Below are 72,089 nucleotides of genomic sequence, written 5' to 3' on the forward strand. Positions count from 1 at the left end.
TGCGTTCTTGTACATTGATGACATCATCGTGGTGGGTTGTTCAATCAACCACCATTTGAAAAATCTAGAGATGGTTTTCCAACAACTCAGGAAATATAATTTAAAACTAAATCCAGCAAAATGTAATTTCTTCGAAAATGACGTCACATACTTGGGTCATCACATTTCGGAAAAAGGAATTTTGCCAGATCCATCAAAATTCTCAACAATAAAAAACTACCCCATCCCAACAAATGCAGATGAAGTTAGGCGATTTGTAGCCTTTTGTAACTACTATCGTCGTTTTATCGAAAATTTTGCCAAAATAGCACACCCATTAAACAAATTACTTAGAAAGAATACAAAATTTGACTGGTCGCTCGAATGCGAACAATCCTTCCAAACACTTAAAAATCTACTTTTAACGCCAACAATTTTACAATTCCCTGACTTCAACAAGAAATTTATCGTAATCACAGATGCTTACAAAATGGCTTGCGGTGCAGTTCTTGCTCAGACACACGACAATATTGCTTTTGCCAATAGCGTACGCAAGTAGATCGTTCACCAGAGGCGAATCAAATAAGTCTACAATTGAACAAGAGCTGACAGCAATCCATTGGGCCATCACGCATTTTAGACCATATCTATACGGAAGAAAATTTCTTGTCAAAACAGACCACAGACCATTGGTTTATCTGTTTTCGATGAAAAATCCTTCTTCAAAATTAACAAGAATGCGTTTAGACCTCGAAGAATTCGACTTCGAAGTAGAATACGTACAAGGTAAATTAAATGTAGGAGCGGACGCGCTCTCTAGGATTAAAATTAACACAGACATGTTAAGTAATATGTCTATTTTAAAGGTTCAAACTAGAGCCGACAAAAGGAAACAAAATGACGAAAATATTATTCAGAAAGAGAAAAACTCTAATGATTCGTTAGATACTGAACCTGATCAACTCAAAGTATTTGAATCAATCAATATAAATGAAGTACACAACATGCAAAAATTAAGCATTGAAAAATCGTCGACAAATAATATAAATGGCCTAAAAATTAAAATTCAAAATAAAAATTACAAAAAGGACTTGACTCAAGCGTCATTTACCCGATGTATAATAACAAATATGAATGAATCTCTCGAGAGAATTTTAAATATTATCGAAGAAAAAGCTAATAAATTGAATATTGGAAAAATTGCTCTAGCGCTTTCGAATACAATTTTCAATTTTATTAGTATTAATAATTTTAAGTCAGCATGTAATAAACATCTGAAATCACTCCAAATCATACTCTATCAACCGCAACGCGAGATAGATGATAAAAACCTAATTAACAGAATTATCCAAGAAAACCACGACTCTGCAATTGGCGGACACATCGGAATTAACAGACTCTATCGGAAACTAAAGTGTCAATATATATGGCCAGATATGAAAAAATCCATTGCAAATTATATACATAATTGTATAAAATGCAAAGAAAATAAACACACCTTTAGAACAACAGAAAACTTTATTCAAACACCAACACCACAAAAAGCCTTTTCTACAATAGCTATGGACACAATAGGACCATTCACAAAATCAAATTCAGGAAATAGATACGCGCTAACAATTCAATGCGACTTATCTAAATATATCATCGTGCAACCAATTCCAGACAAGCAAGCAGAAACAATAGCAAAAGCTTTTGTCGAACACTGCATTCTAATATACGGAACCCCGTCTATTATACGAACAGATCAAGGAACCGAATATAAAAATGAAGTCTTCCACAAAATTAGTGAATTACTCAAGTTCACTCAAAAATTTTCAACACCGTATCACCCTCAAACTATTGGAAGTCTAGAGAGAAACCATCGATGTCTGAATGAGTACGTAAGACAGTTCGTCAACGAATCACATACTGATTGGGATGACTGGCTGCCTTACTACGCATTTTGCTACAATACGACTCCTCACACCGATTTCCCATACACACCTTTTGAACTGATCTTTGGTCAAACAGCATCAGTACCAAACGAATTGAAAAATCCAGAATTCATAGAACCGACATATAATTATGACGAATACTACTCGGAATTGAAATACAAATTAAAAACTGCAGCCTTGAAAGCAAACCAACTCATAGACAAAATCAAAACTAAACGAAACTCAAATCAAGAAAATAAATCGAAACCCTCTTCCATTCAGATAAACGATAAGGTAATGTTAGAAAATCACAATAGAACAAAATTAGACAAAATTTACAAAGGCCCTTACATAGTAAAAAATATAGACCACCCAAATGCAATAGTAGAAAACCTAGAAACAAAGCAAACTCATACAGTCCACAAAAATCAAATTGTTAAATTGTAATCATATACAATAATATTACCACATGTTATACAACAATAAATTACAAATCTATGGAAAACACGAAATTTTACTCAAGAACAAATTTTTAAAACTATTATATTTTATATCATATTATACACCATATAATCATACACGTACTTACATCATTACCATAGCATAATCAAATTATATAAAAATATCGCTATACAACTATACAATTATAAACTCCAAAACATTATCTTATTACTATATCCCTGTTACATTCAAAATTACCTTATTGTCATTTCTTTACATACCATTATACCACACAAATTACACTATTGACATTATACAATAACATAATAATATCTAAACCCAGGAATTATAACACAGAAGAAAAACCAAAACATTGTAAAACACATTACACTTCACACAATATTGTAAGAGATTTCTTGAGACCAGACCTTAATTTTTATCAACCGAAAATGACTCCGTAAACTTCATCATTTTTTTTACGGGGAAGGTGTGGCGGAATTACAAAACCACCACGTTTTCCACGTTAAACACTCAGAACAATTGCAATAGTACATTTCATTTCATTTCATTTCGACACAATGTAGTTACATTGTAAACGTCTTCTTGGGAATACTTTGTACGGAAATCAGCCATACATCGTAGCACATACAGCTTTATGATTTGATGCATCGGCACTTTACAAATCATAAACTTTAAATATTTTATGAGTTGGACCGATACAGCCGAAATTATGCTCGGTACCAAAAACGGTCCTCCTATCTTAAACACTTGAACTGCTTACAGCGCACAAGCAAAGTAACGCAATGAATATAAACACTTTAAACCATTGCGCCGCTGGCGTGGATTTTCCGCCTCGCGCGAAGGAAAATAAATAACTTCAATTGTTTATTAAACACTAGCCTTCTCCATATAATCATTACCAAAACTTGTTCGATATATGTAATTGTCAAGTCTCAAGACTTCTCGTCAAACTTACACGTACACAGAGAAAATTTGTACATTTTATAAAAACCAAAATGCAGAAAATAAATCAGACATTCATTCAGTAACCAAGACGGGAACTGGACTTCTTCGTTAATGAAAGAAACCTGCCACATAATATTTGCGACAATTTTAGCATGACGTTACTGAATGTGGGTAGCATGACACGGATCCCAAGACCTCCAGCACGTCCAAGTGCATTAGATTTATCTCTTTGCTCGACTTCAATTCGACTAGATTGCACCTGGAAAGTATTTCCTGATTTACACGGTAGCGATCATTTACCAATCATCATCTCAATTAGCAGTAACAAATGCATTGATAATTCAGTTAATATTTCATATGATTTGACAAGAAATGTTGACTGCATTAAATACCAAAGTAGTATCTCAAGTACCTTGAACTCAATGGAAGAGCTTTCCCCACCTGAAGAATATGACTTCGTCGTTTGTTCAATTCTGGAGGCCGCAGAACAATCCCATACAAAACGATTTCTTGGTCCATCGACCAACAGAAGGTCTCCAAACCCTTGATGGGACAAAGAGTGCTCAGGATGTTAAACACACGAAACAAAATCCTGGTAAGACGTTTTTAAAACGACGAGGAGGAACTCCTCAGGTTTTTGAAAAATTAACGTGGAAAATGAGAGTGAGGAATACTCAAATCGATGGATAATTGATTTTGATAGGAAAGTTTGTCCAGATTATGTTCCTACGCAGAGCATTATTCGAGAGACTACCGCGAATAATTGTTCCATTGTCTTGTAACAATAACGCTCCTGGGTTGGACAGAATTCAATTCAACGTGGTGAAGAATCTGCCCGATCTCGCAATAAGGCGTTTTTAGGAATTGTTCAACAAGTTTCTGGAGCAAAATATTGTTCCACATGACTGGAGGGAAGTGAAAGTTATCGCCATTCAAAAGCCGGGGAAACCAGCTTCCAATCGCAACTCATATAGACCCATTGCAATGTTGTCCTGTATCATAAAATTGTTCGAAAAAATTATTCTTCAACGTCTCGACACTTGGGTCGAGATGAACGGTTTGTCGTCAGATACTCAGTTTCGCTTCCGTAGAAATAAAGGAACGAATGATTGCCTTGCATTGCTTTCGTCTGAATTTAAAATTGCCTTCGCTCAAAAACAACAAATGGCATCTGTATTTTGGGACATTAAAGAAGCATTTGATTCAGTTTCCATTGATTCAGCGGTTATAAATAATTATTTGCACAACCTTTTTTCAGAGAAGCTCATGTATTTTAAACATGGCGATTTGGCAACATTCAGAATTAGCTACATAGGTCTCCCGCAAGGCTCATGCCTCAGTCCGCTCCTCTATAATCTTCACGTGAATGACATTGACAGCTGTCTAGTAACCCAATGCACACTAAGACAATTGACGAATGATGTCGTGGTTTCCGTTACTGGAAACCTGCAAAAATCATTGCAAGATACCTTAGATAACTTGTCCGTTTGGGCTGTTCATCTGGGTATCGAGTTCTCTACGAAGAAAACAGAGCTAGTCGTCTTTTCAAGAAAGCATGATCCCGCGCAGCTTCAACGTCGTATGATGGGAAGAATTATCGCGCAGGTTTGACTTTCAAATACTTCTAGATGTGGTTTGACTCCAAATTCACGTGGAGAGGACACATTAGGTATCTGATAACAAAATGCCAACAAAGAGTGAATTTTCTTCGAATAATAACAGTATCTTAGTGGGGTGCTCACCCGGAAGATCTAATAAAATTGTATCAGACAACAATACTTGCAGTGATGGAATATGGATGCGTTTGTTTTCGTTCCGCTGCAAACTCCCATATTATCAAATTAGAGCGAATTCAGTATCGTTGTTTGCGAATTGCCTTATACTGCATGTATTCGACACATACAATGAGTCTTGAAGTTCTGGCGGGAGCTCTTCCATCGAAAGATCCCTTTTGAGAGCTTACATTATGACTGCTAATAAGATGTGAGGCACTGAATCCCCTGGTTATTAATAACTTCGAAAGGCTAGTTGAGCTTCAATCTCAAACAAGATTCATTACAGTATATTTTAACCATATGTCACAGGAAATCAACCCTTCAAAATATATTCCTATCCATGACAGCCTTCGAAATGTTCCTGACTCAACGTTATTTTTTGACACATCCATGGAGTGCCAAGTGCATGGAATCCCGGAACACCCACGCTCGATGGAAATCTCAAAAATATTATCAAGTAATTTCAGGCATGTTGACTCTGAGAAAATGTTTTGCACGGACGGATCACGAATTGAAGAGACTACTGGGTTTGGTATGTTCAACAATAATGTTTCGGCTTCATTTAGGCTTCAAGAACCTGCATATGTTTATATAGCAGGGTTAGCAGAAGTTCATTATAGCTAGAGTGTAATCGTCACATTATCTCCAAACCATTATTTTCTCTTCACAGACAATTGAAGCCATTCGCTCAAACGCTACTGGCAAAAATGAACCGTTTTTCTTAGGCAAAATAAAACAGTGCCCGAACGACATATTGAATAATAATTATCAAATCACAATAGGTTGGGTCCTGGCTCATTGTTTCTTTCCAGGCAATGAGAGAGCCGATATTTTAGCCAAACGTAGTTCTATTGAGAGTGAAATTTATGAGAGACCGATTGCTTGCAACGAATTCTGTAGAGCGTCTTGCCAAAGAACACATGCCAGCTGGCATGCTTCTTGTAATAGAGATGATCTGGGTCGGTAGATGCACTCAATTATTCCTAAAATATCGACAATGGCATGGTTCAGGGGACTGAATGTGAGTAGGGACTTCATTCGTGTGATGTTCAGACTAATGTCCAATCATTACACGTTAGATGCACATCTCCTTCGAATTGGATTTTCCGAGACTAATTATTGTGATTGTAGCGAAGGCTATCGCGATATTGATCAAGTCGTTTGGACATGCGTGGAGTATCGTGATGTCAGATCTCAACTAATAAATTCTTTGCGTACCCAAGGTAGGCTCTCCAAAGTCCCAGTTCGCGACATTCTTGGTTGTCGAGACCTTCCTTATCTGAAACTTCTTTATCATTTCATTAAGTCCATTGAAGTTCCAATCTCAATTTTTTTTATGTTAGACTCCTTTCTCTTCCATGAGTTCAACCAATAGCCAGGTATATTATATTGAATAAAAGTGATGAACTGATACAAACAAACCTGAAATAGCTATGAGATCATGTACAAAATAAATGTATTTTACAATAGCAAATCGCTTGATAAAAACAGTGTTTAAATTAACTAATGAATACCAACATACTAATATGATATACGAAATATATTAGGTTTTAAGTACTACTATTGTGGATGCCACGGCGAAGAAAAACTTATGTATATTGCCTATGAAATAAACGTATTTATTATAAAAGATCAAGATTTTGATTGAAAAGTTGAAGTCCTGTTTAAATTAACTAATGAATACCTGTGTCTTTTCGAAAATTAAAAAGCTTCTATGTTTAGGGCTCTACAAATCAAAAGTAATAAATATTTTTACAGTGACTTTCCACCTATAAATAGCCGTTGTAGAGATTTTAAAACATCGCTAGGACTGACATTCATCAGATCTCTAGGACTGACATTCATCGCTAGGACTGACATTCATCAGATCTATTGCCCAATTAATCAAAACATGCGAACCTTACAAACAGCAACGAATGCAAAGACATTCGATGCAGAATGCCGACAAACTCACACCGGAATCAAGTTCAACGTTCATTAGATGCGTCATCATCTTGTATAGAAGTTCGATCGCTATCGAAACGATTTCAACCTAGAGTCCAAGTTATTCTTCTCAGAGAAGATTTTTCTCCACTTACCTATAAAGACCTTTATCCGCAAGAAAATTCATTGGGTCCCAGAGCGATGTTGCTCTCGTGTTTTGTTTCCTCTCTCGCTGATGTACCTAATACGTCACCGTGCGATGGGTGAGAATCACCACCCCTATTTGGTGGTACTCTGCAAAACAAGCAGCTGATCAGCTCCGTAACGAACAGATCTTCCTTTCACGTGCTCATCGTTCAGCCTAATAGTGCGGACCGCGGCGGATCGCGGTGACGGTGGCATTAGTAGCTTAGTGGTTGGCGCTATACATAAAGGCAAAAGATGTTAATAAGTCCTTTATTCGGATCGTGCGAGAATGCAACAATAGGCTGGCTGTGAAATAAGCTGAAACTGAGAGAATTACTACTCTCCGCTAATACCACTAGTGAATTGATTTGTTTTTTCGCGACTGATTTTCGGAGAATCGCGAGCGTAGAGGAAAAGCTTGGTGGTACAACAACGGCAGTGGTTACAGTAGAAAAATTATTACTTAGATCTACAGTTAATAAAAGGGAAGCTTGCGGTGTTGCGATGAGACAGTTGATTTCGGTGTTCTGAAAGTGAAGCAGCAATTATTCAACGCGAACAGCCGGTGTGTGGTGAAACATTAGATTGAACTTTACTAACACTGTAAATTGTGCTATTAAACGGCTTGGCAGTTGGTGAATAGACAGACATCAATAATTCGAGATTTTTTTTTCGTTCGGTTCCAGTAACAGGTCAAAACGGAAGCAAAATGATAAAGTTTTTGGTGAGTAGTGAATTCGTCTACTGTGAGCGTTAAGAACATTCAGTTATGGAATCAGTGACAAGTAGTAATTTTTAAGTTTTGTATGGAACAAATTTTTGACAGTTCAGAAACAATACAGCGGATATGAGCCATCTATTTAATGAAAAGAAAACTAGATAAACTAGATTTTAAATTTGGTGAGGTCGCACAATTGGATATGAATTCGGATTGATAGACTAACTCGAACTATTGATTGATTTATTGGTGGTTATAATTGCTGGATCAGTCGGAGTAATGAGGTAATGGTCGAAAATTGTTGCTATGATGTTGCTGAAACTATTAGGATTACTGAAGCGCTCTGCCTGAACATAAGGAAGAGGTTATCTCATTTTAAATATCATTGCGTAACAAACGAGCGTTTATTCCATTAATTGAAGTGCAGAGCTACTGGTTGCTTCGAAGCAGCCTTGATGGTATTCCGGAACCCCCCAAGATTCAATCTACCAAACCATTTTATGTTTCATTGGCAGTTGATCTTTTCAACAGTTAACCGCCATAGGCGACTAATTCCTTTTTACCGTGATTTTTTGAGGCCAATACATTACCTTTTGTAAATATTTTTGCCCTGAAACAAAAAGTTTTTTAATAAAGAATTCGTTTATGAAATATTTCTGGTTGTATGTGTGTTTTTTTTTTAAAGATGGGTTTAAACGTTAATTATTTCCAAATACCAATCTAAATACACTATCTGTTTGTTAATTTTACCATTTGCTTAGTTAGAATCCTGGGAACCACCAACCCAGGATGAATTGAGCGTCATTCTCACAGTCTGGTCAGTTGTCGTAAGCTCCTGAATTCTGAATTTTAATTCAAGGTTTAGAATTTCGTTTCAGAATTCATTTTCACAGTTTAGTTTCAGAATACAGGTTCAAAAGTTAAAACTAACACTCTCCAGCTGAGTCTTAATTCTAAATTTTAGAACTAGGTTTTTGGCTAGGTTTTTGAATCTGCATTTAGTGCCTTAACTTTAGTTCCGAATTCTTAATCAGAACTCTATTTCAGGAATCAGTTTTAGTAATCTAAAACAAAATTCAAGATATGAATCGAAGATCTGGATTCTGAAACAAAAATTTGGGATCTGAACTCCGAACCATAATTCTGGACTTCCTAACCAGAATTTGCTGTTGTTTGCCGTTTATTAGCAGCGCTCACCACGTGTGGGTTGTCTGCCGCACCACCAGAATTTAATACTTGATATTTTTATACTTATTTCAGAGTTCATTTTCTCCGTTCAGGTTCAGAATTAATTCAGCTGGAATTTGTTTCGGAATTTGAGTTCTGGCACTAAATTTTTGAACTGAATTGAGTCCTTTCATTTGGAATTCATTTCATTCAGGTTTAGAATTCTTGATCTGGATTTTGAACCGGAATTTTGCAACTGAATTCGAAGTCAGTCCCATGTTCCGAGTTTAGTTCTTCAATTCACGTCCTGTCCCGCAATGTCCAGAATTCAGGTTCTGCTGTAGATAAATGAACGATGGTAATGGGTAAAGAGCACTAGCTGTAAACATCGGATAAATTTCACAAATCTCAAATCTTAGAACCATTAAAAAATTCTTGAAGTACTATGCGAAGTTCTCCTCCACTGGGTATGTAAGGAAAGGATAGCTTCCCGAAAATTGCGTTTTGATGGAACAGATTGAATTGCAATTTAAGAATAGCGAAAACATGTGAAAAATGTTCCAGTTACATTTTCTTTGCATTAACACACTCGATTAGTAACAAGCACATTTCGATATGAATTCTCTCTCGCGAATTTTTTTGCTAAATTAAAGATTTACATACATTTCATTGGTATGCAAGCGGGAAAGAGAAAGATAAATAAAATTTGCGTAAAACTCTTAATTTTTTCGGAAAACTGCTTTTTAATAAAAAAAAATATTCCGTATTGTTCATCTTTTGTATCTCAGCCTAATACAGATGCACTAAGCGCTGCTTCAACTTTTTCACTAAGAAATTTTTCAACAGACATTGGAGAAAAATTGATCAAAATTGTTATTTCAACCTTCACATTCGTTTGAGAATAAATTATTGATTAAATAAAATATTCTAAATTCAATTGTGCAAGCCTCTTTGGTAACCTTATTGCACTGAACATATGAATTCGGTAGACTCAGTAGGTGCTGTTCCGGCTGCATCACATGAGTGTTATGGCGTTTTTCATTGAGAAACACTGGAGGTGTGGATTGCTCTGGTTTTGCACTTTCGAGCAGAAATGGCAATGAAACACCGTCAAAATATTGCATTTCTGCTCGAAAGTGCAAAATCAGAGCAATCCACGCCACCAGAGTTTTTCAATGAAAAATGGCATTAGTGTTCCATGCTATAATAGAAAACAAAGCATCACACCACCAAAGTTAACTGCACCTGAACCTGAACCTGAAAAATAAAATTAAGGTGAAGGTTTTCCGTAAAGTGTAAGATTATACGTGAACTTGGTTCGTTATTAAATTTTTGAAGAAAATACTTTATTTAAACTTTTAGTTACAGAGCAAAATTGATATCGTGAAAAAATTGGTACATCGTATAGTTTTAGTAGAAGCTTTATAATAGCATAATCATTGAACCTTGTGCTTTATCGGTCATGTCACCTATCAGGAATCAGGAATCAGAACAAATTGGCTCAAATGGCACGTTCCCCTTGATATTTGGAGATTTGTGCCTTGCCATCAATTTGTTTTTAGCATCATTTTCCCGATATATAAGAGGGAAGGATTGAAAGGAAATGGTAAGGGTTGGACTAGGAGGATGGGAAAAATTGACGACACAAAAACACATAAAAGCAGAAGTAAATTCTGCACCCCTAAGGGATGCTGAACAATCTGCTGAGGATCACATTTAGTGGAAGCAGAAGGAAATTCTGAACCTCTACGAGGTCCCGAACAGTCTGATGTTAATAAAACCTCCAACCCCCGAGAGGATTTAGAGATCTTACAAAAGCGACACCATTCTGCACTCCCGGAAGAATGCAGAACGACTCGCAGTATGTACGAGCAGAAGTAAATTCGGTACCCCCGAGAGGATGTCAAACAATCTGCCAAACCCTATTTAAGGTGAATACAGAAGGGATTCATTCACTCCAGGAAGAACGATGAACCCTTCTGACTATAGCTCCTTACCACATTGGGTGAGAAACGAGAGAATATCCTTCAATTTTAGCTCCGCATACACAGACTCAACCATGTATGGAGAACCAAAAACCCGGATACGTAGCTGCGTCAATGCGGGACAGTTACATATCAGATGATATGAAGTACCATAATCGCATTCACACAAATCACACGAATAATACTCAGCACGTTGAATAGTAGCCATGTGATAATTGAGTTTGCAATGTCCAGTCAGAGCTCTGACCAGAATACTTCAATGATACTTGGAGAAATGCAGTAGACACTTTGACATTTTCAGATTTAAATCTGGTAGAAACGCTTTTGTCTGAGCGCAAGTTTGCAAGCTGCGCCAGTAGCTGGCATGTTTGGATGCAGCCCAAGAACGTATCTTGTGCTTTATCCAACTAGTTGAAAGTGGTAAAGCTGGTTCAGGACCAACGAAATCATTCGTTGCACCAGCTCTAGCCAACTCATCAGCCCATTCATTTCCAGTAATACCAGAATGGCCGGGTACCCATAAGAAGTAAACAGCATTTCAAATGCTGAGGTCTTCAATTTGAGTTCGACATGCGATCACTAGATTCGACCGTGAGTCATTCGAACTGAGTGCTTTTTAGGCTGCCTGACTGTCGGAACAAAAATAAATACGTTTACCACAGATCCTCTGCTGAAGTGCCGATTGTACTCCACACAGAATTGCGTAGATTTCTGCTTGGAACACAGTACAGTATCTACCAAGTGAATGAGACTGCTCCAGCCTATTTCACGACAGTAGACACCAGCACCAGCACGACCATTCAACAGAGAACCGTCCGTAAAACAAACTATGTGTTCATCAAGTTGTCGTTCCAGACAACCAGACAATCATTCCTAACGAAGAGGATAGCTCACATTGAATGTTTTAAAAGGAAAACTGCATGTGAGAGTTAGGTCACTAGGAGCGAGTAAATACTCATCCCACGGAACCATTTGAGACCACAAGCGAGTGTGACTGGTAGCATATTCTAATGGGTTACTGTTCCAAAGCCCTGTAACCCTAAGACGGTATGCACAAGATAATGCTTCTTGTTTTAGGAACACATGTAGTGGTTTAATGCACAGTAGCGCCTCTAGAGCAGCAGTAGGAGTTGTCGTGAATGCTCCTGTCATCGCCATTAGGACCATCCTTTGGAGATGATTTAGCTTTGACTGAACTGTCGCGACTTCTCCTTTCTGCCACCATACAAGACATCCATATGCTAAAATTGGTCTAACGATAGTTGTGTAGATCCAATGAATATATCTGGGTTTGAGTCCCCATGATTTTCCAAAAGCTCGTCTGCATTGGCCGAAAGCCATGCAAGCTCTTTTAATCCTGAAGTCAATGTGAGCAGACCAATTCAGTTTTGAGTCAAGAATAACCCCGACGTATTTAACTTGATCGACCACAGTGACCCCTGAACCAAAGAACTGCAACGGACGAGCTCCTGTAATTATCCTACGATGAGTGAAAAGCACCATTGATGTTTTGCCCGGATTTACAGATAATCCAAACCTGACAACACCATTGTTCAACAGATCGCAGGGTTTGCTGCATTAAATCAAAGAGAGTGTTAATGCTTATACCGGTCATCAATATATGATAATCGTCGGCAAAACCATAAGTCGGAAATCCAAGGTTATTAAGTTTCCTTAACAAACTATCAGCGACTAGGTTCCATAAAAGTGGGGATAGTACACCACCTTGAGGACACCCACAGACACTCAGCTTTCTAATCTCTGGCCTGCCGAAGCGATGATCAAAGAAGTTGATTGCTAAGCATTGCGTGTATCCAGTAAGGGAAAAACCCAAGATATTCCGTTCACGACTGCAATGTTTAACCTCCTGCAGCCATTCAGCCATCGGCACGGAAATATACCTTGACTTAGGAGTTCCTATTTTTGTGGCCTTTTACGACATGGAATAGGAAACCAGTGGATCAATTCTTGGTAAAAAATAATTCCGCCGGATGCCACACGGCTTACCTGTTTGGTGGACTTATACCACCGGTACAGGTGGACCGTAGCGTTATTCTTAGCAGTTGGGAAACCGCTACCGACACTACACGGCTATCTAGGCTGCTCAGAGAGGGAAGTTAACATTGATGGTCAACTTCCATGGATATAGAAGAAGCTTTATAATAGCATAATCATTGAACCTTGTGCTTTATCGGTCATGTCACCTATACGATTATTTATCCGAAATGACCCGTTTGAATGTGATCTGTGACCATATCATAGCTTTCCAACGAGTCTATGGTAGCCGAAATCGATGGTGTTAATTCCGGAAAAAGGGTAATTTTACGGCATTTATACGATTAGATTTTCTAGTCCTGAAGTGGTCGCCGTGAGCCATTTTAACTTATCAAATAATTTAATAATAGCGTTTCAAAGAGTAGAAGATTTAAAAAATCGCCCTTTGCTCTTTGAGAAATTTTAGCGGACAACAGAAAATGCTACCGAATTAGATAAATAGTAGCTTGCGAACGGACCTAAAATTATTGATAGGAGATAAACCATTTTCGAAAATTTTTAACGAATAGCAGTTATTTGCAGTTTATCGGTTACGTCACTTCTACGATTATGTCTCCGGAATGTGTCTGCCTTTGTTGCTCTAACCCAATCAATAACCCAATATAAGCTCTCAATCCAACCTAAGAATGTTGAAGGCGAATTCAAAATGCGTAGAAAAATGCACCCATATATACGATTTCGTCGAGCTGAGTCGTATGGTACATGAACCTAGGAATCTTGTAACAAAAGTAGGATTTGCACTAATTCTACATCCCTTCTGTAGTGAAAGACAAAAAAGAATGGTAAAATGGCCTAAATTTTTTTAACAAAGCATCCCACTGAAACAAATTACAAATTTGCAACATTTATAATCTAGTTTAACCATTTTGTTTTGCATCTGCTTTCCAGTTAATTTACTTAATTCATTTCCTTAATAAATTATGTTCCTGTAAGTTGTTGAAGGTTTTTATCCAGAACCGGTTACCAGTTCCAGAAATACAGGATTTTTGTCTGGGATCATAAAACCTTTCATTTGAATCTATTTTTTTAAATTAAGTGAAAAAACGTAACATACACACGTACACACACATAAATTTTGTGTACCCGACGAACTGAGTCGAATGGTGTAAGACACTTGAGTGCACTTTTTCTTCATTTTTACCTATTTTTATATAAATAAAAAATAGGTATAGAATTCGCTCAAACTTTAGAAAATTTTTCCGAGGCCCGGAGGGCCGAATGACATATACCAATCGATTCAGCTCGACGAACTGAGCAAATGTCTGTATGTGTGTGTGTGTATGTGTGTGTGTCTGTATGTGTGTTGTCAACTAAGAGGTCGAGATCTCAGAGATGGTTGAACCGATTTTGATCAAACTAGTCGCAAATGAAAGATCTCCCCGTCACCCAAAACGCTATTGAATGGTTTTGAGATCGGATGTTTACTTTTTGAGTTATACAAAGTTTTATGTCAAAATTTTCAGTATCTGTTTTTTGACAGTATCTGTCACAATTGACCTTGAAAACAGAATATGTTTTCAGACTTAGATTCCGCACGGTAATACCTATCCAACAAGCCATAGATTGTTAAAATCCGTCCATTTTTAACGGAGATATCGAAATTTTTCTGTAAGCGACTTTTCCCCCTATTCCAGCAGTAGGAGTTTTGAGCGCTGTATGACAAAGAAATGCTTGGGAGCAACGGAAAACACGATGTTTTATACTGTTACATACAATTGTTTCTAGGTACCAAAAGGATTGTGTACAGCATCCTTTTTCATGACATTTAGCCACGGACCGATTTTAGCACGGCTCGTTTTTGGCAACATAATCGTTCGAATATGACATATATAAACCAGATGATGGCAGAATTTTTTATTATTATTTTGTTTTAAACTACTTACAGCAATAAATGCTGGAACAACATAACATCCATATACCATTCGAATCAGTTCGTCGAGATCAGCAAATGCGTGTGTGACAAATAATTTCACTTAATTTTCTCGGAAAATTTCTTTTCTACAAATTCAGATTCATACGAAAAGTCGTATGCTCCCAAACAAAGATCCTGCATTATGTTTGGTTCCGACCTCTGGTTCTGGAACTACAGGGTGATATGTGAAACGAAATCAAAATTGTGTAACTCATTTTTCTCGTAGATGGCTGAAACGATCTAAGATTCAAATAAAAAGTTTCAAGGTTCTATAAAACATCTTGCTTTTCAGTCAGATCCAACTTCCGGTTTCGGGGATAGTATACAAATGTCTATTCCACATAAATTAATCAGGTTTATCGGGTTAGCAGATTTGGATAGTCGATAAAAAAAATTAACTTTTTTCAGTTTTAGTGGTATTCAGTTTTCGATTCAGAAGACACCTAAAAATTTAATTCGTGCTATGATTTCTCAAAGATGTCTTAACTGATTTTCAAATATTTTGAAACAAATGTGAACTGTACAGCTACTCAGGTGAATTTATCTGACTTCGGCTATACCGCTTTTAGAATTCCGGTTCCAGTATAAAATCGTTTCTCAAAGCTCAATCGTTTTCTCAAAAAAAGCCTAATCGAATTTCAGAAACAAAAATTCAAATTAAAACAAACTTATATACAAAAATTAATTAATTTTATCCAATTATGATATCCGGTTCTCGAATTACATGATGATGAATTTTTAAAATTCAAACCGATATAGAAGATGACAATCCCGAAAAGCTTCAAAGTTGGACTCAAAACTGTTGTAATTTATTCGTCATATGGCCATACGAATCGGTTTGGGTTATGCTGGGTTCTGAATACCGGCTCTGGAAGTACCTTAAATTACCGTAAACTCTAAAGTGGAACTTACATATCATGGCATGTTTAATCGATTATCACACTTCTAGATTCAAATTCGATCCGATTTGCAGTTTCGACATTACAGAGTAATGAGTGATTAAAATCTCAAATTGTCGCTTAAAACGACGGTCATTAAAATAATGTCATGAAAACTTAAACACCGAAGAATATTCATGCAAAAAACACATGCGGATTGATAAAAATAGGTATCATCTCACTGCTAGGTGGATTAAACACGTTTTTTAACATTTTATCCCGTTATTCCCAAACCGGACTTAGACGAAATTAGGATATCATATTTATATTTTTATTGATCTTATTATTATTATTATTATTATTATTATTATTATTATTATTATTATTATTATTATTATTATTATTATTATTATTATTATTATTATTATTATTATTATTATTATTATTATTATTATTATTATTATTATTATTATTATTATTATTATTATTATTATTATTATTATTATTATTACTATTATTATATCGTTTATTTTGACCCGGTCTAGATATCATAATATTTACGCACACTGGACTAGTCCACTTCAGCTGACCTGAATTACTATTCTGAGTATTGTTAAGGAAATCCACCTTATTATTGCGGTACCACCTTATAACTACCATGTCTTAGTGTCAGCTCGTATGATCTGACCTGAACACCACAGGAGATAAATATTTCTCTACGCTCACTGACTCGTACAGCTTCGATTATATCGTTAAATTATTATTCAAAAACTGAATTCTGATCTGCTGGTGCAAACTTCTTGCCTGATTGCAAGCTATCTGTGAGAGAAATCTGATTTTTCTGAAAACATCACCCCGTGCTGAGAAAAATGTGTAGAAGACACTTCACCATCGCGGAACTTGTTTCGGATCAACTTTAGCAGCCGAAATAATCTATTTTATCTTATTGTGTGAAAAAATTCAGCAAACGAATCCAACGCATAGAAGTTTGATTTCCAAGGTAGAATCAGTTTCCATCTCGACAACATTCATCACTTCACTCAATCGTTGCATTATTGCCCTAATAAATTACTCGAATGATCAATCATATAGCGATTATCGATCACAACGATGACGGTTCCCGTGTGATGGATGGTGTGCTACATTATCACAGATTTTTCATATCGAACGTATGCTGACTCAAAGTAGACCGGTTCACTGTGAGGTGATTTTTTCTCGCCAAAGAAACAGCTGCTGGAAGTAAATGGCATGCGAAAAATTGAACAAAAACAAATGAATAAAGATAGTGAATTTTAAAACCGGCAAAGCAGAATACGAATACCGACTGACACTAGCTTCACTGCAATCGCATCAACTTTTACCACTATGCTGATTCCTTGATGAGCCTGATCCATTACATAGTAAAACTACAACCTTTCAACTCTGCTAGAGTCCACTACGAAATGGTTAATCAGATCAATTATCATCGAGATTAGTGATTAAAGCTCGACGTTTCGTAGATTACCGCATCGAATGCGGTTTTTATCGTGAAAAAATTACCAGTTTTGTGACCTCCGGCACTGCATTTGTGCATTAGTTTTAAGATGAGCAGGTACGGCAGTTATACGAGCGGTAGACACCATTGCATTGCCCGAATGACATTTCTGAGTTTAATTTATGTTGTTTTCGTTGACATTTGGACACCTGAGTTTGATAATTTTGTTGCATTTGGTAGCCGTATCGTTTGCGGATTAAGTAACGACATCAAGTGTTTTCCAGTTACTTTAAGTTCCATACGGTACTGTCACTGAAAATGCTTCGAATAAAATACCAAAAGCCTTTTTAATTACAAGGTTTACTTTCTACGTATTGATTGTTGAAATACAACTAATTAGCGAAGTCAGGGTACTACATTCGGATGCGGAGCTGGACCGTTTGCTGTTTCAACAGACTTCGCAGCCGATTCGTAAATATACAATATACAAATGCAATAGACGAGTTCAACGATCACACTGACGCAAAAAATCCTTCCTGATCGGAACTCGAGCATACGACATCCAGCTAACAGTTCAGCTGAAATTTCGTATCGTCATCAGAGGCGATACAGCGATTATAGCGATCTTCCAACTTTTCGATACCATTTTTGTAGTACGATTTGTTCTTTGCCTCAAAATAGGCCTCAGTTTCAGCGATTACCTCTTCATTGCTTCTAAATTTTTTACCGTCGAGCATTCTCTTGAGGTCTGAGAACAGGAAAAAGTCACTGGGGGTCAAATCTGGAGAACACGGTGGATGAGGGAGCAATTCGAAGCCCAATTCGTTCAATTTCAGCATGGTTTTTCGTTGTTGTTTTTGATCGATTGTGAGCTCACGCGGCACCCATTTTGCACAAAGCTTTCTCATATCCAAATATTCGTGAATAATATGTCCAACACGTTCCTTTGATATCTTTAGGGTGTCAGCTATCTCGATCAACTTCACTTTACGGTCATTGAAAATCATTTTGTGGATTTTTTCACGTTTTCATCGGTAACAGCCTCTTTTGGACGTCCAATGCGTTCATCGTCTTCGGTGCTCATATGACCAGCACGAAATTTTGCAAACCACTTACGAATTGTTGCTTCGCCCGGTGCTGAGTCTGGATAACACTCATCAAGCCATTTTTCTTACAATAACAAAAGTAGCTTCACTCAAAATGCAATATCCCACAAACTAATAATCAGACAGCTGTCAAATTTATACACGTATCTTTTGAAGGTTGGTACTAACTGAAAATGGTATGGATTTAATTCTAGTGGCGCACTCTCATAGAAACGATACGAACTTTTCAGCCGATCTGTTATGAAGAAGTGATCATTATACTCTCGATCGCCAATCGGAGCCATAGAAAATTTTTGTAACCAGAAAACTTCTGACAGGGTATAGCGTGATGAGTAAGCCGATGCCTTTCTCGCTGCCCACCTGGGGTCGATTCCCAACCCCGCATATAGGGCCAGAAAGTTTTTCTGGTGCGAAGAGGCTTCGATTATTCTTTTAAGAATCGAAGAAAAAAAAAGAAATGATTTTGAAGAATACCACAGTATTATATATGATAGTTTGATTGATATGAGAAAGGCATCATTACACCACTAGGTGGATTAAAACAGGTTTTTTTCTTGTTTAGATTATAGAAGTTTCAACCTTAAGGTCATAGGTTGAAACTTCTATAATCTAAACAAGAAAAAAACCTGTTTTAATCCACCTAGTGGTGTAATGATGCCTTTCTCATATCAATCAAACTATCATATATAATACTGTGGTATTCTTCAAAATCATTTCTTTTTTTTTCTTCGATTCTTTAAAGAATAATCGAAATAGATTTGTTTGACCGTCTACTGATAAAAACTATCAATTGGAAAAGATTTGAGGTCGATTTAGAAAACTTTTTACGGTTTTTCGCTCTTTTCAGTGATGGTATAAAATTTTTAACACACTTTACCCTATATTTCCGGATCCGGAAGTCGAATCCGGATGAAATTCAGGAATTACGTATGGGACCACAGGACCTTTCATTTAAAGTTTGTGAAAATCGGTCGCGCCATCTATGAGAAAAGTTAGAACAAATATTTTCATTTTTTTGCACAATTTACCCCATAAAGTTAGTGCCTAAAACGTTACATACACAAATGCGCACATACACACACACACAGACATTTTGCGTACTCGACGAACTGAGTCGAATGGTATATGACACTCGGCCCTCCGGGCCTCGGTTCAAACGTCGGTTTTCACAGTGATTGCATAATCTTTCTATATGAGAAAGGCAAAAACAAAATTTTTTCTTCGATTCTTAAAAAAATAACCGAAATCGGTTTGTTTGACCGTCTACTGATAAACACCATCAAATTGGAAAAGATTTGAGGTCGATTTAGAAATTTTTTTAAGGTTTTTCCCCATTTTCAGTGATGGTGTACAATTTTTAACACACTTTACCCTATATTTCCGTATCCGGAAGTCGGATCCGCACGAAATTCAGGAATAACGCATGGGACCACAGGACCTTTCATTTGAACCTAATTTTGTGAAAATCGGTCGCGCCATCTATGAGAAAAATTAAAACACCTATTTTCTTTTTTTTGCACATTTTACCCCATAACTCTCGAACCGGAAGTCGGATCCAAATAATATTCAGGAATTTTGTATGGAACCTCAAGACCTTTCATGTGAATCTAAGTTTGTGAAAATCGGATCAGCCATCTCTGAGAAAAGTTAGTGCACTTATTTTCACAATTTTTTGCACATTTTACCCTATAATTCCGGAACCGGAAGTCGGATCCAAATAATATTCAGGAATTTTGTATGGGACCACAAGACCTTTCATTTGAATCTAAGTTTGTGAAAATCGGTTCAGCCATCTCCGCGAAAAGTTAGTGCAAAAAAACGTTACATACACACATACGCACATACACACACACATACACACACACACACACACACACACACACACACACACACACACACACACACACACACACACACACACACACACACACACACACACACACACACACACACACACACACAGACATTTTGCGTACTCGACGAACTGAGTCGAATGGTATATGACACTCGGCCCTCCGGGCCTCGGTTCAAAAGTCGGTTTTCACAGTGATTGCATAACCTTTCTATATGAGAAAGGCAAAAAATAACCTAAACTAACTGTTGTTCATGGAAGCCTATAATCAGTCGGCTACAACGAAGTTGCTTATTCACCGCAGTGTATCTCGAAACTTCGTAAGAAGCAATCGTTACGCGTTGTCAGAATGGGAACTCATGTCCATCTCAACTCGACTAGTTGACGTTTACATGAAACCTAACTGCGATGCCGTTCTATGCGTTCGGATCCTCTGAGTAATGCAACCAACATGGAAAAAAAACTTGAGCTGGCGAGATTTTGTCGAAAACGGTCGAAGATTGTTTGGCCGATTTCAAAGGAACATTAATTCAAATATTTATTGGTCCAATATGAATATGAAAAAATTTAAGCGTGTGATTTTCACAAACTTAGTTTCGAATAAAATGGCTGAAAATTCCATCGAAAAATTCGATTTCCAGTTCGGAGTTACAAACTGATAACATTTTATTTCAGAGTGTTTTGTAAGATGCGGATTCTTCAAACTGGCTTGCAATACCTTCGTTTTTGCAAATCTGTTAAGTTGAAGGCCAAACAAACTCATTTCGATCATATAAGTTCACGGTTTCCAGTTCCGAAAGTACCGCAAGTGATAATCGAAAACTCCAATCTCACATTGAAGCAACTACGTATCCGGGTTTTTGAATCTTATATACACGGTTGTATCTGTGTATGGGGAGCAAAAATTGAAATATATTCATCTTTTCTCACCCAATTTGTTAAGGAGCAGCGAGGTTCATCATCTCTTGTGGAGTATGGAATCTACTCCTAGTCATAAATAAAGCGAATCATTCTGCACTCTTCCGGGAACGTAGAATGGTGTCGCTTTTATAGAATCTTAAATCCATTCGGGGGTTAGAACTAAAGGGTGATTTTTTAAGAGCTTGAGAACTTTTTTAAACAATAAAACGCATAAAATTTGCAAAATCTCATCGGTTCTTTATTTTAAACGTTAGATTGGTACATGACATTTACTTTTTGAAGATATTTTCATTTAAATGTTGACCGCGGCTGCGTCTTAGGTGGTCCATTCGGAAAGTCCAATTTTGGGCAACTTTTTCGAGCATTTCGGCCGGAATAGCCCGAATTTCTTCGGAAATGTTGTCTTCCAAAGCTGGAATAGTTACTGGCTTATTTCTGTAGACTTTAGACTTGACGTAGCCCCACAAAAAATAGTCTAAAGGCGTCAAATCGCATGATCTTGGTGGCCAACTTACCGGTCCATTTCTTGAGATGAATTGTTCTCCGAAGTTTTCCCTCAAAATGGCCATAGAATCGCGAGCTGTGTGGCATGTAGCGCCATCTTGTTGAAACCACATGTCAACCAAGTTCAGTTCTTCCATTTTTGGCAACAAAAAGTTTGTTAGCATCGAACGATAGCGATCGCCATTCACTGTAACGTTGCGTCCAACAGCATCTTTGAAAAAATACGGTCCAATGATTCCACCAGCGTACAAACCACACCAAACAGTGCATTTTTCGGGATGCATGGGCAGTTCTTGAACGGCTTCTGGTTGCTCTTCACTCCAAATGCGGCAATTTTGCTTATTTACGTAGCCATTCAACCAGAAATGAGCCTCATCGCTGAACAAAATTTGTCGATAAAAAAGCGGATTTTCCGAATGGACCACCTAAGACGCAGCCGCGGTCAACATTTAAATGAAATTATCTTCAAAAAGTAAATGTCATGTACCAATCTAACGTTTAAAATAAAGAACCGATGAGATTTTGCAAATTTTATGCGTTTTATTGTTTAAAAAAGTTCTCAAGCTCTTAAAAAATCACCCTTTATTATTAAATGTTCATCTTGGGTACCTGCAGAATCTTTTCGGGGATGCATAACGGTTTGTTTCTCTTTGTTTTGTGTTGTTTTCTCACCTCACAAACTACACTTTCCATATTACTTTTATCCTTTCCTTCCCATCAGGGAAATAATGAGAAGCCTTGGCAAAGGACAAATCTCCGAATAAACAGAGAAACTGCAGTGTCTTAAAATAATGTTGTGCAGGCGATATCTCTCGGCAAGAAGTTGGAAATTGTACAATCTACGATATCTCGTGTTTCAAATTGGTATAACGAACGTTTAACTGTTGACCGGAAGGAAAATAGTGACCAAAATTGATTTCCGTATAATGAAAAGAACCACAAGCGGGTAGTTCAAATGTACGGCAGAATACGGTGGGAAAATCACATGCACGGAAGCTCTATACACAGATGTTGACAAAAGCGCATCTTCCGCAGACTTCCGATAGATTCCTGGACTCCTGTTTTGTACTGCGCAACATAAGATTGATGTGCCAGAAAACGTTAAAGAGCAAAATATGTCAAAGTTTGCCACAGAAATCATGGTTTGACAATCAATCTGTTCATGTGGAAAGCAGAGCACTCCAACGGTTAACGGGCAAGTATGCATGTAAGAATGCCAGCAAAAGCGTCTACTTCAACTTCTAAGATAACACAATGATTCTACGTTTTTCTTGTTTGGATTTTGTCTTTTGCCATTACTCGAAATATGTTTTGGAGTGGTTGATGAGGTCAATCCCCCGGACGCATCGGAACTGCAGCCAATTAAAGAGTACTGCGGACAGGCGCTTCGGAAAAATGCAAAAAAGTAAAAGTCGATTGATTTTCAGAGATAAAACTGATTTTTAACTCAATGGAAACGTGAATGAGCAAAACTGCTTTCGCTCGATGATACTAACCCTTTCGCTTCCCTTTTCATTTTCTTCGTCTTCTTCATTTCTATTGGAAACTAATCAGATTCGCTTGCAAATACTAACCCGGTCGCACTTCCTTCTTTCCTCCGTCTTCCACCATCTTTTCGATCACTAATTAGATCTACTTTCCAATTCTAACCCCGTCTTTCTCTCCGTCTTCCACCATCTTTTCGATTACTAATTAGATCTACTTGCCGATTCTAACCCCGTCTTTCTCTCCGTCTTCCATCATCTTCTCGATCACTAATTAGATCTACATGCCGATTCTAACCCCGTTGTTCGACCACGCTTACTTTCCACCCCCTCCACCTACCTTCATCATCCATTTACCTATCCCTTTTTCTCCGCCAGTTGAAGCAAGAACACTATTGCTACCCTGTAGTGCTTGGTGTTATCAACTAGATATAGGGTTATAGGTTTAGTTTTATTTATTAGTTTTTATTGTTAGTTTTAAGCCTTATTGTATCTGTTGGATCATTGTAATCTGTTGATACGAACAATGAGGAGGTTATATGCCTGCTGGAGGGAGAGATTGCCAAATTTCATCTCCATCGGGCTTTTCCCTGCTCCCAAAATAAACAAAATAAACTGGCACAATTGGAGTAAAGAGCAATCAGAGGTAACTCAGTGGTAATAGACTTATAAGAATGGTGACGTGGGGCTTCAACAGGACGGTAAGACATGCTACACTGAATGGGAAACCACTAAGAAGGTGAGTTTGGTAAACAAATAATCTTACAGTTTGGCATCGTCATGAACATAAATCACATGATTTTGGAAGCGATTAACTGGGATTGCTCTGTCAACGCGTCGCATCTATTCTGATGTGTTTGCTCGGATCAAATGTGCAGAGCTAGCACGTATGTGCGGTTGCTTCCTGGAAAACCCAAATTGAATACATTCCTAATTAGAAACTGGTTGAAATGTGTGAGAAAGTGAACCGAAATGGGTCCTCCAAAATATCATTGAAAATACCTTTAAAAAATTGAAATCACTAATGCATTTTACATTCTCAAAACCATAGCACCAATAACTCGTCTCGAATAAGCAAGGATAGGATAGCGAAAAAAATTGTGTAAAAGATTCGCCAATGAAGGATTATAACCTACAAAAACAAGTCTGAACTAAATTTGTGAAATGAGATCATCCAGTAGGCATGAACTTCAACCGGCGCGTACAAAGTATCTTGCACGTGTTCAGTGCTATTCAAGCGGCTCACGTGTTGGAATGTATTGAGACATATGTCCGATTAGCTTTCCCGGTTAGGGGAAGGTGGCTTTCTGTGATGTATTCACCCATGTGCCAGAGTAGATTGGTTTGTAAAACATCTCTACGGGAAGCAGAAGGTCCCTCGAAGTGGTACTCTTAGAAAAATTATCACTTTTTCGCAGTGTCATCCATCTATCGTTTATTTCAATTTGATTCTCGATGTCAGTGATAAAAGATTTTTGAATATTTCTTTTCACGAACATCGAACAGTCAGCAGCATGACCTGAAATCCTTGTAACAGACCTACCCGATTCATTTAATGTGCATCACTCGATTATTCATACTTTTTTGCGAGCATGGCGCCCTCAGGCGAGACCGAATCGAATCTTGTAGGGTAAAGTGTTATAATATGTCCCCCTTATTTCCAAGTGTATTAATATATTTTACTCGAGAATGTGAGTATTTCATTGCAATACGGCTAAGGAACATAATTTTCAATGACTTAAATAGAAAAGATGAGAATTTGTTGATATAAACACATTTTTCAAAATGACCACATTCTTAGTTATTTCGCTTGCCTCAGACATAATGCCCCAGCAGCCGTAAAATATGTCTCAAAACAAATCAATGGCATGACACACAACGAAAGACATTTTACCCCACATGAATGATGCATTATGCTTCTTGAAATGTCCATAAATTAACTGTTTTGAGATAATCAGTATATCAAAGAAATGGCAGATAAAACGCTTATTTAGTTGAAGCAAAATCTTACATAGAAAAGCTTTTTTGTTTTTTCATACTTTCATACCAAACTGTCATTACAGAAAGATCCTACGAAAAGATAGTGTTAGTGATAAAATTTAGAAAAGTCTTGAATGCTTAAGAGGAAAGAGGCATTTTGGCTAGCAAGGGTGCTTTATAAGACTTTTCTCTACATAGTAGTAGGGAAGATAATTGTCAAACTCGTGCGCACCCATACAATTGACATGTAATGTTCAATGTGATGCCGTTGCGATGGCGTAGCTGTGCTGAAAACTGATTTAACTCTAAGCTGACAGGATCTGGTTTCAGTAAATTAACACATCACTCAATAAGTCATGTAACTGACACACCGATGGCTCCATTATTGTCAATTCAACTTGCGATTATGAAGTACAAATTCTCGAAAGACTTTGTGTAAAATTTCATGACATTTCGATGTCATAAAATGCTACTTTTGACATTTTCAAAATAATGGATTCGAAACCATTTATCATTTCTTCTTATAGAAAGTAAATAATGTACAAGCAATGACTTCAAAAGTGCTATCCGCTCCATAGAAAAGAATCATATGTTACTGATTTGCTGAATTAAATTACTGATTTTCTGAAATTTGAACGTGGTTTCACAGACACCGATGATGATGAATGTTCTAGTCCTCCAATTGAGGTAGTTACACCAGAAAATATAAAAAGTTCACAAATTACTTATGTCTAATCGCATATTGAAATTGCGTGAGATAGCTGAGGCCGTGAAGATATCTGAAGTTTTTGTGTCTATAATTATGCATGAACATTTGACCTTGAAACAGTTCTTTTCAAAGTGAGTGTCGCGTTTACTCACAGTTGATCAAAACCAACAACGTGTTGATAATTCAGAGCAGTGTGTTTGGCCGTATCCACAAGTAATCAATCAGATGTTTTGCGCCGATATGGGACAATGGACGAAACATAGATCCACCACTTCACTCCGGAATCAAAACGATCATCATCTGAGTGGACTGCAGTCGGTGAACTACATCCCATCCGAAGCGACCAAAGGCGCAACAGTCATCTGGGAAGATTTTGGCTTCAGTATTTTGTGATGCGTATACTTCATCGACTATCTTGATAAGGGAAAACAATCAATAGAGAAAACTATATATTTAGATCGTTTGATTGCAATAATAAAGAAAAAAAACCTCATATGTCGAAAAAAAAAACACTGTCGATAGCAATGATATTTAAATTGAACAAATTACACTTCAAACTGCTTCCTCATCCACCTTATAGTCCAGATAAGGCCCTCAGTGGCCCTTATTACCGGTATCACTACACGGTGAAAATCTGGTGAAGTGAAAGTAGGTCCTTACCGTGAAAGTCACTTCAGAAAAAAAAGTAATTACTTAGATGAACTTGTTATTATTATGAACATCACATCACCAAAATTTTGTTGGAAAAATGTTTTTTTTTCACTACAGTGATTCACTGTGCACATTACACTTTACTGTGCATGATACTGGTAATAGTTAAAATCAGGTGAAGTGATATGTGAGTGAAGTGAATGTGAAAGTGGAAGTGAGAACGGTTGTTAATGGTCGGTGACTTCGCTGATTTGCTGTGAAGCCTATTTTGAGACAAAAGACAAATCCTTCTATAAGCACGGCATCGAGGTGTACGAGAAGCATTGGAATGATTGTATTGCTCTTGAAGGAGATAAAATTGAAAAACAAAGAAGATTTTTGGCAAAAAATATGTTTTTCGTAGTCGGTCACAAGGCTTGATGAGTGATGTGTTAGTTTCAGTACATTGCTATTAAAAGCATCTGATAAATAACTACGGATATTTTACTAAACTAATCACAATCAGACGACAGAGCTAATTCTGGAACATTACAGTTTACACGTCGAAATAATGGCTACGATGTCATTTTCCCTCGGATGCATACATTTCCCATCAGTACACATTTGCTGATTATTATGCCGGTATTATTAATGGAGTTAGAGTTCAAAGGTGAACATATGCTACCGTAATGTCCATAATCGCTTTCATTCCTGTCATATTGAAAGCTAACCATCTTCTACATTCCATCGGCGACTAGTACACTTCGGTGCAATGGCATGACTCACCCGTACCTGCATCTCATTAGGAAAAACAGTAATAACATTCGTAATTACCATGGTTGAACCCAGCCCTCGCATGACACTTGGTGAACTGTCAGAAGTGTTGTCCGGGGTCATGAAGAAAACAGCCATACCACATACTTGTTATATACAACCGACCTCCGAGGAAGAACGAATTGCTAATTTGTGAATGTTCTTCTGCACATTTTCTTTCGATTCCGCTAAATTCAATACCGAAGCGACTGCGGATCGATGTTTTCATTAATTTATCACAGCCTGCTCCGTGTCTGTCCTGTCCAGTAGTTATTCACAGTACAGCTGCGCGGTAGTCAGCATCTACCGTAACAGTAGTCGTACAGAAAATAAATTTTTGCGGTCCAGCAAGCAGCTGATAAATTGCTCCGCTGTCAGACCCGTGCCGAAGATGCTGCGGCATACAGCTCACGAATTCTGTCAATAACTTATGTCTCAAGTAGCGTGTTGTGCTTGTTCAACGATGGCACGGGGGCGGCCCGGTGCCTCTTGCACTTGCTTCATAGACTCTGGCAATTTTCCATTGTGTGTGTATGTTTTTTTTCTTCGCTTGCACTTGACAGGGTCTCTCCGCCACTACGGAAGGCATGGCTTCTAATTGACAATAGAACACTCGTCGTTCGGATCGATTGGGTTGAGAAAAACTTGCACAAAAAGGTGTTTAACAATCGCTGTATTGGTTACCGGTGGAACAAACTGGGTTGTGCAATTGTTCGAGGTCTGCTACATGACATCCTTTGATGAGCAGAATAGCACGATTGATGCCGATGAGTCTTGTTTTTTGTCGACGATGACAGGTGAATAATGGTCAGGGTTTTATTTCTTTGTGAACTAACAAAGTGTCAGTTGAGCAGGGAAAGCGATTGACAAGAAAATTTGTAGTCAATGACTAATTCTGAAGTTTATTGAAGCCATTGTCATCGCAGCATTCAACCAACTGTTAACACCACCGAACTAGGTAGCATTGCACAGTGAGAAAACCAATTCACAAATGATTTATTTTTGTTTGAAAGGTGACAGTTATGCGAAGGTTTTAGACTATATTACACAAGGAAAATCCATTGGGAAAGTGAAGAAAATATGGGTAGGGTCTAACTTTTGAAAAATCATTTATATTTTGTTTAATTTTTTCATAATAAAATATTTCAAGAATATTCTGTGAAATTTTCAACCCTATCGAAACAAAACTCTGGAAGTCATGGGCCTTTACCGTTGCTTATCTCGTACTGCGAGGAGACATGAGCTCGGCTGATTGAACATATTTCTACGTATTGATTTTAATATTCAAATTTCCAATTATATATGATTGTAATTTTGATTAAGAGCGAGCAGTTTCACCTAAACATCTAAGACACTATGCTGGCTTACTGGATTTTCCTAACGAAGACTATGGTTTTGAAAAAGTATGTGATTGGCCAATCGATGCAAACGCGAGGCTGTAGGAAGCACTCGAATCTATAAATATAAGTTAAATTATAGTTAACGTTTTAGTCTTAAACTTTTTTCTATGAGGGCAAAGCGCTATAAAACTATTTGAAGCTTTCACCGGTTTGTTTTGATCTTAAATGTCGTGCGAGCTTGGATAAAATGCGATGTTATGTCATTCTCACCAGAAAAATCTGCAACTACGCTAGTGTAAATTTTGATTGCTTAAGATTATTTTTCTAATTTAAATAAGTGAACTCGATTAATAGTAAGAAAAAGTTTATCGCTTCAACCGAAATCGCAGAATGGTAGTACCGACGACACGACCTGCCACTCGTCTATCGAAACTGTATCGCAAATTTAACTACCCCTCAGTAACTGGTAATGTCAAAATGAAATCGTTGGAAAAACTATTGAAACTGGCAACACCAGATGATGATTTATTGATTTTGAATAACAGTTCTCGTCACCTTGGTTACTGCATATTGAAGACTTGAGAAATGTAAACAAATACAAACTGCTTCGAAGGAAAGATTCTTTTTTCGCGATTAGTTGCAAGTTCTCAAGTTTCATCACATGTTAGAGCCGTAGATCGATCAGTTTAATTAGATAGAGGCTTTCGTGAGCACTAGCCGGGGCTCGATCATGCAAAAAATGGCAGATTTATTGTATTGGGTACTTTCAATGTGTTGTCGGTTTCTGCTATCTGATTTATTAATGAGTTTTCAAAAGGTGGTAAAGTTTGAAGTCATCTGTCCAATAATCAAAATTTAGTGCACATAAATGATAAAGCGGAGTAAAATAGATATATCAATACTATTCTACGACATGCAAAGAAAAATCGTTTACAACGAATTAAAGGTACTTTAAGGTTTGACTTTATTTTTAATTCATTCCAAAGTAGCATTTCATCGGTACAAATACAGAATTCATATCTGTTATTTTCTAATGACGTTTCTAATGACTAATGACTGTAGTAAAACGATTTCAATTGTTCGCCACTTCTTTATTTGTTCCAAATCGTTCAACCCTCGTTATCAACGAGTGTACATGTGAAACAACACGCCGTCATATTTTGGAAATTAGAGTTTCTCCTCCACTTCTACTCTCAGTGCCTTGGAGGCCTTCGTAAAGTGCATGTAAAATTTGTATAACATGAAAAACACTTGAAAAGCGCTGAAATCAAGGTTCTTAAGATATGGAATATGATAAAAATTATAGGTTGTGAAGTTTTGACATATACATCAAAAGCCACCCGTAAAAACTGGTCTACTTCAAATAATTTCATTATTTGTTTCCCAAGCAGAATATAAGTAGTAACTACGGTCTTCCGTAAGGCGGCTGGAATCTGTTGAAGTAGTCTAATGACAAGGGTGTCGGATACATTTCTACAATAAAATGTCATCTTCGTTTCGTGCAGACCGGCATAGGTATACTTGTAGGTGGTAAAAAATTCTAAATCAATTCAATCTTTGTGTAGGAAATAGAGCCAGGCAGAAAATAAATTAATAAAAAAAAAATGCTACTACAAATCTAAACTGTTCTTTTATTCAAAATACATCTTCTTTTGCATAAATTATTTTCAATCATAAATAGACAAAACAACTATTTGTGAAATAGTTGTTTTGTCTATTTATGATTGAAAATAATTTATGCAAAAGAAGATGTATTTTGAATAAAAGAACAGTTTAGATTTGTAGTAGCATTTTTTTTTTATTAATTTATTTTCTGCCTGGCTCTATTTCCTACACTTTGGAAGACCAATATCACAAGTTCCTTCGTCTTTGTTAACGTCATTGTTAACGTACAACTTTCACAATCAATCTATCTTGATTATCAATCATTTTCTTCATACTATTTCGTTTTTTTTCAGTTGAAATATTTTTTCTCTACCACCAATAGCATTTTTCGTCGCTTTATTGCCCTTAAATTGGGTATTTCTTCAGAATAATTAGTGAGTTTTTATTAACTTTTGCGCTGATGAAAATCAAAATGAAATTTATAGAACTTCTTCAGATGGTTTGTTTATTTATTGTGGGACTACTAGGTAACTAGTTCGTAGCAACTTAAGCAGTGTTGCTCAAGAACATTATTTTTATCATTATCAAGGGGCCACAATATTTCTGGTAACTGACGGTAAATCGCTCACGATCACTTTTTATTCTGATTGTTCTTCGGAGTGCCTGGTCGTGTCGTCGGTAGTACCATAGATCGCTACCCTCTAGGAAAAAAAAATTAGAGGGTTGTATTCAAGACACGACCGAGCACAATAACATTAAAAATGGAACGTTTCTAAGGTCTTCATAATATATACAAAAATAAAGAGATGATGATACACTAAACTAAAAACTTTTTCAATTGACTAATTACAAACTTGCTCTAGTTTAAGCGCTTAGATTGTTGGCGAATGATAAAATTGACAATTAGATTTTTTCTTGATAATTAATTATATTCAATTTTGATCCCTTTCCACAATTTTTTACATTGTTAAGATTTTGAATAACGTCCTTTAACTAGAATTCAAAGTTACTTGAAAGCTCAATTTTAGATACAAACAACCTAAAGATTTAATCCTGAACAAATTAAACTGTTTTATTTTATGACAATAATCTTCGAGAAACATACAAACTTATTAATTTTATAAACAGTTAATCGATCCAAGAGAAGATTTTATTTATTTTAACGAAAAATGTTGTACCAGTAAGCTCAGTAATAGTGTAATTTTATTAATCCTTCTTCAAAATCGTCGATAATTTTCGGAAAGTGTCGGTAAATAATATGGCAACAATACGAGGAAGAAAAATGTGAAACAGTCCGCATAAAATATTTAGTTACTTACATTGATTTTCGCTTTGGCATATTAGGAATATACGAAATGGATACGCAACAAAATTCAGAAATTTTGTTCATATTGTAAGTTGATGTTATTAACACATGAATGAACATTGTCATAGTTACAACGCGTGTTTTGAAGCAAATAATAATTGAACTGAAACTGGCGGTTAACCAAATTCTACGAGGGTTGCTATTCAAACGATACATGTAAAATCGCAAGTAAACTTACCTTTAGTTTATCTTTGATACTATATGATATTGTATCTAATTGTACTGTATATGTGAGCCTGTGGAACTCATTTATACTACCAAACCGAGGAGGCCGCTTTTAGATAAGTTTCAGAATTTAATTTTGAATCTTTTGAAGCGTTTAATACCTGGTGGGACAACAACTTGTTCAGTCACATATAATGAAGAAGAAGTTTCTATGATTATCATAATAACACAACTTTATACTGAATCCATTTTCGCGCCACCGTTTTGTTCGTATGGGAATGGAGATTTAAGTATGCAAACCGATCCGTTGACAAATTAAAACATTTTTAAGCTTACAATATTGAAGCTTTGGAATCATTTAAATGAGGAAATTCCATTAACAAATCATCGAGGAACAAGCGCTGTAAATTAGATCCGAATTAGATCTATTGCCGATAATACTAAATTAGCCTGATAGTTACCAGAGAACCAAAATAAAATACTCAATTCAAATAAATTTTTCAATGGAATGCAATTGAAATATTCAAATGACGTTTACTCATAAGTTTAAGTTAAATGTTTCCGAATCGATTGGTTGTTGAATTATATAAATCCATCAACAAATAACTGAGGTATGAGCGTTCAAAATTATGGCAGAAAATTGTTACGCGATTAGTTTTGCATGTTTTAATTTGACACCCAGTCTCGGGAAGCGAAGTGTAAGGCATTTTAATGGCAAAATCGACCAACAATTTGCTAAATACATGGGATGTTTCAAAAGAACCGATAACCATGCTGATTCGGTTCTTCAATAGCTAGATGATATATAAGATATTCAAGCGAACACGAAGCGGTGTTGTGCAGACAGCAGGAAGTTTCACCAACACATAATGCAAAAGCGACAATCCAGCAAGTGAACGCATATACAATCCAGTCATCAGCTCACTGGACGAGCTACTTGTTTCATTCGCAGTCAAAGATCAACTAGGCAAAGAAATATTGTGCAGCCTATATTTATAGATTTCTCTTCATACTACGCAGAACGATGTGGTGTTTTTTATGCATGACGCAAAGCCTCCTATGCCGAACAATAAGTTGACGTCATTTTGTAAAGCAGGGATTGGTGGATGAAAACATAGGTCGTTTCCAACCATTTTTTCAATAGTATGCCATTGAAATACTGAAACGACGTCGTCATACATGTTTAAGTTAAAAGTTTCCGAATCGATTGGTTGTTAAATTATAACAATCCATCAACAAATGACCGAGTTATTAACGTTCAAAATTATGACACAAAAAGGTTACGCGGCTATTTTTGAAACTTTTAATTGACACCCGGCCCCGTATAGTGAAGAGTAAGGCATTTTTAATGCCAAAAACGCTCAACGGTGGTCCTTCGTTGGTCCAATACGTTGGATCGTTGGTCCAATGGATGTCCAATCCATCGTTCAACGGGAGGCAAACACGGGACCTTCGTTTGCGGATTTTGAAACAGACCGTTGAACCGAATGCCATTATTTTCGTTCAACAAACCCGGCAGACAGAGGTCCATTTTTGAACTATTTTCAATATGAGGAGTTGGAGCCCCGTTGGACTAATTTTACTGGAGAATTTCCGAAGCTTTTTCTACTTATGTTTTTAAACTAACACTACATGCCTGTACAATACTGCTCTTATTTTTATACTAACACTACATACCTGCACAATACTTCTTCTTCACGTAGAATAACAACAAATTTTCTTTCTATGTAAAGGTAACACTTAATTTTCACACTATTTTTGCAAGAGAAAAAACAACAACAAACCGTTCCAGCAAATTGAACGAATATTTCGTGCAATATGTCGTTCAACAAGCGCTCAAAGACCAACAAAATAGAACGGCCTACTGAGAGGGTAGTAAGCACAAAGATATAATTGTATATATTTGGGTTATTGATATAATTTCGTCGGATAGAAGACAAATAGAAATCCAGGCGAATAGAGTCTATGTTCCGGGTTCGCGAGTTCGATGTTGGTTCCTGATGTCCGTTTGTTTGAAGCCACCTCACTTCCGATGAAACTCTCAAAGTTCAACGATATTCACTGATCGAAGCATTTAGTAAAAAACCATTCAAGCGAAGAGGATGTGTTTCGATTATACTGGCTCGAGAGTTAACGGCTTCTACCGAGACAATTCTAAGCTTCAGGTAGTTAAACTGCTGGGCCTCATAGCAAAGGCAATATTCTGGGCGTCTCCCGATTGGAAAGCTAGCAACGAAGGCCATTCCGTTCATACGCACAGAGATGCGAACGCATAAAGGTGCATAGACGAAGGGGTACAAAGGGAAAGAGATGCTAAAGCAACCCAGTGCTGATCTACCAGGTACCATAATTTGTACGCTGCGTAGGATCGAAAGAGACGACATATATCACGTGGTGGTACACTGCAAGCATCACATTTGATCGCCACCAAGAGCAATAGCACTGTACCTGGGACCAGGTACAGGCAGCACACCACAACGACGACAGAGCAACTGTGATAGCGAAAAACGATACTAAAATACTGCCAATTGGAAATCGTTGGGAGAGCTTCACAACGTTCTTCACGATAGAGGAACAGAAACAACAGCAACAAGGTAGATTTAATTTAATTTATTATTTTTTATTTCTCTTATAACTGAAATTTTACTATACATACGTTTTCATTTTGATATTATTAATTTACAAAAAAAAAAACAGTTAATGTACTGGATGATTTCATGGAAGATCATCCGAATCCGATTCCGGATACTAGTAAAAGCTTAAATACTAAACATTATCCAGAGGGTACCACAGGGCTATGGATAGTCTATTTTTAACGCAAAGAAAAGGCATTAAATTCGATGCGAATTACAAAGGATTTGACATCGCATTTCTCTGAAGTTTTAGAAATCTCTAACATTAATAGAGATAAAATTCGAGTTGTTGTTAACGATTTAAAACAGACAAACCAAATTGTAATCTGTAAATTATTCGTTATTGAATATAGAGCAATTCCAGAAATGCTTAGCAGATCATCAGACTCGACCTTCTCCGATTTGGATGAAACTTTGCACATGGCTTCAGTATGGCAAACCATAAGTTTTGAACCGATGGAGAGGTCAATCTAACTCACGACTGATTTTTAAAAAGGGCGTATGTATTTCTGCATTTCACAAAAAATGCCTTTTCAAATCGTTGTAATTCTGAAACTGTTCATCAATGGCGTACAGGAAGAAGTTGTAGGGAATCAATAGGGCACTCTAAAAAATATACACTGAAAAAAACTGCGTGGAATCCCGCAACACCTACGCTCGATAGAAATCCCAAAAATATTTTCAAGTAAGTTCAGGCATATTGACTCTGAGAAAATGTTTTACACGGACGGATCACGAATTGAAGAGACTACTGGGTTTGGTATGTTCAACAATAATGTTTCGGCTTCATTTAGGCTTAAAGAACCTGCATCTGTTTATATAGCAGAGTTAGCAGCAGTTCATTATAGTTAGAGTGTAATCATCACATTATCTCCAAACCATTATTTCCTCTTCACAGATAGTCCGAGTACAATTGAAGCCATTCGCTCAAACGCTGCTAGCAAAAATGAACCGTTTTTCTTGGCCCACAATGCCCGAACGACATATTAAATAATAATTATCAAATCACAATAGGTTGGGTCCTGGCTCATTGCTTCATTGCAGGCAATGAGAAAGCCGATGTTTCAGCCAAACGTGGTGCAATTGAGCTTCTTGGAATAGAGATGGTTCAGGGGCCTGGATCTGAGTAGAGATTTCATTCGTATGATGTTCAGACTCATGTCCAATCACTACACGTTAGATGCACACCTTCTTCGAATTGGACTTTCCGAGACCAATCATTGTGCTTGTGACGAAGGTTATCGCGATATTGATCATGTCGTTCGGACATGTGTGGAGTATCGTGATGTCAGATCTCAACTAATAAATTCCTTGCGTACCCAAGGTAGACTCTCCAATGTCCCAATTCGCGATATTCTTGCTTGTCGTGACCTTCCTTACATGAAACTTCTTTATCATTTCTTTAAGTCCATTAGAGTTCCAATTTAAATTTTATTTTATCCTTTCTCTTCCATGAGTTCAACCAAAAGGTAGCTATCTTATATTGAATAAAAGTGATGAACTGATACAAACAAACCTGAAATAGTTATAAGATCATGTACAAAATAAATGTATTTTATTTAATGTAGTTTATAATAGTAAAACGCAATACAGTATACTACAATATAATATAATACAATAAAATATAGTATATATAAATATAACATGATATAATATAGTATAACTACAAAGATCAGACAACAAGCTAGTATAAACTTTTTAAAAAGCTGTGTAAAGCATACAAGTGAAAATCCGTTAAAAATCACCGTTGCACACGACTTTGCACGTATAAATGTCTGTTGGATATCTGTTCTCTGTATAAAACAATATAATATAACATAATATAACACAGTATAATATAATATAATATAGCACAATATAATATAACATCACACAATATATTCTAACAATATACTATAACATAACAGAAGGTAATAACAGGTGATTTTTTAAGAGCTTGAGAACTTTTTTAAACAATAAAACGCATAAAATTTGCAAAATCTCATCGGTTCTTTATTTTAAACGTTAGATTGGTACATGACATTTACTTTTTGAAGATAATTTCATTTAAATGTTGACCGCGGCTGCGTCTTAGGTGGTCCATTCGGAAAGTCCAATTTTGGGCAACTTTTTCGAGCATTTCGGCCGGAATAGCCCGAATTTCTTCGGAAATGTTGTCTTCCAAAGCTGGAATAGTTACTGGCTTATTTCTGTAGACTTTAGACTTGACGTAGCCCCACAAAAAATAGTCTAAAGGCGTCAAATCGCATGATCTTGGTGGCCAACTTACCGGTCCATTTCTTGAGATGAATTGTTCTCCGAAGTTTTCCCTCAAAATGGCCATAGAATCGCGAGCTGTGTGGCATGTAGCGCCATCTTGTTGAAACCACATGTCAAGCAAGTTCAGTTCTTCCATTTTTGTTAGCATCGAACGATAGCGATCGCCATTCACTGTAACGTTGCGTCCAACAGCATCTTTGAAAAAATACGGTCCAATGATTCCACCAGCGTACAAACCACACCAAACAGTGCATTTTTCGGGATGCATGGGCAGTTCTTGAACGGCTTCTGGTTGCTCTTCACTCCAAATGCGGCAATTTTGCTTATTTACGTAGCCATTCAACCAGAAATGAGCCTCATCGCTGAACAAAATTTGTCGATAAAAAAGCGGATTTTCCGAATGGACCACCTAAGACGCAGCCGCGGTCAACATTTAAATGAAATTATCTTCAAAAAGTAAATGTCATGTACCAATCTAACGTTTAAAATAAAGAACCGATGAGATTTTGCAAATTTTATGCGTTTTATTGTTTAAAAAAGTTCACAAGCTCTTAAAAAATCACCCTGTATATAAAATAATATGCTATGATACAATGTATAACAGTTGGTGTCGCAGTGTAAGTTATGCTCTTCTTTCGTCGCTGTACTGCAGGAAATATAATATTTCTTTTTTAATAATAATAATAATAATAATAATAGTAATAATAATAATAATAATAATAATAATAATAATAATAATAATAATAATAATAATAATAATAATAATAAAATAATAATAATAATAATAATAATACTTACCTTACCTTACCTAACAGCTATAGGCCTGGGGTGTCCTTTGCTGTATCAAGCATACGCCTCCACATAACTCGGTCCATGGCTGTTGAAATTCGTGATTCATACGCCGTCTCCACATTCCGTCTTCAATCTGCACTCCGCCATAGAAAACACTGAGGGCGCGTTGGTCCTCTGCCAACATAGTCCAGGTCTCGTGGTTATAGAGAACAACCGGTCTAATGAGCGTTTTGTAGATGGTCAATTTCGTACGGTGGCGTATCGGAGGGTTTTTCTGAGTCCAAAGTACGCACGATTCCCTGCCAAAATACGTCTATGAATTTCTCTGCTGGTGTCATTATCGGCGGTCACCAGTGAGCCCAAATACACGAACTCGTCAACCACCTCGATATCGTAACCGTCTATCAATATTCGTAGTGGGAGGCGTAGTGTTTCTTCTCTAGAGCCTCTTCCTCTCATGTATTTTGTTTTCGACGCATTTATGGCCAGTCCGATTCGCCTAGTTTCAGCTTTCAGTCCGATGTAGGTTTCCGTCATCTTCTCAAGGTTACGTGTCACAATATCAATATCGTCAGCGAAGCCAAAAAGTTGTACGGACTTTCGGAAGATCGTGCCCTTCGTGTCGATCCTCGCTCTTCGAATCACACCTTCCATGGCAATATTGAACAAGATACAAGAAAGTCCATCACCTTGACGTAGCCCTCTCCGAGATTCGAAGGGACTCGAGAGCGTCCCAGATACTCGGACGTAGCACATCACTCTATCCATCGTTGCTTTGACCAATCGCGTCAGTTTATCCGGGAAACCGTATTCGTGCATTATCTGCCATAGTTGTTCTCGATCGATTGTGTCGTATGCCGCTTTGAAGTCAATGAATAGGTGATGCGTGGGTACGTTGTATTCACGACACTTCTGGAGTACTTGTCTTATCGCGAATATGTGATCCATAGTGGCGCTGGCTCCAGTACATCCCGCTTGGTACGGCCCTACGAATTCCTTAGCTATTGGTGATAGACGACGGCAAAGGATTTGGGAGGGTACCTTGTAGGCGGCGTTCAGCAATGTGATTGCGCGGTAATTGCAACAATCTAGCTTATCGCCCTTTTTGTAGACGGGACATACCACTCCATCCATCCATTCCTGTGGTAGAATCTCCTCCTCCCAAATCCTAGAAATCATCCAGTGCAACGCTCTAGCCAGTGCCTCTCCTCCATGTTTGAGCAGCTCGCCTGGCAACTGGTCATTGCCCGCGGCTTTGTTGTTCCTCAGCTTGCCAATCTCCTCAATTATCTCCGACAGATCAGGGGCTGGGAGTCTGTCGTTGGCTGAGCGTGCACCCAGATTGATTCCTGTACCGTTCTCTGTATCTTGTGCTTCGCCATTCAGATGCTCGTCATAGTACTGCTTCCACCTGTCGATCACCTCACGTTCGTTCGTGAGAAGGTTACCACTGGTATCTCTGCACATTTCAGCCTGATGCATGTAGCCTTTACGTGAGCGGTTCACCATTTCATAGAACTTCCGTGTGTCATTTGCGCGGTACAGCTGTTCCATCGCTTCGCGATCTTGGTCTTCCTGGTGGCGCTTTTTCCTCCGAAAAACAGTGTTCTGTCTGTTCCGTGCTTGTCTGTATCGTTCCTCGTTCGCCCTCGTGCGGTGTTGCAGCATCCTCGCCCTTGCTGCATTCTTCTCTTCGACCAACTGCTGGCATTCGCCGTCAAACCAATCATTTCCTCGATTCGATAACCTCGTACCTAGAACGGTTGCAGCAGTGCTACTCACGGCGGACCTTATGTTCCTCCAGCCGTCTTCAAGAGTCGCCGCGCCAAGCTGCTCTTCCGTTGGTAGCACTAACTCCAGTTGTTGCGCGTATTCCTCTGCAGTACGAATGCTACGTAGCTGCTTGAGATTGAGTCCCTGTTGTTTCTGTGCGACGAGTATTGTGCACCGTCGATAGTTTTGATCGCATACAAACCGCGACAAGGTAGTGGTCAGAATCAATGTTGGCACTGCGGTAAGTGCGGACATTGATGACGTCGGAGAAGAATCGCCCGTCGAAGAGAACGTGGTCGATTTGATTTTCCGTATGTTGATCAGGTGATCTCCAGGTGGCTTTGTGGATATCTTTGCGGGGGAAGAAGGTGCTTCGAACTACCATTCCTCGGGAGGCTGCAAAGCTTACGCATCGTTGACCGTTGTCGTTTGTTGCCGCGTGCAGTGTTTCCAATAATAATAATAATAACAATATATAATACAATGTAATACATTTCAATTCAATATATAACAAATAATGCAACAAACAACAGAACCACATGTTGCAATATTCTATGATAAATATTGCACTTTAAGATGGGCTTCAAACTACAAACCATTTCGCATCCTCTCATTCTGCTACTAACACAGAAGGCGATAGCACTCAGTCGACGCCATTCTATTGACCAAATGTCATCATAGACGCTCGGGGAGGCATGAGATAGGAACTCGTGAGGACTTAGTTATCTCCCCATTTGGTGACCATCGAAATTGGAAGTAAACGAGAGAAACATTCTTACTTAAGAGAAATACTTATATATTTAAAATATTTGCTAGGATTTTCATGAAACTATTCAGCACTATCGCTTTTTTTTATTATTCCTCGCGTTTTTAATTTTTTCGGGTTCTGGGCCTCTCAGAATAACGAAAAAACGGTCTAAGAGAACTTGTTCTTTTCGTAGAACTACCACGTTATGGACGACTCTTTGAAACGAATGGCCATCTTTAATTTGTACTAAAGAGCATTTCATCAGTTCGACATATTTGACCAAATTGAAGGAATTTTAATTAACGCAAACAAATTCACACCCTCTCATTTGGCTACTAACGCAAAAGGTTTTATAGAAGACTTTTACTATCGATTTGAAAATTACAATACTGGAAAATCAATCGAATATAAGACAAAAATAAAAAAAACATAAATCGAAAATATTAAAATATTTAATATTACACAGTAGCACCTATCTGCCTGGCAGGTAAATGGTGGATTTAAACTCATACAGTCGTAGTAGCTAATCATGTGAAAGTGGCAAGTGAAAATTACGTGAGATTTACATGTTCACTCAATCAGTCATGACGAAAAATACATCACGAAAGATGTGTCTATTCCAAAGTTAATGATTACATTTGATTCTCAGATATTTACACAATGCACCTAGTCGACGCCGTTCTATCGACCAGATGTCATCATAAATACACGGGTAGGCAAAAGGTTGGAACTTGTGAGCACTATTTCACCTATTGACGACCTACTAACTTTTACCAATAATTTTGACTTAAATTTACATTACTAGAAAATCCTATTGAAATTTTTCTTGGGCTCGAAAATTTGACAGAAAAGAAACATAATTTCATCAAACTGTCCAAAAATATTGAGTTCGAATTTTTCAACTAACATGCACTAATCATACGGAACAGACACATCGTAACAATTTTCGGTTTCCCTTAGTTGAAGGAAACGACGTCTGTTTGTTTCAAATCGTAATTTTCATCTACTCGAAGAAACATTGGTGGCTATCATTGATTAATGATCAGTCGTAACTCAAATCGATGCCCATACCGATATTAGAACTGTGAATATATATATCATACGTTCTCTGACAGAGCCCGTCCAAGCTCATCACTCAAAAGTTCAGAAGTTAAATGGCATTCGGTATTCTGAATTAATAGCTATCCGTCGATGCTAGCGATGGTATGACTCGGCTGACCTGCAGGTTACCGCTTTCAGGTAATTGAAAAGTTCCAACTCATCTGAGACTGTAAGAAAAATTACTGTATAGCACAGTGCAAAATAATAGCGGCATGTGTGCAAAATTTCAGAAAATTTTTCTCTATCGCGTCATCTGCCTTGAGGTGGTCGATCCGCCGGGAATTAGTCCATGGCCCCAGCACTGGAAGGTGTTCAACGAGACGCAATTCATCAATGTGACTTCTGTCGATGGATGATGGATGGCACTGTTATAAATATGCTTTTCAGTCGACCTTCCTCTAAATCGGTTGCTTTTAAACTAATGGTACTCATTCAACACACGATGCCACTTGTCTATGGATGTTTTTAGATGATTCAGCTATTCGAAAAATTTACTCGGGGGTAGAACAGTCAAAATCATTTCGAACATGATTTATCGATGATGTTCGGTAGGTTTCATTGTTGGTATCTCCTTCTTTGCTAGTTAACAACAGTCGACCAATAAATTAATAATGTGTAGCACTACATGACCCAGACATGTCTAATTACTAATTTGTTACCCGCAACATCACCGCACAGACACGCTTCCCTATCACTGTCTGTTTACTTCTAAAATCGAAAGTAGTCGGAGACCCTTCGCCATATTTCATGAAGTCACACGCGCAACTTCCACAACCGCATCGGATTAACAGACATCGGTGAAGACGAGCTCGAGCGTGAGATGAAGCCGTTGAATTATGCAAATTGGATGCGGCAAACAACGGCGGCTATAAATCGCGTTAATTGCCGCAATGGCCAAACGAGCGACCCGATGTGTGCGGGAGGATGCTGCGATAGCACAGACAGTGCATCGCGATCGGTTTGCGATCTATGCCATTAAACGAACGGGCACTAACTAACGGTGGAATGTTCAAGGATAATTTAAATTATATCACCTGGTGGATTGGTGCGGGGCACCTTCAGGATACCGCACACCGCGACAGGACATACGATGGAGACAAATGCAACAAGTGCTTGCAGCGGCGAATTCGCAGTACTCTCGGTGGATGCAGTTTCGTATTTATGAACTGGCATGTTTCAGCTCATCTGCGTCAAACGAGCAGCATAACAATCAGTCGACTGAGAGATTGTAGATAATTTACACCAGCGAATATGTCGCCCTTCATCTGTGCGGTTCCTAGATAAGCTCTTAATGTATGCCACGATCTCGCGTACGATCAAGTGATTCAATTATGCATTTGTTGATGCATATGAGTTAATGGCATCTTCTTGACATTCCGAAGGCTGCGCGTGGTATAGCGTTGGCGTTGGAGTGATTGGGCGATCAGTTAATAAACAGATTTTTTCGAGATTAAACCTTCCCACGAAGACACGGTCATTTCGAAATATTTTTCTCCGCTTCAGATACAAGCATATTCTAATGTGATAATTACAACCGTTGTCTTACATGGTATCCCAATCTATGTAATAAGTCTTAAGATTGAGAAGATCTTTAAGTTCCCACGCGGATTTTTTTATTTAAGAACCTTAATTAAAAAGTTGCAAGTCTACAATCTGTAATCAGTGAGGACATCCACAAAATAATGGACACGGAGCTTTTCTCATTCATTTGGAACCAGAACTGAATGAATATATCTGTTTTCCTACGTTTTCAAACGTCACTAATGTTTTCAAATTCTAATTTGTTCATAAGCGACAGAGGTGTGCCTTAGGCGTGAAGACGAGACGTTAGTTGAAAAAAATTCAGTATAATGAAACTCTGAACGTCAATGATCAAAACCAGTGTCACGGTAATAGTCCACACCCCTATCTCAATAAATGTATTATCTAAAACAATTTTGAGGTTTCTGTAAGTACCAACGATCCTTTAGATTCGAACGGGAACACTGAATTCCAAATATAAAGTTATTGTGCTGTACGAACTATGATTCTGCTTAACCTTCATTGGAAAATATAGTCTGATGAAGGTAGTCGGAAATCAAGTAACTGATGATAATGATAACTGTGAATTGTTGTTTGAATCGATTCATTTATGGTTCTAAAAATCCCAACCGGTACTAATTCTCGATAACAGCAGTGAGATCATGTCATGATGGTGAAATCATTGATCTTATAATGGCTAGAACTGCGATTCAAGTAGGAACTAACACCTGATAAATGACAAATGTCATCATCCTGTTCATTATGAAGAAACGCATTGTATGATTATAATTTCAAATCGCTTCCATGCTATTTTCAACCTTCAACTAATCGAATGGATCGATTATATGTCGAAGCATCGCTTCTTTGTACTGCCGAAATCAAATCTTAGCAAATAAACAAAATACAGTCTATGGTGAAATTTTCACAAATTTGTCTGTTCGATTAGACTCCGATTCTTGGAGTAACCACTGACAGTGAAGCTTATTGATTGCTTATTTATAAACGGACATCAATGAATAAAACCGCAATTGTTAATAGATAGGAAATATTTTCATCATCCAACCACTCTACAATAAAAAGTCCGCTTTGATAGACTGTTGTTGGTACCAACTACCTCAGGCATCTATCATAAAATCGCTTCAGATGACTTTTTCAAGCGCACGCTCATCCGCACAGGCAGGTGCATTATGACGAGAAGAAGGAGTACCTCTAGAACCGTAAATCAAAATTTATTCCGCTTTTCCCACTCCCTGCACACTTCAAAGTGCCAAGAACCGAATGCCAGCACTGCCGAGTGTATCGGATTGTACCCTCGGGTTAAAAAGGAAAAGGAACTTCGGTATTATTTTTCATTCCCCACCAGAACTCAGAGGAGATTTACGCGATTTACGTTGTCGCATCAGCCAGCGGCGCCGAGATGAGGTATGTCCTTTTAAGGTGACAGAGACCTTTGTTTGCTAGTTAAATTAGAACCGCGCGGTGATGGCTTCGTAAGCTCCATTCAGTGGCGTACCGCGGATAGATTAAAGCTAGTTGGAGCTTATTATTTGAAATAATGGTAAATACAAATTAGAAAGTTACATGCGTAATTTTCAAGACCAATATAGATTATAGGCAACTTGAGCAATAACTTGCAATGTAAAAACCAAATACGATCAAATTTATAATTTACCAAATTTAACTAAACTTAGCCCCTATTTGCAAGTGTCTCATCAATTGAATTTTTATGCTGCACTCATTAAATAAATTTTACAAACAATGTTCTTCTGGTTACGTCACTGCCGCACGAAACTATGCTTTATGAGCCTGGTAAGTACCACCGTGCTCCACCTACTCTCTGGGATGGGCCGGCTAAGAACTTTTAGTGCCACAAGTGCTAGAGAACAAAAAAAAACATGCTGAAATCGTCGTGAGCGAGTGAAATCGCAACCATCTTCACCGTTGTTTGAGTCTTGTTACAATTACTAAAGTCTGTTGAAATCGGAAGGTAAATGAGCCGTTCGCAAGTAGATGGATTGAGAAGGGGGATGATGTTTTGTTTATGCTCCATACTGTTATGCATAGATTCCATTTAATATGATGTCATAGCCAAGCCTCTGCTCACAAAAGAACTAAGCGTTCAGGTGATTCGAATTTCGACAGCACTTGGCTGTCATTATTTATACCCTACGAGGACTTGAGTAAGCTGCAGTACTGGCACGAATGCGACAATTTTTTGCGTTGTAATTGCGTTGATTTTAACTATTATTTCATAAAATTGTTTTTATCATTCACTTAGAGCCTCTCACTCATCGTTGCTCTGACCATCCTGGACCAGACGTTAGCACAGAACAACCAGTACCTACCTCCGGACAAGGGTTACGCTTACGATAAACCAAATCAGCCATTCCCATCTGCCACGCAGCCCCAGCAGGTTCCCTTCCAACGACCAACACCACCGGCACCAGCCCGACCGGCTCCATCCTACGGACCTCCGCCACAAGCAGGAGGTGCTGACGTAAGTATTTGGGATGTGTTCGATCGACGGTTTAAATGCAAACTCGTTTCTCTAATATTCACCTTCAATTCGACAGCATGTTCACGAACCAGGAATGCCGTTCGATTTCAATTACAACGTGAACGACATCGAAAGCGGAAATGACTACTCGCACAATGCTGTAAGTGATGGCGATGTGACCCGCGGAGAGTACCGTGTCCAGCTGCCCGACGGCCGAACCCAGGTCGTGCGCTACACTGCCGACTGGAAGAATGGGTACAACGCAGAGGTAGGTTTTATTACACAACTATGATTGTTACAATTTCAAAGGAAACGACCTGCAGAGTGTGCGCTGAATCTTCTTTTGGGTTGTATTATTTAATACATACCTTATGATAAAAAAAGAACCGGAATTTTCATTTTAAAATTCCCGCGCTTTTCCAATTGGTAAAGTTTTATTCTCTCAACGTTGGCAACACTTTTATACACATTCTGTCAAATTTTGACGCATATCGTACGATTAGTTTTTGTTTGGCGTCTATACAAAGAAGTTGAAAAATTTTCGTATGGCGATTTTTATAATGGATGAAAATTTAGAACAACGGCTCGCCTTCGAAGCGCCATTCGGTCGATTGTTGTGCGGTTTCGACGTCATACTCATAGATCCACACCTCATCACCAGTTATGATGCATTCGATGAATGTGGGGTCACTATCTGCGTTGGAAATCATCTCTTTGGCCACATCAACACGACGCTGTTTTTGAATGAAATTCAGCTTTTTTAGCCGAGAAGCGACGCGTGTCAAACCCAAAACATCAGTTAAAATGTGTTCGGCTGATCCATAAGAGATGCCCAGCAACACAGCAATCTCTCTAATCGGTACAGAACGATTTTGCAACACGATTTGCTTCGCCGATTCAATGTTTTCTTCAGTAACAGATGTTGTTGGGCGGCCAGGGATCTCATCATGATCCAAGCTTGTACGACCACCTTTGAATCGTTTATACCACTCGTATACCTGTGTTTTTCCTATACACGATTCACCAAAGGCCTTTTCTAACATTTTGAACGTTTCGGAACACTTAAATCCAATTGCAACACAAAAACTGATGCACGCACGTTGTTCTAAATTTTCATCCATTATAAAAATCGCCACACGAATATTTTTCAACTTCTTTGTATAGACGCCAAACAAAAACTAATCGTACGATATGTGTCCAAATTTGACAGAATATGTATAAAAGTGTTGCCAACGTTGAGAGAATAAAAGTTTACCGATTGGACAAGCGCGGGAATTTTAAAATGAAAATTCCGGTTCTTTTTTTATCATAAGGTATAACACTTTCCACTTTTAAACAGTGTTGAGTCAAATTTAGATTTTTCCGTTTTTTACATCATCGCCATAAACGACGGTTTGAGAGTTTAAGCCCTTATCACCTTGTAATTTCAAAACCGGAAATCTTATCCACATAAAATTCACGAGACTATAATACCTTTAGTTAAAACCCTAGTTTGTGAAAATCGGCTGAGCCATCTTTGAGAAATCGAGTTCCTTTTTGGTATATTGGACCACTGTTTCTGTTACTTCCGGAATTGCAAACTGAGGACCTATATGATTGAAGTGAGATTATTTAGACATTTGCCAGTAAGATCTACTTACTAGAGATGGACGGGTAAACATTTTTTCAAATCCGTACCCAATCGAAAATAAAAATCTGTACCCGATCCGAACTCGAGATTAATTTTTCTTCCAATTTTGAATCCAACCCGTATCCGATAAAAAATAAAAATCTTTACCTTACCCGACCCGAACCAGAAAAATGTCTCGAAACCCAACCAATTTTTTTAACCCGAACCCGACCCGACCCGAACAATCATTTTTTTCTGTACCCTAACCCGACCAATACCCGTCGGATCGGGTTTCAAGTACAAATACCCGAATGAAGATGCGATGAACTATAAAGGAGTCCTCTTAAATATTAAGATTAAAAGAACATGTTGTTTGTATAGAAAATCGACGATGCGAATTAATACGTTCTTTTTGGGTCTTCGGGACTTGCTGCAAGCACTTCGACATGACTTCTATCTGGTTTAAAGTATTTCTTAGGACTGCTAATAGCTAACCTCGAAACCTATCCCGCAAGATGTTGAAGTTAGAAACGAATTACATCCGTCCGCTGGCATACTTGTTCACTAATGCATTCCCTACATCATTGCTTGGTAAATCGAGCCTGGCGTCCGGGCATGTGTAAATAACATAAGGAATAAAATTCTCAATACTCAAGCTCTGAGCTCAAGTTATAGATGGAAACGCATGATATTTAGTTCTAAGGGCATGCGATATATGATTTTAGAACTAAATACCATGCGTCTCCATCGGATTATGACAGTTTGATGGAGACGCATGGTTTTTGGAATGATTTATTTTTTTAAAGTCTGATATTATACCCGTCCACTTTTTTTAAAATTCTGAAAATTTATATTTTATGTAAAATCTAGAGTGGTACCAAAATTGTAAGTGCGAATAAAAAAATTCGAAAATTTTGAACATTTTTTTTCACATAAAATACATTTTAAAAAATTCTGAAAAAAATCAGAAAGGTTTGCAATAACTCCTAAAATATTCTTGATTTTTTTAATTTTTTTTTTGCCAAAGAGGTTTTTGAGAAATTTAAATAAAATGAAAATCAGAAGAACTTCACCAATGTGGCAGTTAAAGGGTTAATATTTTCGGAAAATCATCTCCAATATAAACAGCGTATATCAATTTTTTCTGTTTCGGGGTAGTTTTTATATGCGAACCCGGCTGCACCCTTTAATTTTTTTGTATAAAGCACAACCATCTCAAAAAAAATCCTAACTAAAATAGTAAAATTTTAGGAGCGCGGAATTTTGGAAACACCACAACACTTAAAACAGTGGATCAGTTACTGGTAGCCATATCCAGCTTATATGGTGAATTTTGCAGTAATTCGCAGCAAAATTCATACGATTTCGCCATGGTAGTCAACGACTTGTGCATTGTCTTGGTGCAAGACAAACTGCCGTATGATATCTTTAAGATTTAAGCTATCTAACGCACTTATGATTCACGGTTTCCAAAAACGATTTAGATGACTTTTCTCAACTTTTCAATCCATTGCTGAGCTTGCCCTTTGCTTTGCCTTTCTCGTTTAGAAAAAAATATGCAATCACTGTGAAAAACGGTTCGAAAGAACCGAGAGTAGAGTTTTGTATACCATTTGACTCAGTTCATCGAGTACGCAAAATGTCTGTGTGTATGTATGTATGTATGTACCATTTTTGTGCACTCAGTTTTCCCAGAAATAACTGAGCCATTTTTAACAAGCTTAGATTCAAATAATGGTCTTGCAGTCTCATACAAAGTTCTTGAATTTTATTCAAATCCGTCTTCCGGTTCCGGAATTACAAGGTGATAAGTGAAAAAATTTCAATGTCAAACTAACTATTCACTTTCCTTAGAGATGGCATCACCGATTTTTACAAACTAAGGTTCAAATGTATGGTCTCATACAAAACTCCTGAATTTCATCCGGAGCGGACTTACGGTTACGGGATTACACGGTAAACAATGACGGAAATTTTATACCAATGCTCAATGCGACGAAACAAACACGTAAAAAAATCTAAACTGGGGTCAAAACTATTACAATCGGTAGTCTATGTCAGTATAAGGCCAAATAAACCGATTCCGGTTATCCTGGTTTCTGGTTAGTGATCATATGCTCGAAATTGGAACACACTCACTTTTTTCGAAAACGGCTTCACCAATTTCCATGAACGTAAGTTCAAAAGAAATGTCTTGTGATACCATAACAAACTCCTGGATTTCATCCCGATCCGCTTTTCAGTTCCGAAGTTACAGGGTGAAGAGCATTAAAAATTGTATACAGTCACTTAAGGCGGAAAAGTAAAGAACGTGATAAAAAATTCTAAACAAATCTCGAAATTCCTATTCCAATTTTAGTAGAAGGCCAAATAAAACAAGTCCGATTGTCCGAAATGCCATGTCCGATTGTCCGATTTGGCACGAAAATGTGAAGATTTTAATTCTTCAGAGTTTTGCTTGATACATGCTTTACTAACACGATTACTATTCAACTTTAAAAACAAAAAGTCTTGGTATTACAATCTTTTCGTGGATTTTGACCATTCGCCTATTTTTAGTGCACAGAACCACTTCATAGCTAGTACTACGATTGACCACTACGAATCCTTCCAGGTTGTGAATCGCCAACCCAGTGAATTTAATCGCTTCCAGTAATAAATGAATTTTTTTCCCATCTCGCAGGTGACGTACGAAGGTGAAGCCAAATATCCAGAAGGGCCTGGTCAAGGTGGTGCCAATTCCGCGGGATACAAATACTAGAAACTATCTCAGCTTCGGAAACCCTCGGAACACAACGATCTTCGTGACAAGAAATTCAGTAAACATCCATAACGAATGTCATTTTCCGGCATGTAACAAACGTTTTGTTAAACTCCGAAGAAACAATGGCATCAACCGCTCACCAAACCACATACATCTAGCAAACACGTCATTCTCCTCTACTGTAAAGATATCCAGTGCCGAGCACTGAATCTACGAAGACACTTTTAAATGCTTTCCAAATGAACCGCTCTCATCGTTCGTAAGCCAGTATTCTCCTCTAAAAACTGAGAAGCGGAACCCCAGTACGGAAAAGATAATTAACGATCCGCAAAGCGAGACCACGTCTTTCGGAATAGAAAACTAACGACCTGCCAACTTGAAAAAGATTAATGAAACATTTTTGCAAAATGAACAAATAAGTCGGATTATCTCTGGTGATTTAAATTAAGGATTACATTACCTTTTTCACTTAGGTGAACATACTCACATTCCAAATGCTTAATATCACATAAATTGTAATTAAAACCTGTACATGTACAGTCATAAATTTTAATGTTTACTATTTTCTCGCCTGATGGTAATCGAGAATGAATTCGATTGAATTCTTGTGTTCATAGCCATCACCATGTCAATTTACAAACTCCATCAAACGAATTCCTTAATTCGAACAATCTTCATTCATTCGATCAAGAAATCATACCACAGAGAACAGACATCCAAGTAGTGATTTCATTGAATGATTTTTAACGATTTTTCACTTGGTGTGCTTTACACTTTTTTTATATCATTTATTTTACCCCGGATTTAACCTTTTCGGTCGTTTACCGGTGGTTAAAAAAGTTTGTGCTAGCTGGGGTGTCTGTTCTCTGTGATAATACCTAAAACTACCGTTATCTACCAGTAAGAGTAATGCAATCCATCAGAAAATTCAATGGTAGTATAAACGAAAACAGTCGCCCACTTCTTCATACGATCATTTCCAAATTCCACCTAGATATCTGTGTCAGTTTGCGTTTCGCCCAAACAAACAATACTTGGATTATGAATATAATATAGTAGATGAAAATTCAGTCCGATGAACCACGAAAAAGGAACAGAGAAGAAGTTAGATGCAGTTGGTCTGAATACACTAAAACTGCAAAAAACTTTTGTATCTAGTTGAATTGACTACACTTGTAAACAGTATGTAAAATTTGAAAAGTTTAATAAAATAATGTGAAAATAATTTGAATTGTTTTTGTTTTATTAGCGATGAACAGAGATAAATGCACATTTTAAAGGCTTCTCAGTTTTGGGAAAATCATGATCAGAAAATGTTTATATCACCATCACCCATGAAAAAGTCAGTTCAAGAAATTTTCTGAAAAAACTTAGTGACTGTAAAAATCACTTCTGATATTTTCATTCATGAAACAAGCATCCACAAAACTATGAGCCACGAACTTCACAAGTGATTTTTCGTGTCAATGAAACTTGATGACGAATGTTCACCCAAAGAGTCTCCGATGATACTTCGATGCTAAATTTCAATTACGATTTAATTATTACATTTCCATCAATAAAAAAATATCTACTGAATAAATTCGCCACTGAACCGCAACTGAGAAATAATTACTGCAATGTTTTCGATGCACGTAGGGTGGTTAATATGAACAAACATAATTTGCCACATTCCAATTAGTGATTACAGCGACGAAAGGCTGTTTTAATTGCAGCTGGCTGATTACACTGCACTATTTAGATCGAACCCAATAAAACGCTATTTAGTATGAATTTGATTCATAGAAGTAACAGGAGCGCAGCATTGTCAGCAAGTCTCGAACACACGTAGCATTCGTAGTGTTTGAATTAGCATAGCGGTAGTCTGCACTCCAGTCACTTCTGCGTACGTTATTCAAAGCTAAATGGCATGACTAATATTTTTTAATCAGCTGCATAACATGCTTCAGTTTCAGTGAGAATCGTGTTGTCAAAAAATCAGTACTGAGCTTTTCTGCAATGAGTTTTCTTATAGAGGTTTTTTTACCACAAATCACTTGTAAAAATTTTCAGATGCGATTTTCGAAATTTTGATTTTTTCCCAACAATGATGCTTTTTATTTATTAATATAATTTATAAGGTACACTGCTTAAGCTCTAACATCCATACAAGATCCAGTTGGTTCAGGAACTGAAGTCGCTTGACCATGGTAAGTGTGAACACTCAAATTGCCCAAAGATCAGATTTTGTACCGCCAAATTGTGCTCACCGACGAAGCGACGAATTTTTGGCTCAATGGGTTTGTGAACGAACAAAATTGCCATTTCTGGAGATCTCGAAATATGTACCATTACATCCAGAAAAGTATACTGCTTGGTGCGGAATTCACGCTGGTGATATCATCGGTCCTTATTTATTTAAAAATGAGAATGGGCTCCAATACCGTACTATGCTAATTGTCACGAATGGATCTTTCGAATTATACCAAATTTTGGGACAACATTAAAAAAAAGTTGTAACATTCTAAACAATACCCTTTATAACAAGCAAATCTTCTTCTAGGGGAAGTTTACTATAGAGAAATTTATTGCTTTTGATGAGATACATCGTATTCTAGTGTTGAGGCGACTAGTCTTTATTCAAGCGCTTGAAATGGTGCAAATCACTATAAATGTAATTTATCATTTTAAAAACATGCACTAATCGTTTCAACACCTGGCGCCAATTTTATTAACCAATATGCCTAAAATTCGTTGTATAACAAACCTACATTGAAAAAAATCGATCCGTTTTTTTAAGTTCACACTTTTTCTTAACATTCTGATTTTTAAAAACGTGAAATGAAAAAAAGTATATGCCTTTTTGTCTTTTTCATACAGAGAGGAGGTAATCACTGTAAGAGCCGACTTTTGAACCAAGACCCAGAGGATCAGATAAAAATTCGAATCAGTTCGTAGAGATCACAGAAAGTCTATGTCTCTAATATATTTTTCGTTATGACATATGGCTCGTTACATATTTTTATGTATATTCGTTTGGCAGGTCAGAATATACCTTAGTAAGTGATTAGCAAATAATAATATCTTTACGTCTACTAAGCAATTTATGTTGAACCGTGAGGTGGCATTAGCAGTTCAACATAAACTGTTAAAACATTGATGTGTCGAAGGCGAAACGTAAAAATATCGACGTAATTACTTCGTTCACATCCTCCTCTTTTACGGACCGTATCATATTCATATTCTGGGAACAATTAGTATCACACACAGGTATACTTTTTGCTGAACTATCTAATGTCTAGTTTTTAGTCAACTGGTCATCTAATAAACATTTGAAATAACATTCCCATAGAATTAAGTACTCTTCAACATACCTGATTTCGCGTAATAATAGTCATATAGTATTTTGAAACATTTTTTTATAAAATCTTTTTTATTCAAGCTTTTGTTTTATTGTTGGATCTCGTTGTCACCCTTTTTCTAGGGGGAGGTTAGCTTCCATATTTATCCTGCGAGGATTGAGGGGCACTTTGTTCGTGGATCGGCTCGTCATCCATTGTCGTATCGGTGGTATTGTTGTTGGTTTCCGTTTTCTCTTCGTTTTCCTTGTAATTCGCAGTCTTGGGCTCGTTACTAGTTGCTATAAATGCGCCTTGTTGTACATTGATTGCGGTTGCTGGTTGGTTTGATGGTGAAACAGGAGTACTGCGTTGAACGGTTGACCTTGTCTTTGGTTGAAGATATCCTTTTCGCAGTTTCAGTGCAAGGTTTACCGTAGTGTGAAGGTTGTATACAAAACTGACATGTAATCATCTGATTTTCATAGGTAATCAGTGTTTTACACGGATGTTTTCCACCTTGTCCACAAATGATGTAACATGGAATTGCCTTACGTAGTTTCATACGTACCACTCGCACGCCATTCCGGATACCGGGGAAAAATTCCGCCATACTTCCCTTTCGATGGAAAGAGCTTCACCGTACTGCGACATATTTTCCCAAACGAACTGATCGCTGGTCAGCGGGAAAAGATCATGCACGCGTACTTAAATGGCATTGTCCGCCATGTACATAGGGATTTTATATTTTAACATTCATTCATTAAGCAAGATTTCAATTTCGTTTGCTGCTGGTCTAACTTTGCAGCGCTTGAAATCAATACAAATTGAATTTAGACTTGTAGGCCAAGTTTCAGGCTTTGTGAAATCGTTTTTGCCCATTTGATCACTACACTGTATTGTCTTTGTTTCTGTCGTCACGACCATAAGCAATTTTCGACTGTATCGGATGAGATGCGAGCACGAACTGTTGTCTTGATCAATTGCCAGCCATTGTTGTACGTTTTCCAAAGGACTCCGAATGAAGCATTTGTGAAAATCACTCAGATTATTATTTTAGCTCGTTAGCTCTTAACCAGGATTTGAATAAAATGTTACCCTCAATGAAATTTTAATGTCGGCTATGGAGTATCATTACTTAATTTTTTAAGTCAGCTGCAAGTCAAGCATAGGATTAAATATCCTGATCTTTTAATCTTATAATGCAAATGGAAGAAGAACAATGGTCCAGTTTGTTTAAACTAGCTTCGATTCCGAAATGGTCGTCATTACTGAACAAGGAAATCACTATCTAATATGAGTTTTAAAACAATAATTTTCTTATTCGAACGGTGAACGATACAATTTGTGCTGCATCGAAGACTTTCAAAGGCATAAATTTCGCACAGTACATAATCGGGAAGGAACAACATAAACTTATGGCGTTTTCGTTTTTAAAACGCACTACACCGGTGCAGTGCTACACAATGACATGAAAAAACGAACGAAATTAATGAAAACATAAACAGTAACCCTTGACTACAATAAACGATTCCATTGCACAGAGCTACACCGAACTTTTGATGAATGCTACACCACTGGTGTAGAGCAATTGGTAAAAACGAACGGTTTCAGTGCAGCTTACGCTACACCGGTGTAGTGCAATTTAAAAACGAAAACGACATTAGTACGTTTGAAGCTTAGTCACCTCTCAGTAACTGAAATAGCCTATTAGTATACTATAGCAAAATTCTGCATCATACCTTATAGCAAATAATTATAGCAAAAGTAATCCATACAACTTTTAGACCAAATTGGATGGCGTTGCATTACCTAAATTCTACATCGCAGTACAATCAAAGATAAACTCAAGATGGAGTGGTCATCATTTTTATATATACCAGTGAAATAAGACCCCTCGATGACATCGGTTCACTGTCAAAAGTTTTCATTGAACTGCAACTTTTTGTTCAATTTGAATGTTGCAATGCACTACTTCAATTTGTTCATCTTGTCAATATTTACTAGAATATAGTCGGAGTATTGATATTTCACATTACGTTATATATCAAATCATGCTCACAAAATATACACACATAATATTGAATATGACTTGAATATTCTTAATCAATCAGTAGGTATTTGAAGTCTGAGGAAAACTATGGCTGTAGTATGTTCATTGGGAGATAAATTGAGAAACTGAGTGGAACATCTTTCTAGACATACAATTTCATGTTGAAAATTATTGTTTGAATTAACAGTTCTTATATTCCATTCTTTAATTTTCAAATTTTAAAATCATCAAAACACAAACTTTAACTTTAATGATTTCTCTTTTACTTCTTCAGATTACTGCTTTTTCATTAAACCGTTCATGCTCAATGGGCACGTTATTCCGTTCTATATCATTTTGATTCTAGCACCGGTGAACTGTTTCCCGTCCGCACTTCGCGTTCTTCATCTTTTGAAAAAAGAGGATAATGGCATAAGTGGGTTAGAATCTGCACACGATAGATTACTTACACATCAGTTTTTGTATGAGTCGCAATTAATAAAATGTAACCTGGGGATTTTATTACAGGCGTCTAAGAGCCTGAACAGTTGGTGTAGTCTTAGATGAATTTGTTGCAATCTATCGCCTAGTTCAAGAGGACATTACAATTAAGAGAGCAATATGATGATAGTTTATGCACACGAAGCACCGTTTCACTCAACGCTGTTGTAGATTTACGAATATCTGACAAGTTTATGAATTCAGTGCAGGAGTAACAAAGTGAAAAGTTGTCGTTCAAAAACAAACGATGTCTCAACCCATATTCTATTAACTACAAACTTAATTCACCAAGCCGTTCGATTTTAGACAAACCCTGCGATTATAGAAAGTCAAACCGACGAGCAAAGAGAGATAGCAAAACACTGAAACTGATTTTCACCTCCAAAGTTATGATTATTTATAAATACCAAATAAGTTCTCCATAGACACCATCATTACCATTGAACTTCATGAGTTGCGGGGTCAAGCGATGGATATTTACGAACGGTTCATCGGTTCACCGGTTGACCAAAAATTTTTCAATGGCTTGTATGGTACTTAGTAATCTTGAGTTTATCTTTGGTGCAATTGTCCATTAGTCGACCCACATAACTATTTTACTGATTTTACTCTGCCTTCTTGATCGACGGTTGGCGACGCGATTAGAGCACATATCTTCGCTTCAGCCCTAATATGCAATCCCTCTCAGCTAGCGGTTCTATTTTGTTGGTCGTTGAGCGCTTGTTGAACGACATACTGCACGAAATATTCGTTCAGTTTGCTAGAACGGTTTGTTGTTGTATTTTCCCTTGCAAAAATAGTGTGAAAATTAGGTGTTATCTTCATATAGGAATAAAATTTGTTGTTAATCTACGTGAAGTAGAAGTATTGTGCATTCGGTTCAACGGTCTGATTCAAAATCGGCAAACGAAGGTCCCGTGTTGGCCTTCTCAGAGAAATCGTAGTGAGATTATTTCGACACACACACACAATCTAGGCTCCTTTGAAAGCTATTGGCAACATATATCAAGCTCGGAAGGCTAATGGAAAACACATATTTCTGGAAATATTATCATATTAGTGACGCAACCGACTAAGCGCACTCTTAAAAATACTCGATTTGAAACTACAAAGCATTGCTTTCGTTTTAAGTCGATTTAATTACTCGGAAAACGCTAAAGCACATCTGTAAAGATTACGTATTTCTGATATAATTCCCGATGTCCTTCTGTGTAATGTGGACTCAGGCGCTATGATTTCAAATTTGATTCAGGTGCATTTCGTCGCGTTGTTCGTTAATTTTTCAAATAGTGTCTTCTTGAATTGTAAGCATTAAAACACGTCAATGTAATGTTAAAGTAATTTTCTGTTGTTCATTGCTTTCGATATGCCTTCAAACCATTCGCTTATTTTGAAGCAAATATTTAGAAATCCATCATCAATCTCGCACAGCATGAAAAATAGTTTGTAATCAAGTAAACAGATGATGTAGCCGCATACTCCATGATTACTATTTACCTATTTAATATTGAGACATACGTCGGTGAAGAGGTATTTTTGAGAACGCTTCATAAAAATCATGTTTTGCGGTGTACACTGTATCTCAGCGCAGACTAATCAGAAGCGAAAAAATGAACGCAGCATAATTAGAGTAGAAGTTTTTCTAGACCCCAACGTTTCTGTTTGATTTTTTTTTTAATTTTTTAATTTTTGGTAGTTGTTCAAAGTGAAAACTACGTTTTCTCACGAAAAAATCCGCCATTTTGTAGCTGTAAAACCTCCCTAAAGTGACAATAAACAAAAGGAGAACGTTGAGTACTGTTTTTTTATATGTAGAAAATGTGTGTAAAATTTGAAAAAAAAAACCTGTTTTAATCCACCAAGATGTAATGATGCCTTTCTCATTTTCATTTTCTTCTGTATAACAGAAGAAAATCCCCGAAATACTACAATTTAAAAAATTTCAGAAAATAGTTTTGAAGATTTCTGTTGCATCATACTACTACATTGATACACTCCATTTGAATTTAAGTAAGTGAAAATCTATTCAATCATATATGTGAAAGTGAAGTGAGCTCAATTTTATCATATTTCATTATTGCTGTCGGTACTTCCGAAACCGAAAACTGGATATCGGCATAGTGAAATTCAGGAACTTTGTATGAGACCATAAGGCCTTTCATTTGAATCTAAGTTTGTGAAAATCGGTTAAGCCGTCTCCGAGAAAAGTGAGTGTAAATTATTTTCATATCTTTGGTGCATATCACCCTGCAATTCCGGAAGCAACATACAGACATCTTTCGTACTCCAGGAACTGATTCGACCCTCGTCTTTCCAGGCCTTGGTTCGAAAGTCGAATTTCGTTTCGGCTCTGTTTGATTTTTGCAGTAATTGGTTTACTGGGCGTAAGTGGGACGTATGGACACTAACAAAGAAAAACGCGTTTTTGCATTCGTGATTCAAATTAGCTTTAATCCCAGGAACTTTTTCAATTTTATTTTCAATATTATTTTCAATATTATTTCAGTACTAGATGGATGACGTTCGTTTTTCATGCATAGAACCTAAGGTAATGTGGTATTCCTTACTCGGTACGTGTTCGTTTTATAAATAATTGTTCTGTTTTTGGACGTAGCAAAATCCGTTCGTCTAAAACTTAAATGTATTCACGAATGTTCGCAAAACATCTTTTCGTTCAGTTAGTTTTGAGTGATTACTTAGTAAGGAATATAATTCGAGCTGATTGCAACTGTCTCTTTGTTTATTCAATCCATCGTACGAATTATTGTCACGATGAGAAATCATTTCGTAGCTTTCTTGGTTCCCGCGCCTGGCAGTCAGTTGCTTGATTCGGGTCTCCTGAATGGCATCGAGAGTTTGAAATGCTTGAATCACGTGCACTCCTCCGTTTCTTTCTACGATCTCACTGGATTTGTAGTCAAGTCCTGGAGCCATTTCCTTCTCTACCACGGTCACAATTCCTGCACCACCAATCTCATCAATAATCCGTTGCTTCTTTTCATTGGGTGTTTTTTCGTACAGAAAGTTAATCCGAGTGAAATGCTTCCCGTAGTTGTTTTCGAAACTTATCATTTCACCTATCCAACCGACTATAATAACCGAACGATGGGAATCGATAACCTGGCGAGCGCTATTGAAAATTTTGTTCTTCCAATCATCGTAGTCCTTCGTTGAATAAAAATCTGCCTCCTTGTCGAATTTAAGTTTCGAGCAACCCAAAACCGAGGGCATTTTAGTCCATTCCCTGATGTCACAAAACTGTTCGAGGTAATTAATTTGATCTTTGTTAAATTTACCTCCAAATACCCCAAATACGAGAGGGAAGTCGCTGAGTGCTGTGATCAAATGCGAATCAGGTAATTCCATAATCAAAAATCCATAATTAATTTTATCTCCGGTTTTTGTTGAAGTTTGTGATTTCTCATTAGCCAAATAGTGGAATGTCTTATAATAACTATTCTGGCACCTTCTAAAGCGATTTTCGTGAACTTCATTAGCATCGCGAATCATGTCAGCTAAATGTGTATCGAACAATTCTCGATTTGTGAAAGATATTTCCTGATTGTCTTTTGAGAACCATTTAAATTCACCTGGTAGTGATAAAAATGTCTTCCATCTATCTTTTTCTGGGAACTCGGACGATTCAATATACTCATATATACAATTTTTGATGGCGTTTCCCTCAGTTGATTTGATTGTTAAATTCCATATTTTAGCTTGAATTTCATCGAGTCCTGGTAATATGATAACCAAGTGTTGGCAGTAATTTACCGTCGAAACATTAGTCCAATTCCAAAACACATTTAAATCATCAATTAAGAGCACGGAATTATCTAAGGATCCTGTCATCAGTCGCTCAGTTGAATTCTTCGTGAATCCCGATGAAAGGACACGTGTGCCATTTAATAGTACGGCACCATGTCTATCAAAATACCCAGCAATACTATAGCTAATACTTTTTTCGACATCCAAAACATTAAATACTCGATTCAGGTCAGCTCGATTTCTTTCTTTTTGATATTCGTTGCAGCAAACCACATGCACTGAGTGCCCCGTCAACGCCAACAAAATGGCGATTAGTCTGTTAATCAACGTTTTTCCTTCTCCCGGAGGAATCTCCGCAAAATGTTTAGAAACTCCCGCTTTTGGGTCGTCTACGCCTAACATCCTTAAAATGCACAAAACCTGGGAACCGTGCAGTCCGTGAGCTTCTGTCATATTTGGGAATTCTACGGTTTTAGGTGTTGAAGTAAACCACAAAGCTGTGATTCCAGCAAGGATTTTCGGGAGCTCGACCTGCTTAAATTGAGCATCCCAAGAACTGAAATGACGAATGTTTGTTGCTTTCAATTTCTTTGCTATTTCGACGACTCTGCTCTCTTCTTTCAAAGATACGTATTGATGAAACTCTTCCGAATATTGATGGAATGCTTTTCGAATTGATTGCTTGTCGTGAAAACTATTGAACCTATCGAATTCGTCATGTACCGAATTGAAATTTGTTTCAGTTCTAGTCCAAGTGTCAATTCGAAACAACTCAAAACCATTTGCAGATTTATTTTCTTTGAACTTACTGTTTAGTAGTTTCACATTTGCTGCTTGAAAATGGTCGAAAGAATCGTGTGCCAGCAGATTGCAGAAATCCTTCGAATTCATCAGCCGTTTTGTGAACGTTGAAATCAAAGTTATTGTGGTCGTGATTTGGTCTGATGCTGAAAAATTGAGTCCTGATGAGGACTGTTTCCGATTTAACTGTTGCATGATAGGGGAAAGACACGATTTCATAATGAGAATCACCTGGGGCTCAGGAATTTCAACTTCGTTATGAAACATTTTCATCATCTGAACGAACTTCAACGGATTTAACACGCGGAATGTGTCCGGAAAGCGTTCTTGGTTCAATGGTTCGATCAACTTGTAAGGAATCATATTTTGCATCTCAACCCCGGAAATGGTTTTTATGATCCAATCAAATGACAAAGCATCAAGTTGAAGCACAAAAGCACAATGTATTGAAAAATTCCAAAACCAGTTCAACTTCAACACTTTTCTCCAAAACCAATTTTACGACATCCAACAATTTTTGCGCAAGTTCGTTCATCTCTGGAAGATCAATTTTAGAAGAAAACTTTGCAATTATATCCTTCTTATGATTCCAAAATATAAGAAAAACTTCGACCATTTTGTGGAATCGATTCGTATTTGAAGAGCCAAACGACATTTCTGGAATGAGTAGATGAAGTTGTTTTTGCAGTATTTTCCTGTCGACCTTCAAATTGTCTTCTTCGTCATTCTCCACAAGTTCAACGGTACAAGCTATGAAGTCCACCAAAGCATGACTCACAACTCGTACAAACTCTAGCTCATCTTGATTTGCGTTTCGGAATAAAGAAACATATTCTTGAAGAATTTTCTCATAAGCTGTCAGTTGATTTCTTGTCGCAAACGAAGACAGAGCATCATCCAACAAACAGCACCAAATGAACGATTCCTGCATGGTTTGACTAGGATCTATCGCTAGATTGCAGTTTTCGGAGCCCACAAAAAGCTTGGATTTGTATTCGAATGATTCGCAGTCGGCGTTTGAACCAGGCTCATAATGGTTCAGAAGTTTGAAAATGAACAAATATTCGTGTTCCAAGCATTTTCCTGAATTACCTTTGATTTTCCAGGTTATCTCGGGTGTCGGATTCCAAAAGGTGTTGGTGTTAATTTGAATCAAATCTGAATACTTCATGCCAGAGCTTTTGACGATTTTTTGCAGGAGGTCCTTCAGGCTTTTGCACAGAAGAACAAAAGTTGGATTGATTAATGATTTCTCTACACTAAATTCACTAATATCAAAACCATTCACATTAGCGGTGAAGCGACTTGCCAAGTTTTTCAAAGGTTTCTGGAAATCAACTCCATCCAAAATGTTTTCTACATCGGCAAGAATCCCAACATCTCTGCTGCTGATTAACATGATTCTTCCGGGCGAAATATTTTCCAAATCACTCGATAAGTATCCTGGAACTTGTTCCAATAAACACTTTCTATGAACATCACTTGCCGTTGACTGAATCTGTTTCAGAGTTTCAAGAAATATCGAAAAATTCTCTTCCAACGGACTCTCAATGCACGGAAGAAGCTCACTCCTTCTTTTCAGAGAAGATTCGACGTCATACAACTTTGTTACTGTGTTGGTGAGCTGCACTGAAAAAGATCGACTTTTCATAATTTTCTCACACACACACTGATAATCTGACAGTTCGCAACTGTCATCATCAAAAATGGTCTTCAATGAAATGCAGTCCATTGCGAAGCGACGATCAATTGCCGTTTTCGATCCCACATCTTTGAGAATATTCACGAAATCCGTTCGTAGCTGGTTTCGTTCCAAAAGAAGACCATCGAAATAAACCTCCTCAATCCGAATCTGCTCCAGTAGAACTTGTTTCGCCTGTTGAAAATCACGTGTTTCATCCAACAGTTCCGGCCTCTCGATCGTCAGATCGTAGATCATCGTCCACCAACATCAGCCGCCCTTCGGTATGGAGTTTTATTTCCAACGTTTCCAGTGTAAAACGGGCTGAAAAGTTGAGTTGGCTGATTTTCTTACAGGTTGACGTTTTCTTCTTGATAAATTCGTTGCCAACCGAGGATCGAAATTTTCGCGCTTGGCTCAGAGTAAACTCGGAACACCGCTGAGTGCTGGTTTCACATTCATTGGAATCAGTGGACAAAAGACGACTACGAAGATCCTGCGACATCGTTGTGAACCCAACTGAATGGCGGTTCTCTTCCAAATTTCCTCCGCTCGATCTGTTCGGTTCCGTCATCGTTTGGGTTTCGTTCAAAGCGGAAGCGGCAACCGCATAATTCTTTTCCTCTTCATTATTCCTTACCGGTCCCATGACAGGAAGATTTCGACTGAAAATCATTTCAAAATTTGGATTATAAACGATTGGCTATTGGAGGTGGTACTAAGTAAATCAGCTTAGCCACTAACTAGGGTTTGAATGATACTTACTTCTAAAAAAAGTCCTTTTAGCAATGGGTTCTGACACCCGCCAAACCGAGATGCACTTAATCGATGTTTTTAGTTTACTTTAATTCTTTGTGGTGACTGTTTGTAACTTCTAACTTCAGCCTTTCTACGATGGAGAATGAATTTTAAAGTACGTGCCTCAGAATAAATATATGTTAGGTTTGTTTACCTATTGAAACCGATTTAGTTCAGGCGTTCTTCAATAGGTAAACAAATCCAACATAATGCATTTAAGCTGACGGTAGCGAACTCATTATCCGTGTCTGCGATCGCAAAGTGTTTACCTGTTTCTTTTTATATGTTACCTGGGGTGGAATCATGTAAGGTGATAAGTGACTATCACCTCCTGATGATGAAGAGGTGATCACCAGAATAATTGGAATCACCAAAGGTGACCACTTTTACTATCACTACACCATCACCGGTGATTGAGCCAACTTCATTCCATTTATCATCTGTCAAGAAACGTCAATTTTTCAAGAGTAAAATATGAATGTGGCGTATACCGTTGATATTAGGAAGAGTAACATATGAAAGTGGCGTATACCCATATAATATTTTAAAATCTGAATTTTTATTCCTATAGCGTTCAATCCTTTTCCTTTATTCGAGTCATGTTTATCAATGACGGTTTGTATGGAAAAAACTGCCTCGCGAGTATGGCAAACTGCGCACAAACAAATAAAAAATTCACTTGTTGGTATAATTTAGTGCCGATTTTTATTTTTCAATGGAAATCAATGTCACAGTCAGTTCTTTGGGATAAATTTGCTAGCTTTGAAATAACACGAATTGTTAGATCTTCTTTTTTTAATAACTTTTTATTGGAATATGAGTTAAAATTAAATTATTAAGATTTAAATTGGGTGTTCAGCCACAAGTGGTGACTTTTCAGCCCTATTATATATTATTTGGTTGTTACCATGAGAACATCATTTGCTTCCGCAATTCTGAGATTATTGTGTAGGGAAAATTCTAAACCTACTTGTATTGTGTAGTGGGAAAAAGGAACTTATATACTAACTTACTAACTAATACAGAGAGCGAATCGATTCAATTGAAGATTGCATCGATTTTTGTCGGAATTTGCTTATAATAGTATTTAGCTTGATCAGACCATGTCAATTCCAATCCATTCAGTTTGAGAATGTGATTATTGTTTGGTTTAAGAAGAGAAGCTCTGGGCTTATGAGAAAAGATAATTAATTGCGTTTTTGCTGCATTTGGTTTAATTTTCCATTTTGACAGATAATCACTGAAAATATTTAAACTTCTTTGTAGGCGACTGCAGATCACTCTTAGATTTCTACCTGTGGCTAACAGACTTGTGTCGTCACAGAATAGCGATTTCTGACAACCAACGGGTAGATTTGGAAGATCAGAAGTGAAAATATTATACAAGATTGGAGCTACGCTCGAACCTTGCGGAACACCGGCTCGCACGGGTAGCAATTCAGATTTACAATTCTGATAGCTAACCTGAAGAGTACGATCAGTTAAATAATTTTGAATCATTTTGATCAAATAAATAGGAAACTGGAAATCAGACATTTTTGCTATTAAACCTTTGTACCAAACACTGTCGAATGCTTTTCCTATGTCTAGAAGAGCAACTCCAGTGGATAACCCAGAAGATTTATTTGCTTTTATCATGTTCGTTACTCTTACAAGTTGATGAGTAGTTGAATGTTCATGACGAAATCCAAACTGCTCTGGTAAAAAAATTGAATTCTCATTTATATGAGACATCATTCTCAACAAGATAATTTTTTCAAAAAGTTTACTGATAGAAGAAAGTAAGCTAATTGGTCGATAACTTGATGTTTCTGCTTTTAATGCCCACAAACTAACAAGCTCTGCAAACTAGAAGAAATTATCAGACAGTTTTATGGGATTTGTACCTGTTTTTAACCATCGTTCGTGGAAAAAAAAACTAATAAAATTGGTAATTTTCTACTTATCACGCTTTAGTTCCGGAACCGGAAGTCAGATCTAGATAAAATGTTTTACAAATTTTCAGGATATTATAAGACCTTTCATTTGAATCATTGCAAAAATCGGTTTAGTTGTTCCAGAGATAATTGAGTGTAAACTTTTTCTCAAATTTTCACATATTACCATATAACTCCGGAACCGGAAGTCACATTCAAATGAAATTCAATTTCAAGCTATGGGACCATAATACCTTTTATTTGAACCCTAGTGAAAACCGGTTCAGCCATCTCTGAAAAAAGTGAGTGCATATTTTTTTGGTACATATCATCCTATATCTCCGGAACTGGAAGTCGGATCGGAATGAAATTCAATAGCAGGCTATGGGACTATGAGACCTTTCATTTGAATCTTTGTTTGTGAAAATCGGTTCAGCCTTTTCAGAGAAAAGTGAGTGCATATTTTTGTTACATACACACACTTACACACACATACACACACAGACACACACACACACATTCGGCCTCGGTTAAAAAGTCGATTTTCACAGTGATTGCATAGCCTTTCTATATGAGCAAGGCAAAAGTTTAAATAGTTCAGTAGTTTTTGAATGACGATGGACACGGACTTTCAAAACCTGCTTTCGATAAAAACGCGTTTAAAGTTTTTTGTCTATAAAATCAATGGAAACAACTTATTACTTAAGGGAGCCCGTAGGGTCTAACATTTAAAAAAAATCATATTTTTTCTTTTATAATTTGTTATAACGAAACTTTTCAAGAATGTTTTGTCAAGTTTGTAAATCGATCGAAACATAAATATTAGATAAGTAAAGATAAAGGCCCATAACCTGCTGTTGAGTTTTGTTGCGATAGGCGTGAAAATTTCACAGAATATTCTTTAAATGTTTTAATAGGAGAAAATACAAAGAAAATAATAAATGATTTTTCAAAAGTGTTAGACCCTACCCGCCCCTTAAAGTCATGATTTCAATAAAAGACAAAATACTAATTTTTGAATAATGAAAACATTAACGAAATTCATTCTCTGTCGATTTGTATCCGATCAATTATATTCACGCATCACTTCAAGGCAAATAATACAATCAGAAAAAAAATGTTTTAATCCATCTAGTGGTGTAATGATACCCTTCTCATATTACTCATATCATCATAAGTTGGTTCGTATGAAAAGCAACAAATATGTCTTACAAATTGGAACAGTTCTGAACCCAAATAAAGTTTTTTCCCACTTTTACTTCGACGCTTCAGGTGGCTGTATGAAACGCTTGGCCCAGTAATTCCAAAACCGGATGTCGGATCCAGATAAAATTCAGGAATTTTATATGGGACCATAAGACTTTCTTAAACCTAAGTTCGTGACCTACTTAAACCTAGGTTCGTGATAATCGGAACCATCTATGAGAAAAATATTTAGTTCTATTTTGGGGAATTTGAACACTACACTCTTCACCCTGTAATTTCGGTACCATAAGTCGTACCCGAAATGAAATCTAAAGTTTCGCATGGAACCTAGAGACCTCACGAACTGATTCGAATGGTATAAGGCAATCGGCTCTCCGGGCTTCGGAACAAAGATCAATTCATTGACAATCTTCTATGCTTTCGGTCGCACTTATCGTAAAATAGCTGAGATTTTTCTCAACAGCAGTACCGTGTTTTATCAAAATCTCAGACCAGTAACATACATTCATAGCCGCACCGTGATTGTGGTTTACTCAACGCGATTGAAAATTCCTGGTGTTTACGATACTGATGGACTCGGTTGTGTTTTCAAAACCAAACATCGGTGTTGGTTATCGTTTTTTTTATAGCGTGTATGAAATTGAACAAAGCACGCTGTGTGCCTTGATTGTTAAGTTGTGTTTTCTTTTTCCGTACTAACATGTACCAGTTTTGTATAGTCATTTTAGATGATGGTTTGGAAGTTTTGACACACCCTGCAATTGCAGAACCGAAAGTCGTATCAGGATGAGATTATGCAGTAGCGTTGGAGACAATGAGAGCTTTTATTTAAATCAAGATTTGTGAAAATCGATTCAAACATCGCTGACAAATCGATAAGGGGCTGGAGTCCACTAGGAGATTGATAGTACCTATTAGCTCTCTCCGGACAGTACCAGCCTAGATGCCGTGTGGAATCCGGCGGAAAAAATGAACCAAGAATAGATCCACTGGGTTCCTGCTTTATTTTTCCTTTCAGTTATCAGATATTTTCAATGTTTCGCTTCTGATTACTCTATTTTACCAAATTATCTTCATTCAACCTATTAATTTCCATCTAGCTTCGGAGAAAAGTGTTATTTGGAATGTTTTCTTTTTTCATGTTATTGATTGTCGTTCAGGATTATAAATTGAATGATAAAAATCAACTATTGCGCAAATCTGTTGATATTACAAAGTTAATAACAGAGATAACATATATCGGTATATTGAATACATAGTGAAAAAACACTTGACATTAATATTTCAAACAATAAATTAATATTTTTCTCTGTAGCCGGCTGCCCAGATCAATCAATAGAACCAATTAATAATTCTAATAAACAATTGAAATAATAAAACGGAAATAATACAGAATCGAGACGTTCGTGAAATCTGTTGACCTTTATTTGGTGATTGAAAATGATTTTATAACAACTGTTTAGAACATGTCAATGCAATGAATCAACTATTTTGTCTAAATCCTATTTACTCGTTTATTTTGTATCACGTAATTTCATTTAGTTTAGGGAAGTTTTTATTCTTTACTCGATAGTATTGCAAATTTTTCTTCAGTTTCCTCGAATAAGAGCTGTGAATCAAGACTTCCCGGGACTTCAATATAGGATATTGTTCAAACGTTCACTTGGAAAGTTAGCAAGTTTAGTTGTGCATCCGAGCATCTTGAAATCGGAACATACTGAGTCGCGCGCGAATAATACCAATACTGAAATTTTTACTAACAAATATCCTTCTCCCGAGACACTTGTGAAGTGCGGCGGCCTACGTAACAAGTGTTGGACTAACATCCCTTCCCATTCCTTAGACGATCTACGCTCGGGCCTGGCCGGCGCCGGTACTGATCAATGAATTCTGGAATTACCAGAAGATGTACATCGAAGGATGATTTACCAGTCCCAGGTCGGATCATCTAGAAACTCCCTGTACAATTTCAGCCAATCCCGTTCAGTAACGGAGTAGCAACCTTGGGTAGTCGCTCAAGCTCTAGCTCAAGCATCGCTGACAAATCGATGTGAGTTCTACTTTTGAAGTTTTTCTTCACTACTTTCGGTGCTTCCGAAACATGAAACGAAATATCAGCAGTGCCGAACTGAGTTTTAATGTGAATCTTAGTTTGTGGAAATCGGTAAAGCCGTTCTCGAGAAAATTGAGTGCACATTTTTTTCCTTCATTTTCATATATTACCATGTAACTCCGGAGCCGGAAATCGGATCCAAATGAAATTCAATAGCAGACTATTTCAATTGAATCTAAATTTGTGAAAATTGGTTTGGCCATCTCCGAGAAAAGTGAGTGCATATTCTTGTTACATACATACATGCATATATAGACATTTGCTCAGTTCGTCGAGCTGAATCGAATGGTTTATGACTTTTCTCCCTTCAGGACTCGGTTGCAAAGTTGGTTTTGACAGTGATTGCATAGCCTTTCGTTATGAGAAAGGTTAAAACAAGGCTCTGAATCAAGATAGATGGTAGAATCATCCAATAATATTTCCGACTCCGATGTCGATCGCTTAATCATTCAAACAAATCTTTCCAATCGAAACAAATGTTTGTCAAACTATACATAACATCATCTCATCTATAAGAAAACATACCTCATCTAAATCACGAACAATCTATATACTTGGAGTTAACGATATCGAAATGGTAAATAACTTTCAAAATCTGTTCCCGAGCCGAGATGTTGATTTTCTGTCAGCATCGCTTGGTCGTTGAAGACGTCGGTCCTCATCCCCATCGGTGATGACACAAGGGGTGACAAACCATCGACAAGATTTTCTTACCACAACCACCATCGCCAGCATCTTTTTACGTTTTGCACGAAGTTTACATGCAACCTAGTCGTCAGTCAATTCGATTGTTGTGGCTGAGATGTCTAAATCAGAAATAATCGTAAATTAAGTTAGGATCAAACCATTCACCGATTGGGACAGATTGGGTTGGCATCATCATCATCTAAGAGCAACTAATTGTTGGTGGTGGATTGCTTTTTAATGTGACTGCAATTGTGACAGTTTTTTTTTGTCGATGTACGAAGGTTCGGAAAGACTGAAATTTTGTTAATTCCATCGGTTATGATGAGCAGAAACGTCTCGCTCAAAACTTTTTGATCGCAACTGATACTTACCAGTAAAAAAACATATCGATTGCGGAGACAGGAACAGATTATCAATAAAGCATTTTGTTTTAGTTTAGCTCTTTTCTATTTTTTTTCTCCAATTCCATCGACCGTCAATCGATACGTTCAACAAAATCTACCGCGATTTGTCATCGAATTAAGTTAACTGAGAGCGATCTTGAAGCCTGTCTTTCAGAGTCACTATCGCAACTATCGATGCCTGAGGCAGCCTGTGTCACTGTGGAGGCACCTAATTAGGCTCAAGACAAATACACTGTACTCTCGATTCGGTTTGAAAATATTGGAAACGTTCTCGCTTCAACCGCAAGACGAGGATCGCGACAAGGCGACAACTTGCTTGATAGAGAACTCATTGATATTGAAAATCGTCTAGTCGTTTAGTCAAAGGGAAGGGCCGGACGGGAAAATGAGGCATGAAAATTGGCTCAAACTGACGAAGATAAGCACACAAGCGAACCATAAATATGGTAAGATATTCTACTTTGCCGAGAAACGTGTTGACGGCAGAGGCTTTTCGGAGTGTTGCATATGATTGTGCATTGATTTTTCTAGATATTTTTTCCCACTTTTCGTTGCATTGGAAGGGTTTTCGTCACCGATCAGTTGATATGTTGAGTGAGGTGTGGATATGAACTGAAAATGAGACAATGATACTGCAGCTTGGTGGAAAATACGTCGCAGAAGGGATCCGTTCTAGGCGGAATTTTCGTAATAATTGTTTTGTTGCGGACTGAATCATGAGCGCTTAGAAATGGATCGGGGCATGAGAAGTAATTGGGGTTTGTAAATTCTCAAACGGTAATTTTTTGTATAAAAATGGTGGAACGAATGAAGCAGAATAACAGTCGTCGGATCTCGATTCGACCAGGAAGAACTAACTTGCATGGTTTTGAGCAGTTTTAGTGAATTTTTGTGCTCGGTGATGTACAGCTAAAAATAATAACTGCTGTAAATCCTACATGGATATAGTGTTGGGAAAGTGTTTTCGTGTCACTTGCACCGTTATGGTTATTTAAAGAAAAGTTATACTAAGAATCGTTGCAGTGTTAGAATAAAATAACGTTGACCTGTTCGACTGCACGGTGATCCTGAAGCGATGCAACAATCAGGGAAAAGGATTAAAGTGCTTAAGGTAATTTTATTAAAGACTCAGACTGAGTTGGCCATTGTGCAGTTGATGACATTTTTTAGGTGCGATTAAGATTTTACACGTAATAATTCCATGTATAATAATAATTATATTATGTGTACAGTGCAATCATCTCTCATGCTGCGCGGTAGAAAGAAAAGCCCTAGATTTTAAAAAGGATTCGCGTTACCTATGAAAATACCAGATAGTATAGCGTCAACCACTTTGTGACTGCTTAGTGCGCGTTTTTGAAAAGATGGAAAAATATCACTCAATTCGGTTTTCAGTTGAAACATTTAAAATCAATGGAGCTCGATATTTTTAGTTGATTCTTCAATATTTAATTTTAAATGAAAATTCCCAATAACCTGGGATAAGCAAGTTCCAGAAAACCACTTAATTGAACCTATTTTTAAGCGAAGCTCCATTTAATAATAATCAATAAGCTCCTTTTTGTGTTGATATGTTGAGTTGAACATTACTACATTAAATCAGTTTGAACAAATATAAGTTTGAATGAAAGACCCTACGGTCTCGTAGAAAATTTTTGAACGCTATTTTGATCCGCCATCGGTTCCGGAATTACTTAGTGAATAATGGAAATATTTCAAATTCAAAATGGTTTTTTGCCATAAGTGACTACGTAAAATGAGGCAAATTCCTCAAAATTGGTAACTGAAACTCACTTCGGTTACATCGGTCCCAGATCACCGGTTCCAGAAGTACCAGGAATAGGAACCAAAACTCCAAAATGTAATTCACTTCGATTTCTCAGATGGTTGATTTTCACAAACTTAAATTCAAATGTTAGGTCTTTCAATTCCGTAAGCGATTGTTAAAAATTTCCATTCAATCAAAAAAATGTAGCAAAGAATGATTTTTTTTTCCAAACTGTGCAAAAAACAGTTCCAATTTGTAAGACAGGAACTGTTTCAGTTTTATTTGAATGTACATCGGTCAAACCGGTCATGTGCCTGAAAAAGTAATCACACCACTCCCTCGCAAGATTGATTTTAGTTGAGATACTAGGTATAATATTCAGGTAATAATACTATTAAAAATCTTCGTTTACTATGGTCGTAATGCACAGTTCGTAGACTGCTGAATTCAGCATTTTCCTTCAGTTCCAATGAAAATGACATTTATTTCGTACGAGCATAGAATGTTTCGCCATTACTCCTTTTCTGAGGTCAACTCAATTTAAATGATCATTCACCAATTTGATTTGTGCTTCCGGTTGAGCATCAAAACTTTTCGGGTGTTTTTACCGACGAGCTGCTTTGCATCATGTTGTTTCTGAAATGTTCTAGTCTAGAGTGTCCTCTAGACAGAAACAGCATATCTTTGATCTTTGTTGTCGCAATGATTGAGTTAGTACAACAAAGTGGTTTGATGTTAACATCATCCTTACTTTTAATCTTCCGGGATTTTCCAGATACCGAACACAAATGTTTTGTGTCACCCCGCTTTTGCTGCTGTTCTGTGCAGTGATACATCCGGCCATTGTTTTTTACTCAAATTATGTGTCAGAAAATCTCAACGATAAAAACAAAACAAATCGTAGTTCATCTGTGTTACAACATAATCGAAAATAACGGAGAATAACCAAATCATGTACCTATTTCATAGGACTAAAAAAACACCACTTGTGACAGAACACCCAATTTGAATATATACAATTTAAATTTAATTTATAACGCAATAATGAAAAAACCTGTTTTAATCCACCTAGTGGTGTAATGATGCCTTTTTCATATTACTCATAACATCATAAATATTACCATGAAATTTGCAAAAACAACTGTTCATTGAATAGAAGTAGGATAATTTGTTCGGACTTAGTCTAACAAACTCTACTCTACTTCTATTTACACTGTACTTCCGGAACCGGAAATAGTATCTACAACAAATTTAGGAATTCCGTATAAAACTGTAAGACCTATAAGTTTGTGAAAATCGATTTGGCCATTTTGAAGAAAGTTTGATGATTTGCATTTTTTAATCACCATTTCAAATTCTTCCGAAACCGGATTCAGATGACCGAAATAGCCGAAGTAGGTTCGTTTGCCAGCAACCAATATGAAACGACATTGACCTTGTTTTATTTTTTATAACTTTAAAATCCTTTTTTGGTTGGGGTCGCACTTATCCTAAAATAGCTAAAATTTTTATAGTCTTTTACCAACATCACACACTAGTAGCAGACATCCGTA

The 72,089-nt window shown here is 37.2% G+C and overlaps 3 protein-coding genes across 8 annotated transcripts in view; 2 read left to right on the forward strand and 1 right to left on the reverse strand.

Moving 5' to 3' along the window:
* Positions 1–7,527: 7,527 nt before the first annotated feature.
* LOC131435203 (pro-resilin) lies at positions 7,528–50,772 on the forward strand. Of its 3 annotated transcripts, none has more exons than XM_058602852.1 (5): positions 7,528–7,751; positions 7,879–7,910; positions 44,956–45,174; positions 45,251–45,442; positions 49,467–50,772. In XM_058602852.1, the coding sequence occupies exons 2-5, from the start codon at positions 7,896–7,898 to the stop codon at positions 49,542–49,544; spliced, it is 504 nt and encodes a 167-aa protein (XP_058458835.1). In that variant the 5' UTR covers positions 7,528–7,751; positions 7,879–7,895; the 3' UTR covers positions 49,545–50,772. The 3 variants fall into 3 exon arrangements, with proteins under 3 accessions (XP_058458835.1, XP_058458834.1, XP_058458833.1); XM_058602851.1 differs by having other exon boundaries at positions 7,529–7,751; positions 7,873–7,910; XM_058602850.1 differs by having other exon boundaries at positions 7,531–7,910.
* Positions 50,773–57,283: 6,511 nt separating this feature from the next.
* LOC131436397 (uncharacterized) lies at positions 57,284–62,869 on the reverse strand. 4 transcript variants are annotated; one of them, XM_058605103.1, is made up of 3 exons: positions 62,733–62,869; positions 62,410–62,533; positions 57,284–62,309 (listed from the first exon to the last, which is right to left on the reverse strand). In XM_058605103.1, the coding sequence occupies exon 3, from the start codon at positions 60,333–60,335 to the stop codon at positions 58,026–58,028; it is 2,310 nt and encodes a 769-aa protein (XP_058461086.1). In that variant the 5' UTR covers positions 60,336–62,309; positions 62,410–62,533; positions 62,733–62,869; the 3' UTR covers positions 57,284–58,025. The 4 variants fall into 4 exon arrangements, with proteins under 4 accessions (XP_058461086.1, XP_058461083.1, XP_058461085.1 ...); XM_058605100.1 differs by having other exon boundaries at positions 62,712–62,869; XM_058605102.1 differs by having other exon boundaries at positions 62,597–62,869.
* A 6,710-nt stretch (positions 62,870–69,579) lies between these two features.
* The window catches only part of LOC131435610 (pro-resilin-like), a 7,320-nt gene continuing 4,810 nt past the window's right edge, over positions 69,580–72,089 (forward strand). Inside the window, exon 1 of the mRNA XM_058603677.1 lies at positions 69,580–69,879. Within this exon, the coding sequence (XP_058459660.1) occupies positions 69,844–69,879 (36 nt within the window). The 5' untranslated portion in view covers positions 69,580–69,843. The remainder of the gene's footprint in view (positions 69,880–72,089) is intronic.

The sequence above is a fragment of the Malaya genurostris genome, chromosome 3 (genome assembly GCF_030247185.1).
Source record: "Malaya genurostris strain Urasoe2022 chromosome 3, Malgen_1.1, whole genome shotgun sequence".
NCBI lineage: Eukaryota > Metazoa > Arthropoda > Insecta > Diptera > Culicidae > Malaya > Malaya genurostris.

Bases quoted from the DNA above. Each gene is read 5' to 3' on its own strand.
- LOC131435203 (XM_058602852.1), top strand. The intron at 45,175-45,250 runs GTAAGTATTTGG...TCAATTCGACAG, and splicing joins CACAAGCAGGAGGTGCTGAC to CATGTTCACGAACCAGGAAT. The intron at 45,443-49,466 runs GTAGGTTTTATT...CCCATCTCGCAG, and splicing joins AGAATGGGTACAACGCAGAG to GTGACGTACGAAGGTGAAGC.
- LOC131436397 (XM_058605103.1), bottom strand. From the start codon at position 60,335: ATGCAAAATATGATTCCTTACAAGTTGATCGAACCATTGAACCAAGAA.